We start from the raw sequence: 72,089 nt of genomic DNA on the forward strand, positions 1-72,089 counted from the left end.
AGTAAGAAGTTGTCGAGCATACCAGGAAAGTACCCTAACTTCACTTATCGTTCAAGTGACGTTTATTTCGCATCATATTATCCAATTATTTATGTCATCACATATCATTCAAGTGATATTGACTCTGAATTTATCCTTTCAATTTCTCTACTATTCTAAGTTCACAATAATTAAATAATTTACATTTCGCTACAACTTACTCTATACAGTGAAGCTTTGAATTGAGATTAGTGAATAACTAATTGTTCCGGTTATTTCGCCATTGGTTGTTGAGAAAACTCCGGACCATTAGAAATGGGGAGTTATGCAGTTAAGGATGTCATTTGATTCGACTCCTTTGACGGAAAATAGTTTTTATGGGTTGGATGGTTGCGTAAGAGGCCGTGGCGGCGGTCCAGTGTGAGCTATGTGTTATACGAGATATAACACCTTACTAGGCCGATATGTGCCTTCGGTACCTTTTGTTTAGTTGGATATGCTTCATCATACCGGTGTTGCTCCGCGGCTGATCACCGGCGGCAAAACACCGTCATTCGAGGATTCCAATCCCAAAACAAAATATATTGAAATTGTTGTTTACTTATCAAATATATGTCAGTTTTGATACTGTTCAGGTATTGTGGTTTGGTTTTGTTCATCAATAATATATTATTGTTGTTGTCTAAAATCATAAGCTATTTACAGCTTGCTGAGCATTTCTTTCACTCATACTTGTTTCATATTTTGATTCTTCCAGCTAGACCAGGGCAAGCTTGAGTTCGAGGTCGGACTAGAAGTTGTGTGCTTGTAGATAGTTGGTGTGTTTCCAGGTAGACAGTTTGGGACGCTTAATTAGTCTAGAGGTTTGTAATAAAATTTGAATAAGTTGTAAAACTAATTAGACTATGGTTTGTAATAACTGTTGGTTTGTAATAGTGCCTGTTTCATACTATAACCTGTGATCGATCCAGTTACATGCAAGGGGTCATATTTATTATATTATTCCTCTGTGATTATTTTATTTTGGTTTATTGGCGAGTGACCCCCAAATCTAGACCCCGGGTTTGGAGGGCGTCACATATATCTATAAAGCAATAAACAGAATCATAAAAAACATTGAGTTTTGTTATTCCCTAACAATACAATAAGAATTACAGAAGGGGGTTGAAGGTAATTATGGACACTTTTTCAAATTTAAAGAATGTTTTAACTTGATAAATATAACAGTGTTTGATTAACAATGGTGCGGAATAAAATAGTGATAGAAATCAAAACACTAAGTAATAAAAATACAAGCTTTTAAACTTTCTGGTGGATTTGAAAGTATCCACCAGAGATATATAGATCCAATAAGAACCCTATGAAACTTTGAATAGCTCACAGCTGCTTTACAAGTTTGAACAAACAAAATGTTAGGGCGAAAACATGCGCTAAAATTCACGCAAGTATACGCTTTCGCAAGTAGTATAAGATATAAATCAGATTTATTCCCACAGAGACTGGTTTAGGTTAAGTTCAATTTATGCACCTATGCAACAATGTATGGTTATCGCTCAATGCTAAGACAAATAACAAATTGGGTTTTAATTAAACTAAGAGATTATACTAAATAACATTAACTAAGAGAATTGTGGTTGAATTATTATATATGACAAACATGGGATTCTAACTTCATTAAATACTTCATTCAATAGCCTTATTGTTCTCAACCTTAGCATGTAATGGTGATGACACTAATCAGATAACACGAAACTAGTAAACGCCAACTTTCATTGTACGAATACCCTACTACCAAGCATCCACAAAAGAGATAGAAGTTGAATATACACCAATTATGCTTAGTCCTTATATGTCTATAAGAATTGAAAACATAACGGTTTAATGCGCAAGTTATCTATCGTGATTACATAGGGCAAGTAAGATGGTTAAAATTACCTACGAATCATGCATAACAAATACATGAACCTATGCTAGCATGACAAGTTCTAAACCTCTATATTCATTATCGCTTCAATAGAGATTAACACGTTATCTTATATGTTAGCTACGCACATAAGACGAATAAGCACAACCAATACTAGGATATCAATCAATCACCACACACCAAGATATTGAAATAAATTAATTATTGAAATCCATAAGTAAATCCGCTAGAATCCCATGATAACGATTAACCCATAATAGAACTCATCGTCACTACGGGTTCATATGAAAGCATGATATAAATAAGGTCTTAATACAATGAATGATAATTAAAGTATGAATAAACGAGATCTAGGTTCAACAAGAATGAAAATGAGCATCCAAAGTTACAACTAATTCAAAGAATCACAAGTTGAAAACAAGATCTTCTTTTTCAGAGTTGTTTTGTGCTTCTAGGTCTTCTCCTTGGTATCCCAATCTTCCCGGATGATGAAAACCCTTTTTTTTAAGTATATATAAGCCCATATTGGACCTGGACCCTTAAAATCGTCAAATTCCACTCAAAAAAGGCTTTTTCAGCGAAATCAGCGAAGTCAGCCGCGCATCTGTAGGCGGGCGCCTGCACCAGCAGGCGGGGCGCCTGCAGCCTTTCTGGAAAAATTCTGATGAATCTTATTTTACCCATAACTTGAGTTCTACTCGTCAGAATTAGGCAATTCAACTGTCCACGTGAAGCTAACGAGATTCTCTACAACTTGAAAATGGTCTCGGCTTCAAAATCTGATCACTTTTCATCAAATTTTCTTTAAAAGCTCCTTTTTTTATTTAACTGATACCTGAAATGCAATAACACAAAAACACATCAAAATACCAACAACTTGAGTTCAAAACACCCATTTAAGCTTGTAATAAAGCATTCCAAGTGGATATAAAATCCACTTATCACAAAACTATAGAGAAATGCTTACATAATACAGCTTGATATGTTTCTCTGAAAATAAGCTTTCTTAGTTAATTTTTCTACTTGCTACACTTGGTTTATATATCACCAACTTACATGACAATAAGACAAGACAATAAAACAAAATTTATCTAGTCTAAATTCATGTTGCTTCATTACTCTTTCCAATATCTTTGACTGTCTTTACAATTGCATGGAACTGGTAATGCTTCTTTGTTCTCAAATTCCTGCTTAACAGGCTGCCACATTCCTTTTGCAAACACCCAACGCATGTGACTGTGTTGTCACTATCAATAACTATTTGAATTTGATCATCCGTCGGGACTATGTTTGTCATCCGTCGGGTGCTTTGTTGATCATCCATCCGAAGTCTTGCAGATCATCCGTCGGGAGTCTATTTGCCACTTGACTCTATTTCACTTATACAGAATTATAAGATATCTCATATTTACAATTAGTCAACCTATTTTGTATATCAATCTAGTAGTCAACATGACTTACAAAACCCTACGCAATCTACTTGACTAATACATATTATTTGTAGAAATGTGCTACAGTACTCATTTATTACATAAGCTACTCACTTGATGGATGTTAATCTGTCATCCGTCGGGACTATAAAGTTCATCCGTCGGGACTATATTAGATCATCCGTCGAGTGCTACAAAATTCACTAAGTTAAATCTACTAAGGTGTTTTGTTTAACTTATCATCAAGTTCACAACATATTCCCAATAATCTCCCCCAATTTATATCTACTGGAATTGTAGTCATAAATTAAGAGAAACTTGATGATAACAAAACACCGTAAAAATACATATTAAAAAGTAGTAGATAAAACTGATAAGTGCTACAGAATTATTGAAAATTGAACAAAGCAAAGTGTACAAAGAGTTCTCACAATCATTATCAAGGTGCTCCTCTAGTCTGAGCAGATAATTCCATTTTCTTGATTGTCTAGATTTCTTCCCAAGCTTCCTGTTATTTTCCTCTATTTGATTCTGGAGTTGTCTGTGGAATTCAAGTTCATCAGTTTCAGATAGATCCAACATTTCTTGCATTTCCAAAAGAGTCTCATTACTAGAGATACTCAATTGATCATCCAGTCTGAAGAATCTTCTAACTCCCTTATCATCCATAAATTCTATCAGCCAATAAGGCGTCAAATGCACTCTCTTTCCTGTGAAGGGAATTGAGGGGTCGTTTGGTTCATTGGGTGGTATCAGGTTGGAATCAGGAATCGGGTTAAGCTGGTATGGGTTTGGAACTTGATACTTGATATCACCTGTTTGGTTCAAAATAGGATGAGAATATATCTCGTTGATAAACTAATTGGAATCAAGAATCAAAAGACATTTAATTATTATTTTTTGTTAATTAATTATTTTAATATTAAAATCTAAAATTATACACGATCACTTGACAATCATAATTAGTAAGGCTATAAATATATTTTTTTTGAAAAATATCTAAGGCTAAAGATATTTTTACAAAAATACTATAATTTTTAAAAAAAATTGCAAAAATACTTTTTTATTTTAAAAAATGCTATTTTCCAATGTTTTTACGAAAATACTATTTAATGCACTTGATTCAATTAGATGCAATTTTCGACGAATTTATGCCACTTCATGTAACCTCAAATGCAAAAAAAAAAAAAATTGATTCAACTAATTGTATATCTGCTTGATTTTGGTTGATTCTATATTTTGCCAAAAAATTAGAAGATAGTAAAATTGCTAAAAAAATAAATAAAAAAAGCTAGTATTTTTGATAATTTTTCTTACTAAAATATGAGTTTATAAATATTTTTACGTAGTATTTAAGAAAATTAAATATACATTCACATTTTTTATTCATCAATATTAAAACTAGAGCTAAAAAAAGAATTATACTTTAGTTAAAAAGAAAGACTAGAGAAAATAATGAAAATGATACCCAAAAGTTTGATTTAGCTCATACCCACCTATTCACATGGGTTTCTAAACCCCATACCTCATGGGTTTCAGGAATGGGTTTTAAAACAAAATTTTTTTAACCAAACACATGGTATGGGTTTTATCCATTCCAACCCCATACCTCATACCCAGATTTATTGAAACAAACACCCCCTGATATAGTTTTTGGAAGTGCATATTTGGCTTTATTACTCCTTAGCTATTCAATCTTCTTTAGAACCAATCTCCTTGCAGTCACATTAAATCCAAAGTTCTTTTTGAAAGATGAGTAGATCTTTATTAGTACAGAACAACTTTCTTCTATAATCCTGTGAAGAGGCCATGTGATTTCTTTCCCTGACTTGTACTTAAACACCAATCTTTCAAGAAGATGTCTGTGAGCATCAATTCCTCTTACTTCTTCCAGTTCATCCAAGTAGAGGTTTAAATCTGAAAACTCCTTTATATCACAGATATATAAAAGATCTTCCTTGTTGACTATAGATTTAGATTTGGTTAAGGTCTTGGTTCTGAGAGATACATGCTTTCTTTTCTTGGTTACTCTTATCTTTGTTTTCTTTGGTTAGTTGAAGATAGGTAAATTTAGTTCAGGAATTGGCAAACTATCACAGTCCATTGGCTCATCCTTTGGAATTATAGGCTCACCATGAAAATTTTTAGTTGGATCCACCTTGAATTCTTCATGTACCACTGAGGGCTTGGATGTCTAAGTTGAAGCTATAGACTTTTTGGGAATGTAGTCTTCCATTTCCTCATCACTAAAGTCTAATTTTCTTTTGAAATGGAGCTTGTATCTGAATCTTCTTTTCTGTTATGGTTCCTGATGTATTTTCTGATCTTGAGGTTCAGTAATCACAGATGGTTGTGTAAAAAATCTTAGTTGTAGTCTTCACAACTTGAAGTTTGGCCAAGATAGCAGCTTGCTCCTTCTTTTGTTTGAGCTTCTTAGCATCTAAGGTAGCCTGCTTCTTTTCTTGCATGGTTCTTTCCTTCTCTTCCTTCTTAGCTTCTACAAACTGAGGGTGTCCAGCCACCACACAGATTTCCTTACCAATTCTGTAGATTTTGTCAATCCTTCTTTTAAATACTGAATCAGTTGGATCTTTGAAAAATACAATTGACCTAGCCAACAGCTTCTTCTCATCTGGCATAGGTGTCTCAAACACAAGATCCACAGATTTTTGTTTGAGAACTTTGAGTAGTGTTTTTTAGGCCTCAAGATTAGATTTGCTTTTGGAGATTTGATGTATGAGGTTTGGCCTTTTTCCAAGTTGCCCAGACTCATTTCATGCACTGAGATTTGTTTGACTTGAGAATGGTGATGAAAGGTCTTGTCTGGCTTCTGTAGCTGACCAAATTTCTCCTGAATAGATGCATCAATCTTCTTCCATTTTTCATCTAGTTTCTTCTCAACAGCTGCAACATTAAGCATTTTGGAATTTGTCTTTGAATCAAGTTTAGCAGCTGCTATTTGGATCAGATCAATGTTGTCCAATACTAGTGGCTTTGGCAGAGTAATTTCTGGAATAATTACTTTACTGATTTAAACATTTACCACATGCTCCCCCTCACTGGTTGGCTCTGCTTGATTGACTTGGATTGTTGAATCTTTCTCCCCCTTTTTGTTATCATCAAGTAGAGTGGAGGTAGAAGTTCGTGTAGCCACCAGCTTTTGCAGCAACTGAGTTTGCTGTGCTTGATATAGCTGGATACCTATGAGAGATGCTTCTATTGCAGTTAGCCTTGCATCCAGGGAATCCACTTTAGTGACAAGATCAAAATTCTTCCTTAGTTGTCTTTTAATGTCAAGCATTGTTGCATCTGGAAGTTTAGCATCCAATCTTTCAGAGACATCCTTCTTTACTTGGTCAATCTCAGTTTTGATAGAAGTGACATCCTGATTGTGTTGAAGAGCTTGGAATTGATGTAATTATAGAGAGTTGAGATGTGCCTATAAGAGCTTCCTGCATTTGCAGTAGATTGAAGAGCATTATGTGTCTCTTGAATTTGATGGATGAGAGTGGTCTTGAAGTGTTGAACATCACATTCCTTGGAAAATGCCCAAGAAGGCAGGCCAGACCTGGAGCTGGGGCCTTCTTCTCCCCCTATGTCCATGAGCTCTTCACTAACATCACCATCATCTCCAAAGAAATCTGTAGATTCACCAGTACCATAGTCAACATCATCACCAGCTCTAGGTGGCATGGTTGTGATGGCATCATTTTCTCTTTGCATTGATTGAGTAGTATGTACCAAGTTCAGTATCTTTTCTGCATTTTCATTGCCCTGTCCAACCAGAAGTTGATATGCTGGAACAGGATGAGTAAATGTCTCAGCATCCAAAGAGATGGAATCTATGACAACTTGATCATGCTGAGATAGTTTCTCTCTGTCTATATCATTGGCATTCATTGACTCACTAACAATGATGTCCATCCTTATTTCTCCTGTACCTGCATTTCTCTCATTTTCTCTCTGTTCTTGCATCAAGGGCTCCCCTTGACTCACCACTCTCACACCCTCACCTTCACCTACTAAGGTGGAACTCCCCTCACTCACTTTTTCCAGACCTGAAGAAATGGTCTGTATTTGATAACTCATTTCCTCTCCTTTTTCCTGGGAGCAACCCAGCCTTTCACTCAATTCACTCCCTGCCCTCAGTCCTAAGGGTAATTGTACTACTACTAGGTCATCTGCACTTGTGAAAATTGTTGGGATTTGAAGTTGTGCAGAGAGTACCGACGGATGAGGAACATCCATCTGGATTGTAGTTAGGCTAGCTGATGGATGACTGCTGTTAGGCACATCCGTCGGGATACAATCACTACTCGACGGATGAACAATATCCACTAGGATAGAAGAAATGAATGAGTTTGGAGTGGAGACTGTTGTAAACTCTGTGCAGATTGATAAAATTTGGGCACATATATCTCAATAGACTCAAAAAGAATTGGCAAGTGAGCCAACAAATCATTTAAAAGATGATGCTCACTTGCTTGGATTTTTGGCTTCTCCAATAGAGTTACAAATGGAGAATTTGGAAGTGATGTCTGAATCATGTCTACATCCCGTGAGTGTGTGGGTGAATTTGGTGTTTCAGGTGCTTTGATTATTAATGATTTTGGCAGTGACTCCACATTTATTGGAGTCACATCAAGATAACCTTGAGATGGTGCAGTGACTGAGTCTTTAGCTCCAGTTTGCAATGTGTGTGTTCCCTATGCATCCCCAAGGGTTTTAGCTCTTTTCTTTCTGGCATAAGTCTGTGGTGAACTTGTATCCCTAACCCTCTTGGCCTGTGCTCCTGGTTGGGAGATTGTTTCAATAGTAACATCATTTTGGGAAGATGAAACTAGAATTAAGCTGATTTCCTTATTAACAACCACAGTTTGTTGGGAAACTGTGGTGTGGCTAGGCTTGGGTAAACTAATCTCACCAGCCTTATCCTTAAGGTTTCTTTGATTTTCACCCTGCCCCTCACCTAACTCACTCTCCTTCACACTCTCCTCTTTATGTTTGGTAGATTTTATAACTGGTTTCTTTTGAGAGAAACCATCGGGAGCTTTTTTGTTTTGGATTATGAAGGTTTTGTTATGGTAGCTTGGGTAGGCATCTGTTGGGTCAATGACACAGATGCCATAGCTACACTTGAAGGCAAAGAAATTTGTGAGGTTGGAAGAGTAGAAATAGTGGTGTTTACCTCACTTACCTGAGGGCCCTCCATGATTGGAAAATAGAAAAGGGGCACCTCTTTGTGGTGACTTGCTCTGTTGACATCTGCAATGATTCTCCTTTCTTGAACCCAACAATTCAGTTTGTTGGTTGGGTTCTCAATAACAATGTTCTCAATAAGATGGTTAGCTAACATCATAAAGAATCTAGAATAATAGACACTTTTACCCCTCTTATTAAATTTCCCTAACTTATAACCTAACTCAAACAAGATCATGTCACTGAAGTTAAAGTACTTATCAGTAACTAGCATAAAAAGCATGTTAAACATGGTAATGTTAACATAATCAAAATTACTCACTTTACCAGAAAATACTTTGGTAACTACATCACACACATAACTCCACTCTTTTCTAAGACCTAGTCTCCTAATCTCACTTAATTTAGAGGTAGAGAGAGCATAGCCAATAGAATTAAGCATGTTAACTAAATCAGTATCTGTCTGTGGGAACAGTAGTAGTGTTATATGGAATTTTAAAACATGCTTTGATTATGTCACTATTAATGCAGAACTGCTTACCTTTAAGAGTGAAAGTTATGGTCTTGTCAGTAGAATGATACACAGCTGTTGTCCATATCTCTTCCATAACTTCACAGTAGATTATGGGTGATTCTAGCATAGCATAACCGAGTTTGCATTCCTTCACAAAGTCCATCATTTTGTGAAAATCTCAAGATTGTGGAATCTCCTTGTTCACAAGAGCTATGAAGTTGTTCTTTTCATAGATGAATCCAGACTGGGACATGATTTTGACTACTGGTGCCATTGTTAAAGTATGGAAATTTGCAGAGAGAGTATTTGCTTTGGAGAAGAAAGGAGTTAAAGCAATTGATTTAAGAATGATAAAAGAATAGAATAAAAATGAATTATGCTTTTATACTATCTCAGAAATAAACTATCAAAAATAATAAAGTGAAATGAAGTAACCAATCAAAATAGCCCAAAATAGCCGTTTAAAATAAATAAACTGTCAAAATTCTGTTAATTATTCGTCGTGTTATACTTACAAACTGTAAGTATACCCGATGGATAATGTTCAGAGTTTTAACGGCTAAGATTGAGATAATTCGACGGATGAGAATAAAACAATTATCCGTCGGGTTATAAAATAATCTAGAAAAGTAATTGATTTTATTATTAAATATTATTTCGATGGATGATCAAACTCGATGGATAATGAGCATCCGTCGGGATGTAAATTTTGACTTAGCCAAAATTTTATCCAAAACAGAAAAATAAATTAAGTTTCTGGCTGCATTATAACTTGCAAAAATATCTGAAATAATTCAAGAATAATTAAGCATACCTAACCCACTTACCAACCTTGAAAAGGTGGATTCATCAAGTGGCTTGGTAAAGATATCTACAAGCTGCTTTTCACTTGGAACAAAATGAAGTTCCACAGTACCATTCATTACATGTTCCCTAATGAAGTGGTACTTGATATCTATGTGCTTTGTTCTTGAATGTTGTACTGGATTTTCAGTGATGGCAATTGCACTTGTGTTATCACAGAAAATGGGAATTTTGTCCATTTGTAGACCATAGTCCAACAATTAGTTTTTCATCCACAAAATATGTGCACAGTAACTACCAGCAGCAATATATTCAGCTTCAGCTGTAGAATTAGAAACTGAATTTTGCGTTTTACTGAACCATGACACAAGCTTGTTCCCTAGAAATTGACAGGTTCCTGTTGTACTTTTTCCGTCTATTTTAAAACCTGCATAATCTACATCTAAATAACCAGTTAGATCAAAACTAGAATTTTTAGGGTACCAAATGCCAAGTTTTGGTGTTCCCTTGAGACATCTGAAAATTCTCTTTATAGCTACTAAGTTAGATTCTCTAGGATCAGCCTGAAATCTAGCACAAAGATAAGTAGAAAACATTATATCTGGCCTACTAGCTTTTAAGTACAGAAGTGAGCCAACCATGCCCCTATAGCTTGAAATATCCACAGACTTTTCAGTAGTGTTTAATTCAAGTTTAGTTGCAGTGGCCATGGGAGTTTTTGCAGATGTGCAATCCATTAGATCAAACTTCTTTAAAAGATCATAAATATATTTAGTTTGACTAATGAATATTCCATCACTAACTTGCTTAACTTGTAAAACAAGAAAGTAAGTTAGTTCTCCCATCATGCTCATTTCATACTTACTTTGCATCAATTTGGCAAACTTTTTGCAAGGTTTTTCATCTGTAGAGCCAAATATTATATCATCTACATAAATTTGAACATGTATACTAGATCCATTAACATTTCTAAAGAATAAATTTCTATCAACCGTACCTCTTGTGAAGTGATTTTCCAAAAGAAACTTTGATAAAGTGTCATACCAGGCTCTAGGTGTTTGCTTCAGTCCATAAAGTGATTTCAAAAGATAATAGACATATTCTGGAAAATTTGGATCTTCAAAACCAGGAGGTTGACTGACATAGACTTCCTCCTTCAAATCCCCATTCATAAAGGCACTTTTGACATCCAATTGATAGACCTTAAAATTGGCATGGGCTGCATAGGCTATAAAAATTTTGATGGCTTCAAGTCTTGCAACAGGAACAAAATTTTCATCAAAACCTATTCCTTCTTGTTGACAGTAGCCCTTAGCAACCAATCTAGCTTTGTTCCTGACCACTATGCCATTTTTATCCATCTTGTTTATGAATACCCACTTGGTGTCAATTGGATTCTTTCCTTTAGGTTTAGGTACCAGCTTCCATACCTTGTTCCTTTCAAATTGGTTTAGTTCCTCCAGCATAGCTAAAATCCAATCAGGATCCAATAAAGCTTCTTCTACCTTCTTTGGTTCTTCCTTAGAAAGGAAGCTGCTATATAGACATTCTTCTTGAGTTGCTTTCCTTGTTTGAGCTCTAGAAGATGCATCACCAATGATGAGCTCAAAAGGGTGATCTTTAGTCCATTTTATTTGTTGAGGTAGATTAGCTCTAGATGTAGAGGTTTCATTGTTGTCTTGATGTGTGACTGAGTTTTGATTATGAGAAACTCCCCTTGAGTTTGTGAATCTTTGATTTGAGAAAGGGGTACTTTCTGTAGGTGATCTATTCTGACTCTCAGCTTCTCTCATTATTCCAACGGATGATGCACTTTGTATCTCGACGGATGAAGTTGATTGTCTCCCGACGGATAAGGCAGATTGTCTCCCGACGGATGAAGCATTTTGTAACTAGACAGATGTTGAATTATATGCTTTATTAGTTATAGACTTTTCAGCATTATCCTTAGTCACTATTTCTTGATCACTTTCATCATCACTGTCATCACTAACCATCTCCATATTATCAAACTTGAGGCTTTCATGGAAATCTCCATCTTGCAGTCCTTCAATCTTTTTATCATCAAACACAACATGTACTGATTCTATAACAATGTTGGTTCTTAGATTGTAGACTCTATATGCTTTTCTCACATCATATCCAATAAAAATTCCTTCATCTGCTTTAGCATCAAACTTTCCATGTTGATCAGTTTGATTCCTTAAGATATAACATTTGCAGCCAAAGACATGAAGAAAATTTAGAGTTGGCTTCCTATTCTTCAATAATTGGTAGGGTGCCATGCACTTTTCTTGATTAACCTAAGAGATATTCTAAGTGTAGCAAGTAGTATTCACAGCTTCAGCCCAAAAATATGTTGGTAATTTTGATTCTTCAAGCATTGTCCTTGTAGATTCAATAAGAGATCTGTTCTTCCTTTCCACTACTCCATTTTGTTATGGAGTTCTTGCTACAGAATACTCATGCATAATCCCATTCTCTTCACAAAATGATCTCATCACAAAATTCTTTAACTCGGTTCCATTGTCACTCCTGATTCTTCTTACTTTAAAGTCAGGATGATTGTTGACTTGCCTTATGTGATTGATGATGATTTCACTAGCTTCATCTTTGGACTTTAGAAAATATGTCCAAGAGAACTTTGAGAAGTCATCTACAATTACTAGGTAAAATCTTTTTCTTGTGATGGACAACACATTGACTGGTCTAAATAAATCCATGTGCAACAATTGGAAAGGTTCTTCAATTGTTGAATCAAGCTTCTTTCTGAATGATGCTTTGATCTGCTTTCCTTTCTGGCAGGCATCACATAATCCATCCTTAGTAAACTCCACTCGAGGAATACCTCTAACCAGTTCTTTCTTGACAAGTTCATTCATGGTCTTGAAGTTTAGATGGGACAGTTTCTTGTGCCATAGCCAACTTTCATCTTGACTTGCTATACTGAGAAGACAATTTACTGATTCTGCATTTGATGAGTTGAAGTCAGCTAAGTACACATTTCCTTCTCTCACTCCAGTGAGAAGCACATTGTTGCTCTTTTTGTTTGTCACAACACAGGCTTCTAAATTGAAAGTAACTGAGTTGCCCTTATCTTAAAGCTGGCTGATACTCAACAAATTATGCTTGAGACCATTTACTAGGGCAACCTCTTCAATGATGACATTATCTTTTGAAATCAAGCCATATCCCACAGTATAACCTTTACTATCATCTCCAAAAGTAATACTTGGGCCAGCTCTTTCCTTGAACTCAGTGAGCAGGGTAGAATCTTCAGTCATGTGCCTTGAGCAACCACTATCCAGATACCAAAGATTCTTTCTATTTCCCCGCACACATCAAATTCAAATCAAGTTGATTTTGGTACCCAAGTTTCCTTGGGTCCTGCCTTGTTAGCTTTCTTCTTTGGTTTCTTAGGTTTGATCTCATTTAACTTGGGAATTTCAGATTCAACCTTAGTCATTTGAGTTGGACCTTTGAAACCAGTCATTAAAACAAAATTATCATGCACATTTTGATTAACAGGAAAAGGCATGCTATTTGCAAACATGTTATTCCAGTAAGACATGTTAAATGGCATTTGAGGCATACTAAATGCAACATAATAAAAATTAGGTGCTGATAGGAATAAATAAATCCTGATTACATAATTAAATATTACAGTTTGGGCTGCAAGGCCCAATAAGAAGATGTATGACATTCAGACCAGAAAGGTTAACATGTTGATCAGGCCTGATGGACCAGATCAGGCCTGATGTAAAAAAAAAAGAAGGCCCAAAAACCCTGATTATTTATTAATTTCATAATTAATAAATAAGGGAGAAAAAAAGCTATTAAGATAAGTCCTAGTGAGGATATAAATCCTTGTAGATTGGCCTCCAAGGAACCTCATGGGATAAGGAATCAGCTTCCTACTCCCTAGGACTCCTAAGTCTATCCTAATTCATAGACTTGACCACCAAGTCTCCTATACCAAGTCCAATTCAAGGACTCCCACATCTATATAAGGGGTCTCACCCCACAAATCAGAACTACGTTTTTTGACTTGATCCTTGGCAATCAGCAAGGTACGTAGGCATCTTGTTAAGGCAGATTGAGTCACGAAACACAAGAGCAGTCAAAACGAGCCTTGAAGCTCACGTTCCTTAGTACTAAATACAACAATTATATATATTAGTTTTTAATCCATAACATTTGGCGCCGTCTGTGGGAAGGCACATCAACAACCATGGCGAGAACATGGAGAACAATTAGAGCTCTGGAGGAAGGAACACCATCAGGGACAACCCAGGTGATTTCGTCAACCATGGAGATTCCTCCCCACTCAACTTATGCATCTACTCAAGGGGAAGCCCAGATAGGGGCAACTCAACCTCAGCCACGAGGGACGACTCCCCCGACTATTCAAGGTACGAATCCTCAAGTTCAACAAGTACATGTACCTGTGACTTCTCGACCCGTCGGGTATGAATATTCAACTGTTGTTACTACTAACCCCCCCTATGGGATGCCCCTTTACCCCGAGGTTGGAGGAAGTGGACATGCTGGGTGAAGTGAAGCACGAGGGCAATCGCCCCCTATATACGAGGTTTGGCTCCTATCCCCGAGGATCGGGAATTTTCTGGTCCTTATACTGAGAGAGACTCCGAATCTTCGGATGATGAAGTGGCCCCAAGAAGGAGGCGTCCTGGCAAAGAGCCGATGGCCGATGGAAGGCAACGCCCTCAAAGCACCCAAGGGGCGAATCCCCAAGAAGTGCAGGAAAGGATCAGGGCTCATGAGGCCGAGATCCAAAGGCTGAGGCGTGACTTGGAGGCTCACCAGGCCACCAGACCACAGATACCTTCTAGGGGGAGAAATCCCCCTCCTATCATAGACTTGGATGGTCCGGTACGGAGAAGGGCTATTGTCCCAAGAACTGATCCAAGTAATCTCCTTCCCCTTGAAGATCCTGATGATCCAACTCCGCCCTTCACTGAAGAGATAATGAATGCCCATATCTCAAGGAAATTCAAGATGCCCACTATCAAAGCCTATGATGGCACGGGAGACCCCGCTAATCATGTTAGGACATTCTCTAATGCACTGCTGTTGCAACCCGTGAATGATGCTATAAAGTGTCGGGCCTTCCCTCAAACCCTGTCGGGTATGGCTCAAAGATGGTACAGTCGCTTGCCCCCAAACTCTATTGGGTCGTTTAGAGAATTAAGCCAGGCTTTTATTAAGCAATTCATCAGTGGAAGAGTTTATGAGAAAAGTTCTGCATCTCTTATGAGCATTATCCAGGGGGCAAAAGAATCCTTGAGAGATTACCTGAATCGTTTCACAAAGGAGGCTTTAAAAGTCCCAGACCTGGATGATAAGGTAGCCATGATAGCGCTACAACAAGGAACTAGGGATGACTTTTTTAAGATGTCCTTGGCCAAACGCCCCCCTGAAAGCATGTTGCAGCTTCAGGAGAGGGCAGGGAAGTATATCAAAGTTGAAGAAAGCATGAGGAAGACCGTAGTAAGTAATGAGCCCACTGGAGGCAAGAAGCGAAAAACTGATCTGGAATATATCGCTAAGGACAAGTATCCTAGAACCGAGCAAAACCCTGATTCAACCCCCAAGAAGGGAGGACCTGGGCAAAAGTTCACCGAATACGCTAAGCTGAATGCTCCTAGAAGCCAGATCTTGATGGAAATCGAGAAAGATCGAGATATTCGTTGGCCTAAGCCCCTGAAGGCTGATCCTACCAAGCTAGACAAAAGCAAATATTGCAGATTTCACATAGATGTTGGTCACGACACCGATGAGTGTAGGCAGCTGAAAGATGAAATTGAGTTCCTCATTCGAAAAGGAAGATTGAACAAATACACTGGAGAAGGAGGGGACAGGAATAATAATGGAAGGAAGAACTTTGAGGATCGTAGGAGGGACCAAGACGATCAGGGGCGAAACCCCCAGCCTAGAGGCCCGGTTATAAATGCAATTTTTGGAGGGCCGCGACCTCGAGGGCCTGTGATAAACACGATCTTTGAAGGTCCAACTGCTGCTGGATTATCCAAAAATTCCAGAAAGGCATATACTAGAGAGGTTATGCATATTGTTGGAGAAGCCCCGAAGAGGCCAGGACAGAAGTAACATTGGCTTTTGATGATTCTGATCTAGAGGGTGTGAAGTTTCCTCATGACGACTCGCTGGTCATAACACCAGTAATAGGAAATAGCCCGGTTAAGAGGGTCCTTGTGGATAATGGTTGTAATAACCCCAATTTTTGGAAAATTTTTGAAACCCTTATGAATAGTGTTTTTGCTGAATGAGAAAACTTTTCATGCCACACTAGGTAGGGGTTCTTTTATGGATATTCTGAGATTTTATTGGCACTCTATATGACATATAAGTGTATGTAAAGATCGTCAGAATCCAATTTCGAACACTTTGATTTTTCCCGGAAATCCATTAGATACGGAAAGAATTGAGTATAAGGTAACAGGATAAAAAGGATTTAAATTAAAGGATTATAAGAGAGGATCATAAAAGGAATATAATGTATTGAGAAAGGTTTAGGGGAACCTAAGTAATAAGATCCCGGGTATGATCCCTCAATCGATAAACGAGAACAAAAGATAAGCGAACCGTAAAATAAATAAGTGACCAAGAGACAAGCTTGTACAAGAAGCCAAGGATTGTGACATCATCAAACCATAAGGTGTGGACAAGTGGAAGCATTATGACATGTGCAAGGTGACATAAGCATGACATAAGGGAAGGAATTGTTGGATGATTGTGAGCCACACAAAAGTTACCATGGTAAAAAGGGTAAGAAAACAAAATAAATCAAAAGCCACCAACCAAGCCAAAACATTTCATTTTCATCAAAAAAACACAAACCCCCCATTTTCTTCATGAAGCTCTCGGCTTCTTTTCTTAAAAAATGAAGATCCAAGCTCCACCACTTACTATTTAGCAATGTATTTATCTAAGCTTCCCCATGGATAGTTACATACTCCCTATAAGTTTAAGCTTCTAATTCCAAGCCAATCTTTTTCTATAAATCATGGAAGAAGATGGTGAATAGTGTTTTTCAAGAACTAAAATTTGTGTTCTTGAAGTTTTGTTTAGATTAAGCTTGGATAAGGGCTTTAAGGGTGATTCCAAGCCATTCTCTTGATTCTCCACTCTCCAAGGAAGGTATAAACTACAAACCCTAGCTTTAGTTTTGAGTAATTAGGAATGAATATGTTTGATATAGTATATGTGAAGCATGATGCTTGTTTGTTTAAAGTTTGGTTGAGTTTGTAGAGATTAGTTGGTTTGGTGGTATTTTTGGAGTTGTAAATCTTAATAATTAGTTAAAGAACCTAAGTAAAGCTTTTAGTTCATGTGGGGAATAAGTATAAATTGTTAATGTTGAGTGTTGGGGCTGTTATGATGTAGTTTGGATGGAGTTTTGATTGGGTTGTGAATTGGGGTTGAATTGTGGTGGATTTGGAATGGTATAAATTTGGGAAATCGCGTAAACATAGCCGTCGTAATGCCCGATTTACCGTAGACTGTTTTTTTTGTTCTTAACATCAGAACCCTTGAACTCACTGCTAGGTTTTGACCATTGCTATATTTAGATATTTCATGTTACGAGCTTCGTTTTGATATGTGGTTCATTTGATTCCGATGAACGGTTTAGGAGAAACGGCCGTTTTAAGTAACGACGTTTCGCGAACGAACCCTTACCCCTCGCCTTACTTTGAAACATAGGTTAAAGACCTTAAAGGACTAATTGAAGTATGAAACATTTATGTAAGGTGTAATAGGAAGTTGGTAAGACACTCGCGAAGGAATCGCCTTAAAACTCGTAATGGTTAAATTATTAAAAATGGTGGAGCCGAGGGTACTCGAGTGACTTAAGAGAATCAGTAAGCACAAAACGAGCGCTAGGGTCTAAGTTGGTTAGAGTATAGATTTACAAGTGACTTTGGTTTAATTCTAACTTACTTGTTGCTTATAGATTACCAGACTCGTCCCGAGCCATTCTTAACCCCCAGTCGCTCAGGCAAGTTTTTTACCCGTTATACTGTTGTTGTGATGTATATATGTATATGCATTATCTTGCGATAGATGCATGTTGGTTAATTAGCAAATATTGCGATATATTGAAGCATGCTGATATGGTATATATATGCATGCCTGTTTCGTATTCTTGCCATATATATCTGTTGGTTCAGTTGATAATACCTATGCTAGAGAATAGCGGTAATTTGCATATACCCTTAGTATAGGGACCCAAAGGTGAAAACATTTTCTAAAACCGGGAGTCGAGGATCCCGAGTAGATTATATATATATATATTTATATATATATATGGTTATAGTTTTCAAAACTATTAATCGAATAAGGTTTATTCGATAACTTTAACTTTATTTTATTATTGAATATTATTTCGAATATTCATCGGAGGACTTATGACTCCTTTATTTTATTATTGAATATTATTTCGAATATTCATCCGAGGACTTATGACTCCTTTATTTTATTATTGAATATTATTTCGAATATTCATTTGAGGGCTTATGACTCAGTTATATTATTAATGATTATTAATTTAATATTCATTTGAGGATGTATGACTCCATTATTTTATTTAAAGAATACTATTTATAATATTCATTCGAGGTATTATGACTCCGCTTATTATTTAATAATATTCTTTATTTTATTAAAGAATAATGTTTCGATAATCAAACTTATTTTCGATTATTCAAATAAAGATAGTACTTTCGTATAAGTATATCTTTGGTTATTTAATATCCATTTCAAGTATAAATTTTAAAACTTCTACTTCGATTATTTTTATAAGGATTATCTTTATGAGAATATTATTTAAATAATAATATTCAGATATTTTCTAATATATCGGGACTGATTTATTTTAATAAATCAGCAGTACTCCAAACATTCTTAAAAATGTTTTCGAGTCTTCAAAATGATTTTTAAAGTTAAAGTGGACCCCAAAACTCATTTTTATATTTAAGATCTTCCTTTCAAAGGGGATTTAAATACTCGCTCAAAACCTGGGGGATTCAGCTATGTGGTGCATTTTACATTCGCAACGTGGTTGCTGTTTTGAGAAAACAAATGAATTGATTACTTACCCAACGTTCGGGAAGTAAGCCCATCTAATTGAGTCGGCATAAGCGACAGGCCGGGGTACGGTCTATCAAAGTGTAAGTGGCTGGGTGGCAGTCCATCAACGCGTAAGAGGCCGGGTGGCGGTCCAACACAAGGTCCTTATGTGGCCAGGGTGATGACCGGTGGGGGATTCATCCATCTACTAGTAGAAAAGGTTACTTATTGGTATCTTTGCCTGATCAGCAAGATATCACGTTTATGCCAAAATTTTTTCCTTTCCAAATTTATTGGATATTGCAATTCTGTTTATACTTTACATGACAGAGGTTTTCAGGAAGCGTATGTATATATATAGGTGTATATATATATCGGGACTTAATGAAGTATATCATAACTTCATTTCCTTCAAAATATTTCAAAGATTGAATCTATTCAAGTCTTATCTTGTAGTCTCATCAGTGTGATGAACTTTTGAAACTAATTATAACTTGAACGATGGTAGTTCAAGTAGTATTTGGAAAAGATATAAGTATATTGGAGTATCTTGTAACTTCATCTTTTAAACTTATATCTAGTAAATGATTATCTTATGCATGACAAAGATTTTCAGAAAAACGTTGAGACAAGGTTAGATATATGAGATCACCTTGCAACGATATTTTTATACAGATATTAACTGGAACTCTGTGTATATTATGCATGGAAGAGGACTTCCAAGATTTTGAAAAGTATATGTATATATATACTGAATTATTTTGCGACTTGGTCGTATTAAGATTTCAGCTTGGTTCATTTCTTCTTGACCAAGACTTTCATGAGTACTATGAGAATGCTCATATATTGTTAATCATTATACATATTATTTTGGTGGGCTTGCTGCTCACCCTTGCTTTCTTCTTTCATCACACAACATCAGATAAACAAGATGAACAGGACCAAGCTCCCGATTCGCGAGCGGATAGGAAACGTTCCGCAGTTTCCTATAGGCGTTGATGTCGCTATAGCTGAGGTAGGAGCTACCAATAGGCTAGGCTTTCAACTTTTGATGTACCAGATTTATGTATATTTATGAATTGTAATAATGGCAAAGAAATGTAAATTTATTCAGAAACCTTTTTAAGGTGTATTGACATATAATTGTGGAATAAAATGACTTGTGATTATTTTTGGATATTCATCTCTGAGACTATAACTTGTGGTGTGTGTGTGTATATTGTGGGGTCACAGTACAGAGTAGTTGATTGTTTAATAAGATTGGGTGTTATTAAGGGAATTGGAACTCGTGACAACCCGGATCCCCGACCCCGGATTTGGGGGTGTTACAATGGTGCTTCTGTGGATATCTTTCTCCACGACGCCTTTCTAAGGATGGGGTATAACGACTCCCAGTTGACACCAACCGACATGCCGATATATGGATTTGCTGGAGTAGAATGTCCTGTGGAAGGGATAATCAAATTGCCAACCACCATAGGTACGGAACCAAGGCAAGCAACGCAGATGTTGGATTCCGTGGTGGTAAAGGCTAGTTCAACTTATAATGCTATCATGGGGAGAACAGGGATACATGCCTTCAAATCAGTCCCCTCTTCCTACCATTCAGTTATGAAGTTTCCCACCCGGAATGGGATTGGAGAGGAGAGAGGAGATCAAAAAATGGCTAGAAGCTGTTACGTGGCCTCTTTGAGGGCATATGGAGTCGGGGGGCAGGTTCTTCCTATTGAAGATATGGATGTCCGAGAAAATGATGAGAAGAGAGGAAAGCCAGCAGAAGACTTGGTTTCGATTCCTTTAGACCCCAAGAATCCTGAGAGGATGACTTTCATTGGAGCCACATTAGAGGAGCCCCTTAGAGGGAAGTTGGTGAAATTTTTGCAAGAAAATAGTGATGTGTTCACATGGTCAGCAGCTGATATGCCAGGCATAGACCCGGAGCTGATTACTCACAAGTTAAATGTGGATCCAAGTAGGAAGACAGTGAAACAAAAGAAAAGAAACTTTTCCCCAGAAAGACAAGAAGCTATAAAGCAGGAAGTAGAGAAGCTCTTAGAGGCTGGTTTCATTGAGGAGATTCAATTTCCGGAATGGTTAGCAAACCCTGTAATGGTGAAGAAGGCTAATGGAAAGTGGAGGATGTGTATAGACTTTACAGATCTGAATGATGCATGCCCTAAAGACTGTTTCCCGTTGCCAAGGATTGATACTTTGATTGATGCCACTGCTGGGCATGAGATGCTGAGTTTCATGGATGGATTTAGCGGATACAATCAGATCAAGATGCATAAAGATGACATTCCAAAGGTATCATTCGTCACTGACTTTGGTGTTTATTATTATCTTGTTATGGCATTTGGTCTTAAGAATGCAGGAGCCACCTATCAAAGGCTGGTAAATAAATTTTTTAAGGATCTTATTGGTAAGACTATGGAAGCCTATGTTGATGACACGTTAGTCAAGAGTCTAGGAAAGACTGATCATATAACCCATTTGAGGGAAGCTTTCGAGGTCCTGAGGTACCACAAGATGATGTCAAATCCTACAAAATGTGCTTTCGGAGTAGGATCTGGAAAATTTTTGGGATTGATGGTCTCCAAGAGAGGGATAGAGGCTAACCCCGACAAAATAAAGGCAATCCTAGACATGGAACCACCAAAAACCGTCAAGGATGTTCAGAAGCTCACAGGAAGGGTTGCTGCGCTAGAACGATTCATCTCCAAGTCAGGAGACAAGTGTTTATCATTCTTCAAATCACTAAAGAACATCAAGGACTTTGTATGGAATGAGGAAAACCAGAAGGCATTCGAAGAGTTAAAGAAGTATATGGCCCAGGCCCCGTTGTTGGCCAAGCCAGTTTTGAGTGAAGTTTTATTCTTGTACTTGGCTGTTTCAGAAAGTGCCTTGAGTGCGGTGTTGGTTAAGGAGGAACTGAAAGTCCAGAAACCCGTATACTATGTCAGCAAAATTCTGTATGGTGCTGAGTTGAATTATTCAACTATTGAGAAATTCGCTTTAGCCTTGGTAATGGCTTCGAGAAAGCTGCGTCCTTATTTTCAGGCTCATCAGATTGAGGTGCTAACAAATCAGCCCCTATGAAATATTATTCACAGTCCCAAGGCAAGTGGGAGATTGATTAAATGGGCAATAGAGCTGGGAGAGTTCGATCTCAAGTATAAGCCACGTACGGCAATAAAAGCCCAGACACTAGCTGACTTCATGGTGGAATGTACCATACCCAACCAAGAAGTCGGGGGGCAGGAAGATACCATACCTCAAGACAAGGGAGTCGATAATGGGGACAAAAAGAAGGATGATAAGGAGAAAGAATATTGGGTTCTCTATTTTGATGGAGCATCAAAAACAAACTCCAGTGGAGCAGGATTGGTTTTACAAAGCCCCGACGGGTTCTTGATTGAGTATGCCATGAAGCTAGGCTTCCCAACCACAAACAATGAGGCAGAATATGAAGCTCTGATAGCTGGTCTCGGCCTAGCTGGAACACTTAGAGTCAAAAACTTAAGGGTTCGTGGAGACTCGAAGCTGATCATATCCCAGGTAAAGGGAGAATTTGAGGCAAGGGATGATACAATGGCTAAGTATGTCCGCCTAGTAAGAGCTGTGATGACCCAATTTAATGAATGTCATGTTGAGCATATTCCAAGGGAGGAAAATACTAAGGCAGATGCATTATCAAAGTTTGCTTCATCCGAGATAGAAGAAAGTTCAGGAAGTGTGTACTTCCGTGTTTTGAAGACACGAAGCATAGATGTTAAGCTTGTGGCTCCTATAGGCCTGGGGATGTCATGGATTGATCCCATTAAGGCTCACATTCAAACCTTTTGGTTGCCAAGCGATGCAACTGAAGCACGGAAGTTAACTGTTCGGGCACTAAGGTACTCTTTGATAGATGGGATTCTGTACAAAAGATCTTTCGTGGTTCCTTATTTAAGGTGTCTCAGGCCCGATGAGGCCCGCTTGGCTCTTGAAGAAGTGCATGAAGGTATTTATGGACAACACTTGGGGGGCAGGGCTTTGGCTCATAAGATAACTCGTTTATGCTTTTACTGGCCAGAAATGATGGCTGATGCCAAAGAATATGTGAAGAAGTGTGACCGCTGTCAGAAGCATGCACCTGTTGTTAGACAACCCCCCGATATGCTGACCTCTATCAACTCGCCCATTCCCTTTGCTATGTGGGGAATGGATATTTTAGGGCCTTTCCCCATGGCCACGACACAAAGGAAGTTTCTGATTTTAGCGATTGATTATTTCACCAAGTGGATTGAAGCCAAACCCTTGGCCAAGATCACAACTAAGCAGGTTGCACAATTCCTGTGGGAAAATATTATGTGCCGATATGGAATTCCCCGTATCCTAGTCACCGACAATGGAACACAATTCAACAACGAGGAATTCAAGAAGTACTGTGAAGAAAATGAGATTTAGTTACGGTTCACCTCTGTGGCTCACCCACAAGCCAATGGGCAAGCTGAGGTAGCAAATCGAATAATCCTGGATGGACTAAAAAAGAGGATCGATAAGTCAAGAAATAATTGGGTGGATGAGATACTTCCAATATTATGGGCCTATAGGACTACCTGTAGGGTCACGACCGGAGCAACTCCCTTCATGTTGGCATATGGGGCAGAGGCAGTAGTTCCCGTGGAGATATCACATTCCTCTCCAAGGATTCAGGCTTTCAATGCTGAGGAAAATGAGGAGGGACAAAGGTTAGCTCTGGACTTAATCGACGAAGTGCGAGATAGGGCACATACAAAGATAGTAGAGTATCAGAAGAAGGCTTCATTCTACTACAACCTAAGGGTTAAAGAAAGATTTTTCAAACAAGGTGACCTGGTCTTGAGGAAGATAGAAGCTTCTGGTTTAGGACAGAAAGGGAAGCTTGCCCCGAATTGGGAAGGGCCGTACAGAGTCAAGAGTGTTCAAGGTAGAGGAACCTACAAGTTAGAGACTATGGATGGTTTTGAAGTCCCGAGAACTTGGCATGCACAAAACCTGAAGGTTTACTATGTGTAGGGCGGTTGGATACAATTCTCACTTGTCAAGATGGCGAGTAGGTTGAAAAGCACCTTGAAGCTTTGCTTGCTTAGGATTTATATGTTCTAGTTTTATTTTGAAGTTTATTAAGACTTGTGTAAGGGACGAATCCCAGACAATGTATGGAAATTCATTTGTTCTTCAAAGTATGTTTATGGCCTAACAAGTAAAAACCAAATGCATGGATGCAAGCATAAAAGGTGATAAATAAAATAGATCGGATAAATATTACAAGAAGTTCGATAAATAAAGTCTCGAAAATAAGACAAGTCACGTAGGGCTGAAAAAGCTCTAAGGAGCTGAGGTACCCTCGGCATCCATATCATCGTCCTCTCCGCTCTCGCTGGATGTCTCTGTCGTCTCGGAGGAGGAGGAGGAAAAGCTATCGTCCTCAGCAGGTCTGGAAGAAGACTCGGGAGGAGGAAGGAGTGGATCCTGAGGAACATGATCCGAGACAACTACTCGGGTATGAAACCTCTGTAGCAAAGCCTCGTCATCAGGGCAGACATAGTCCGCCGGGTTAATATCAGGACAAGCCTCGTTCACGGTCCCAAGGGCCGTGTCCCAACCAGTCCTAAAAAACCCGGGAAAGACTGAATCATCCCTAATCCTCATGGATTGGGCAAACTCCTCCGAGTCCAGATAGTTGTCTATAGTTTTATCCTTCTCCGCCCGAAGTTCCACCAGCTCGGCGTAAGACTCTCCGAGTTCTTCCTCCTTGCGTTTGAGCTTCTTCTCCAGGGTAGCATACTTCTTCTGTTGCCTCCTAAGGGCATTATCGGCCTTATCAGAAGCCCGCTTCCATGACTCAGCTTGCCTCACAGCGCCTTGAAAATAGGCGTTAGACTGAAACAAAGCAATCAGCAAAGTATAAGGCAAGAAAATGCTACAAGAATGAAAGATAAGTTCAAAAAAGAAGAGGCATACCGAAGCCAGAGACTGAGCTCCCATGAGCTTAATCCTCTCAAGGTCAGGGGTGGCCACCACGTCAGTAAAGTCCTTGGGAGTCACGCTATGGTAGGACCAATCCCAAGCATGCTTCGTGGAACCAACCACGGTATCCCCTCGGCGGAATCCCCAGAGAGGCTGAAAGGTGCCTGTAGCAGCAGCAGCAGGGGCAACAGCAGTGATAGGAGCATTCTGGCCCTCAGCTCCTTCAGTTGAAGCCTCCCCCATAGGCTCCTTGTGCTTTGTCAAGAAGATAGGCTCTGTCGCCTTTCCCCAGGTGTCTAGGCCTGCGAGCCGAGCTTTCTTCATCCTAGCAGTCTCTTCAACAGGAGGAACATTGTCCTCGTTAATCTCCTTAGCAGCTGCAAAACAAGGCAAAAAACAAAATAAGTGATGTTAATAATGCATGAAATGAAATAAAGATGATAAGGGAAGAAAAATACCCTGTTGAGAAACAGAGGATAGTCCCACGTGAATGAGGGAGAACTCCTCTAAGAGAGTCCAGCTGGTAGTAGTGCCGTTGTCCTGAGTAAGCCCATTATAAATAATAGTTTCCTCAGGAGTTAAGTGAATGGATTTGAGACTACCATCACTGACCTTCCCGAAGGAAGATCGGAAGAGTGTGCCCCAGTCACCATTCTCCCAACATAACCCAACGAAACTATTCCTCCAATTTTGGTTGTTGTCGGGAATGGAGGCGCTGTTAAAGATATGTTTACTTTTGGGCCTTTGCTTAACATAGACCCAACCACAAATACTGGAAGAGCTATTATAGCACTGAAAGACTTTCCTAAAAACAGCTACGGAAAGGGGAAAACCCTCCCTAAGGCAGCAGACCATAAAACATAAAATGTTCCTCCAAGCGTTTGGAGGAAGCTGACACGGGTTGATTTGTAAATCAGCTAAAAGATGAGGAATAAAAGGGTGGAAAGGACACCTAAGCCCAGCATTAAGGGCATCTGTGTAAATAAAGAGAGTATCGGGTCTCCAATGGCAAGTACGGTCACCACCAGAGACTGGAACTAATCTAAGAGGAGGAAGGACATTATAACGTGCATTTAGTTTATCGAAATCTATGTTGTGCCAAGTATTACAATGATTAAAAGAATCGAGATGTGCAGTAGAGGGATATTCATCCCCCCTAGTGTTAATCATATCGATTAAAGACATATACGAAGAACGGATCTCGATATCCTTACCTCATTTTGAAGCCAAGGCTATCTTTGCTGCCCTCTCGAAACTCTTGTCAGCCATTAGTAAGCTGGAAAAAGCCTGAAGTTGGAAAACTAAGGGAGGGGATTTGAGAGAGGAAAGGTTAGAAGGAAGGGGGAAGGATGAGGAGAAGTTATGAAATGAGTAGAGAGGTGAAATGAGAGGTGTGGAGAAATCAAACTCTCACCCCACCTTTATATAGCCAAGGAAGGGGGATAATGGGCCTTAAAAAAGCCCATTTGGGCCCAAAAACTAGAAGGTTCTGGAATTATCCAGAGAATTCCAGTAAAAAAACAAAAGAAAAACTCAAGTTTTTAGGAGATTCTGGAAGAATCTGGAAGAATCCTAGAAGAGTTTGGAATTTGGGCTCAGAAATTAGGCCCAATTCTAGAAAAACCTTGAAAAAGTCAAGCCCAGTTAAGGGCCCAAGTATTTAAAAAGACCAGGTAAAAAGGCCTCTGTATTAGGCCCAAGTGATTTTAGGGGTGAAAAAGAAAAACCCATTAGAAGGGTTGGCCCAAGAAAATTTAGCCCAGATTTAAGGGCCCAAATCTAAAGTATATGCAAAAAATCATTATGTAAATATTCCTGACCCATTCGACCAGAAAACATAAAGAAATCCTGGTCGAATGGCTTGAGGTCAAAACCCTGTCGATCAAGGCTAAAAAATAGCTTTAATTCGACCAGAAAGAAGATCCATTCGACCAAGAAACACGAAGGAATCCTGATCGAAGCTCCCGAGGTCAAAGTTTTGTCGATCAAGGCTGAAAAATAAGCTTAATTCGACCAGAATTTAGACTCATTCGACTAGAAATCAAGAGAAAATCCTGGTCGAACCAATCCTGCTCGAAATAGCTTCGACCAAGGCAAAAAAGATGGTTAATTCGGTCAGAATCACAAGAATCCTGACCGAAAGGGACGAAAATCCTAGTTAAAAAATTCCTAGTCGACAAAAAAATAAATAAAGGGGGAAAAATCCTGGCCGAAATTCGACCAGGATTCCTGATCGAATGCATCCTCCTCGAAAAGCCTTCGACCAAGGCACAGCAGAGGTTAATTCGACCAGGATCCTGGTCGAATAGGATTCCTAGTCGAAATCTGTATAAAAAAAAGAGAAAAAGAAAAAAGGAAAAAGGGGGAAGAAAAAGAAGGAAAAATTCCTGGAAAATTACAGAAAGATAAGGAAATTCCTTAAAATATTTTCTGAAAAGTGCTAATATTTTCAGAAATAAGGAATAAATCCAGAAAAATAAGGATAAATCCCAGAAATTAAGGGAAAAATCCAGTAAAATAAGGAAAAATCCCAGAAATTAAGGGAAAAAATCCAGAAAAATAAGGATAAATCCCAAAAATTAAGGGAAAAATCCAGAAAAATAAGGATAAATCCCAGAAATTTAGGGAAAAAATCCAGAAAAATAAGGATAAATCCCAGAAATTAAGGGAAAAATCCAGAAAAATAAGGATAAATCCCAAAAATTAAGGGAAAAATCCAGAAATTTAAGGATAAATCCTAGAAATTAAGGGAAAAATCCAGAAAATAAGGGAAAAATCCAGAAAATTAGGGAAAAATCCCGGAATTAAGGGAAAAATTCCTAGAAATTATGATAATTCCTGAATAAAAGGAACAATCTTTGTAAACGTGTATGTCGCTCCACACTTTACGCAAAAACGAAACCCTGTAAGGGAATGAATAGACTTAACTTCTGCGGAACCTAATCAATGTTTCCCAAAAGTTGGGGGGCTAATGATAGGGATAAATAAATCCTGATTACATAATTAAATATTACAGTTTGGGCTGCAAGGCCCAATAAGAAGATGTATGACATTCAGACCAGAAAGGTTAACATGTTGATCAGGCCTGATGGACCAGATCAGGCCTAATGGACCAGATCAGGCCTGATGGAACAAAGAAGGCCCAAAAACACTGATTATTTATTAATTTCGTAATTAATAAATAAGGGAGAAAAACAGCTATTAAGATAAGTCCTAGTGAGGATATAAATCCTTGTAGATTGGCCTCCAAGGAACCTCATGGGATAAGGAATCAGCTTCCTACTCCCTAGGACTCCTAAGTCTATCCTAATTCAGAGACTTGACCACCAAGTCTCCTATACCAAGTCCAATTCAAGGACTCCCACATCTATATAAGGGGTCTCACCCCACAAATTAGAACTACGTTTTTCGACTTGATCCTTGGCAATCAGCAAGGTACGTAGGCATCTTGTTAAGGCAGATTGAGTCACGAAATACAAGAGCAGTCAAAATGAGCCTTGAAGCTCACGTTCCTTAGTACTAAATACAACAATTATATATATTAGTTTTTAATCCATAACAGGTGCAAATGGCATATTAGCAAATTATGCATTCATATTCTGAGTAGACATATCATTCATAGGCATGGTAGGCATGGCAGTAATGTTTGGAAAAGAAGAGGATACAGACATGGGAGTAGGCATGTCAAGCTTGTAATTAACAGACAGATGATTAACACTACCACACTTAATATAGATTTTTCTTGGTGCATATTTATCAGGTGTGTAGTTGTTATGTTTGTTAATTCCTACTTTCCCATTTCTATTGTTTTTCTTTTTAGTTTCTGTTTTAACCTCAATCTTTTCTAATATGTCATTCAATTGCTTGATAGAAAGATGACCAACATTTACTTTCTTTTCTTTTTTGGCTTGACTTGATTCTCCTGGAATAAAGTTCTTAGAAACTGATCCATATTTCTCATTCAACTTAGTTAGCTTAGCTTTGGTAACTGGTTTAGTCACAGCCGACGGACGTGGCTCCTTGTCACTCGACGAATAATCCTTTTGATTATCCAACGGATGATTATCATCCGTCGAGTCCACATCTGTAAACAATCCTTCAACCAAATTGGACTCAAGCTTCTCTTTACTCTTCTTCTAGGCTGCTTCACAAAAGGACTCAATACCTTGAACTTTAGTGATTTGAGCATGAACATCTCTAGATGATTTCCATGCCTTAATCACTTCATGTTCTCGTTCCAGCTGCTTCTTTAAAATCTCTTCTTTCTTCAAGGACTCAGTTAATTCATCCTTAACAATCTTACACTCAATTCTCAAATTCAATAAACTGAGACTCTAACACATTATTCCTCTCACTTAAACATAAATTATTTTCTTTAATTTTAGCATTTTCCATAGTGAGGGACTTAAGTGTAACACGCATGTGATATAATTCTTTGGACATGTTATTTATTGCATCATTACACTTAGCTTCAGATAAATATGCTAGGTTAGTGGTGATTACCTGATTGCTTGAAGAACTTATTTCTGTTTCATCAGATTTGGCCATTAGGGCTAGATTGACATAGCTTGTTTCTTCATCTTCATCTAATCCATCTGCAACCCAATCATTCTCCTGTGTGATGAAAGCCCTTTCCTTTTATTTGAGCAACTCAAATTATTTCTGTTTATAATCAACAAGCTCAAACTTCTTTTTGCTGGAATCAGACTTTCTACATTTACTGGAAAAATGACCCGCCAAGCCACATTTGAAATACTTGAATTTTGACTTATCAACCATGTTTCTGTTTGGCTTAGCTGCTCCAAAATTCTTCTTGATTTTGAGCTTGGCAAATCTTCTGGATAAGAATGCTAGATATTCATCAATCTCATCCATGCCATCTTGGTTCAATTGATCTTCATTTTCAGCTACCTCCCCTTTACCCTTGCTTTCACAGACCTTTGATGTAGACTCAACAGCTTCTACCTTCATTTCTTTCTCCTTTTCTAATTCAGCAACCAATGCTATGGACCCTTCTTTCTTCCTTCCTTTCTCCATCCTTTCATCTTGCTCTATTTCAAGCTCATAGGTTTTCAGGATGCCATACAGTCTCTCCAAGGTGAAATCCTTGTAATCCTGTGAATTTCTCAATGAGACTATCTTTGGCTTCCACTCTTTTGGAAGAGATCTAAGGAACTTGAGGTTAGAGTCTTTTGTTTGATAAACCCTTCCATGCAACTTCAGAGCATTTAGTAGCTTTTGAAATTTACTAAATATATCAGTGAGAGACTCACTTTCTTCACAGTGGAAATGCTCATATTGTTGAATCAGTAGCTGCATCTTGTTCTCCCTTACTTGCTCAGTACCATCACAGATAATTTGTATTGTGTCCCATACCTCTTTGGCTATTTTACAATTAATGATGTTATCAAAAATATCACCATCAACTCCATTGAACAATATATCCATGGCCTTCTTATCCTTCCTGACTTGCTCAATATCAGGGCTGACCATTCATGCCTAGGTTTTGGAACAGATGGCTTATTGCCAGTTGCAGCTCTCATTGGTATATGAGGTCCTCTCTCTATGCAGTCCAGATAGGCCTCATCTTGGGAAAGAAGATGTAAGTGCATCTTCACCTTTCAGTGGTGATAATTGTCTTTCTCTAGAAATGGGATCTTCACTCCAACATCCTTTTTGTTCATCTTGTTGTTGTTGTGATCTTTATACTCTTTGTTCTTCAAGAGATTGCTCTAATACCAATTGTTATTCCCTAACAATACAACAAGAATTACAGAATGGGGGTTGAATGTAATTCTGACTACTTTTTCAAATTTAAAGAATGTTCTAACTTGATAAATATAACAGTGTTTGATTAGCAATGGTGCGGAATAAAATAGTGATATATATCAAAACACTAAGTAATAAAAACACAAGCTTTTAAAACTTTCTACCAGATATATATATATATATATATATATATATATATATATGAGAACCCTGTAAAGCTTTGAATAGCTCATAGCTGCTTTACAATTTTGAACAAACAAAACTACAGAGAAATGCTTACAGAATACAGCTTGATATGTTTCTCTGAAAATAAGATTGCTTAGTTAATTGTTCTACTTGCTACACTTGGTTTATATATCACCAAGTTACATGACAATAAGACAAGATAATAAAACAAAATTTATCTAGTCTAAAATCATGTTGCTTCATTACTCTTTCCAATATCTTTGACTGTCTTCACAATTGCATAGAAATGGTAATGCTTCTTTGTTCTCAAATTCCTGCTTAACAGGCTGTCATATTCCTTTTACAAACACCCAACGCATGTGACTGTGTTGTCACTGTCAACAGCTATTTGAATTTGATCATCCGTCGGGACTATGTTTGTCATCCATCGGGTGCTTTATTGATCATCCGTCGGGAGTTTTGCAGATCATCCGTCGGGAGTTTATTTACCACTCGACTCTATTTCACTTATACAGAATTTTAAGACATCTCATATTTACAATTAGTCAACCTATTTTGCATATCAATCTAGTAGTCAACATGTCTTACAGAACCCTACGCAATCTACTTGACTAATACATGTTGTTTGCAGAAATGTGCTACAGTACTCATTTGTTACATAAGCTACTCACTCGATGGATGTTAATCTATCATCCGTCGGGACTATAAAGTTCATCCGTCGGGACTATACTAGATCATCCGTCGAGTGCTACAAAATTCACTAAGTTAAATCTACTAAGGTGTTTTGTTTAACTTATCATCAAGTTCACAACATATTCCTAACAAGTTTCAAGCGTAAGATGGTTCACAATTTTCACAGGGGAACAACATGGAAAATACAAGGGTTGGCAATCAGCCGGTATAAGAATTGGAAAACAAAATAATCAAAGTCTTTTGGTTATAAGATTTGGTCTCTCAATGTATAAGGTATATAGGCTTGAGTGTTAAACAATTTTGGTTCAGTGATTGGTATTTAGTTTGTATATATTTGTGGAGTAGTATCGTATATCTGTGGTTTGTATCTGGATATTTAATAATCAAGCGTTTAGAAAGAATAAGCCTTACGGCTCAAAAATCAATAATTGGAATAAAGGTTTAGAGTTCAGTGCTTCAAAGCACTTGCAATATATAAACAGAACTATCAATTACTCGCAATATACCTTAAGAATGTTCAGAATACTTACCTTGTCTTAACTTGCTAATGCTTCACTAGCTTTCAAATACTATCTCTTATTCTTCGACTAATTGTTTCCCTTTCCTACGCCTTGCCTCTTCTGATCAAATATCACAAGTATCTATTAATACTTATCCCGCTTGATTCTATTCGAAATAAGCTTCTATCTACCTTTCATTTCACCCAAATTCGATTTACGCATTGAAAGTTACGATTAAAACAGTCAAACGATACACGTATATGCATATAACACATCAATTAGTTCACATATAACACATAACACATAAGATATTCGATGAAAATATTTTTTTAAAGAAGATTTGATATTAAAATGATTTTTTGAATATTTAATACTAATTTTTAATCATTTTGCGGAATTAAAACTGGCCATTGAATCATTTTAAAACAATAAACAGGGTTCGATTGGCCGAATCTGGCTTTAAAATAATTTTTATAATAATTATCGTGCCTTGAAAACAATTTAAAATAATATTTTAAAGCTCGAAAGTATTTTTCAAAAATTTTAAATCAAAATAAATAAGTAAATCTAATTAAATAATTAATTAAAATCAATTAATAATTAATTAAATTAATTCATAAATTAATTTTTGAATTCATTGACCAATTAACTAATTAATTATCAATTAAAATTAATTAACTAATTAATTCAGATTTATTTTTGAATTAAAAATAACTTTTTGGAATTAAAATAATAATTTTTAGAATTTTTAATAATTAAAAATGATTTTCTGTAATTAAAATAAATAGAAAATATGATTTTTAAGTATTTTTTAAACAGGAATCCTATTTCTGCAAATTTCAGAAACCACAGGGACCAAACTATATCTTCTTGAAAACTACAGGGACTAAAGTGCCAATTTTGCACCCCATCGCCGGAAAATGCCCTGTCTCGCCGGAGACGGCGTTCCCGAAATTCTCACACCTCTACAAGCTCCAGATTTATTCTACCCAACACCAGGAACATAACCATGCAATCAAATCTCATCAATAACCCAGAGTTGGCCGGAAAAGCACGAAGAAAACTCGCCGGACGACGAGTTCTTTCTTGCTCCGGCCAGCTCGATTCCGGTATCGTTTGTTGACGAGACCACCACCAATCGATTCCTCTTTTCAAGCTCTACAAATCTATACCAACCAAACAATCTAATAACCCCAAGAACAAAAACCCCCAAATTTCAATTAGGAACATTCATTCGGGTTATAAACCCTAATTTTATAATTCGAAATTAAAACCTAATTTTGAACATGTTATTGAACTCCAAATCAGCCATATAATATTTCATAATCATCAGGAAGAAAATCTCTACAACATGCAACCATCAAATCATATAAACAACATCTCGAACAAAAATTCATAATTTAATTCAAAATAATTCGAAATTAAATAAAAATATAGAAAATAAACCTTTGATTCTGCAGTTATGAAACTTGTTAATTCTGATAGTACACCTCAAGACCTTCATTTTGAGTACTCGAGATTTCCAAACAGAGTTCGATAACACCTTGAAATTGAAGTTTGATTCTCAGGAACTACTATGAAAATAGGGTTTTTCTCTGTAAAATTATATATTTAACTGTTTGAAATGATTTTCTATACGAAATAAAATACGGTAAGAGCTATTTATATTTACGGAATATTGGTACTCCGTTGGATTATACCGGATATAAAATAGTACGTTTATTTGAGAAAACATATCCAAAACGGTACCGGTTTTAGGATAATTATCCAAATCTATACATTTTGTACTGCGGTCTTGGTCTCAGCGCTTTGGTTACATGTATTATGAGATGATAATTATTATATTTTAAAAAAAAAATCATGTTTCTCAAAAATACGGGTTTATCGATTTACCAAAATAAATTTTGTATCGAAAATATTGCGTCGGGACCCGCACGGGGAAAACAGTTCGCCGGATTGAAAAAGTCAAAACATGAAAAATGCTCGGAATATTGCAATTATGTTAGGAAGGAGTTTTCGGAAGAGTTTCGGGTTGTAAAAACGTAAAAACGAGTGAGGTTGGTTGGTTCCCGATTATACAAAATAGTTTATAAATACTCGGAAAAATAATTTATGAAATCCATAAATCTTTAAAAAAATCATAAAACAACATAAAAATTAATAGAAAAATATGACAATTATCTACACTTTATTTTGGACATATGAAAATTAAAATACTCAAATTATATCATTTTTAAATATCCAAACACATATTCCATTTAATAGATAATTCATAGAATAATCACAGAATAAATACAGAAGATTTATTTTTTAGCAAAAATAATTACACGATGTATCCCAGATATTACAATAACTTTCAATAGTTAGAGTTTCCTCACAAGGATTACTAAATCCTGACTCTCATCTACCTCCCCTTTTGCCAGGAAGGATCCTACCTCTCTTTAATTCTGCTTTTCTCTAAATCTTTTCTCATAACTCAAAGAAAAGCTCAGATAATTTGTCCTACAGAAATAAGAGGTGGCTAAAGAAAGGTGGTATGTGGTCATACAACTAGAGGTAGTCCTTAAATAAGATAAATAATCATACCAGCATGATTTATAACATGCATAATAAATGCTGATAAAGTGAAATCAATATTTATACCTTGTGAATCTGAAGATTCGGCTTCCTTGCAGACATTCAGTGGTGGTACTGATAAGGCATCAGTAGATGGTGGTGAAGGATGAATTCTGCCTTTAGCATCTATTACCAGTGTCACTGCAGCAAGAGTGAAGCTTTTATTGCAACTTTGATACAATGGTTCTTGTGTGGCTGGAGAATCAGGAGTTGCTGGATGACTTTGACACCTAGGTTCTTGTGTACTTTTGTCCATATTTGCAGTGTTGAACTCCTGAGCATGCTCTTCTTGAAAAACAATTGTCTGACTGAATCTTTCAAAATCAAATTATCTATAGAAATCTTTAATCTAAGACACTTCTGCATATATTTTGGCAGTTGTAGCATCATGCCATTCTTGAGATGAGTTCTGAGCAAGAGGCTCAATTCTTTTAACAGCTGCTACATTATTTTGAGATGCAGGTTCTTGTGGGATTGGATTAGGAGTTGCAGCTGCTATATCCCTTTGAGATACAGGTTCTTGTGTGCTTGATCCAGGGAAAAGACCTTTCCCTTGTGCCTCTTGACAGTCGCTTTAACTTATTTATGAGAGATTTCTCTCGCTCTCTTACTGTATTGCTTTACTGGAGAATCAGACAGTTCTATAGGTGCATCAACAGTTATCTGAAATTCAGGATTTGGAGTAGATGCACTCTGTGTCTCCTCAGTAATTTCTTATTTATTCTTGAGAAAGTTCTGATTGTAGTATGCTTTGACGAGTTTTCTTTTCTTTGGCCTTGGGCTTGTACCAACACCAATAGCTATGTTGTAACGCCTGGGAAATATTATGTACTTGTCTTTATCAATAAATAATTAATATGTGATTTTTATGTGAATTTTGGTGAATTATTTGATGATGGCTGATAATATTTGGATGTTTATTTCTGATAAAGTTGAGATATTTTAATTTCCAATTATCCAGAATTAAATCTAGATAATTTTGGTATTTTTCTGGTAATTTTTGGATTATTATATGATTTTATGAGAATTTATAGGATTAATAATGATTATTTTTACATAAATATAAAAATTACTTTTGAGCATCAGAAATCATTCCACTTCAATCATTTTTGCATTTTTACAACCCGAAACTCTCCCGAAAATTCCTTCCTAACCTAATCTGATAATTCTGAACACTTTTCATGTTTTGACTTTTTCGATCCGGGGTACGGTTTGACCTGTACGAGTCCCGGTGTGAAATTTTCGATACGCAAATCATTTTAAAGATCGATAAAAATCCGTATTTCCAAAAGGCGAGATATTATTACCTCATTTTCGTATAAAGTATTTTATAAGAGTCTCTGTTTTGATAATTATCCAATTCTGGTATTAAAATCGTATCGACTTTTAGTTACTTAGCGGCTAAGTAACCTATTTTCGGATCCGGTCTGTAAATATAATTATCAAAATATTAAATAAATAAAATATGTGATGATCCTGCCACTTATGTGTTGCTGTATTATTAATTGTTTGTGATTTGTTAGACGTGAAGATTAATTTTATAATTAATTATCGAGCTGTATGAATTTAATTCGTTTTAAAATGATTTTATTGAATATTTGTTCTTATAAATGCTAAAATTGTTTCTAAAATTATTTTTGCTGTTTTATAATTTTATTTATTATTTTTAGGAATTTATAAAATTTAGAAATCAGTATTTTATTACTTGTTTATCCTTAAATGATTTTCTGGTTCCATTTAAGTGTAAATTCTATATTAAATTCAAAAATGCTTTAAAAATTTCGAAACTTTTATTTTATTATTTTTAAATTATTCTCAGAGTTTTAAAACGGTTTCGGTAAATTTTATAATTATTTCGATAATTGATCGAATTTTATTTACATGTCTCTTACTCGTATATCGATAAATTACGGTGCAAAAATAGATTATTACGATAAATTAATTAGATAAATACAGTCGGTTTACCCCTTTTTCTCAATTCTTAGTCGGCAATCTCTCATCTCTCTGATTTCAATCCTCAATCTCTCTCTGAAATCTCTGTCTCTCTCTACGGTTTCTCCCTCATCTCTCTCGTTCATTTCTCCCTCTCGATCCTCTCTCTTTCTCCCTTAGTTCCCTGTATCGCCGCCGCCGTTGTGGTCCTGTCATTTCCGGCCGCCTGGCTTTCAGTGGTGTTGCTTCGTTTCGTGACTGGTATAAATATATACATACATATATGCGCGTATATATATGTTGTGGTTTATGGTTTCGGTTATGCACCGTGTTGCCGCTACCCCTCACCGTTTTCCGGTGAGGGTGGTGGCGCGTGGCGCGTAGTTGTGGATGTGTCCTGTGACTTTGTTGTTCCTGTGTCCTTGCTGCGTTTTTCTGTTCGATTTACTCGAATATTCTGGTGACTGTCCGAATCTGATTCCGAATTATTGATGAAATTATTTGATAATTGGTATTGTATTTATTTGAATAAATTTCGATGATTATTCGCATATTTATTCTAATAATTAGAAAAATTAATCGATGAAATTCGTGTCGGATGTTCATAATAAACGGAAACCCCCGAATTTTATCACCGTCGGCGATGAGCTTCGGTGAGCCGACGGTGGATCGTGATGATTTAATATGATTCCTAAATTATAAATAAATAAAAAAATTAAAATTTGTTTGTGAAATAAATTTCGGAACGAAATGAAAAATAAAATACGAATAACAGTACATAATGATTGAATTCATATCGGTGGTTGGGATTGTTTATTGGATTGTGGATTGTGTTGTGGTTGTGATTTGACATCGAAATGAGTCGACGGGCAGGCCGATAAATAGAGGAAACGCTGCCCTTTGGAAAAATTAATTTCGAAAATACGGAAACGTAACCTGTAATTATCGGAAACGTCGAAGGAGGATATAATTGAACTTTATGAAACCTAATTACGTGACGTGACAAGATATTTTGTGAATAATCGATTACCCTATTTTTCAAAATGACAAATATACGTATTTTCCGAAATTAAATACCGAACCGAGTTTCGAAGATGTGAACCATAATTGCTATGTGTATTTCGATAATATGTATAAATATGAATTCGATTATGAAATCGTATGGGTAGAAGAGGGTGGTGACTTGATGTTAAGCTTAAGCGGTTATCTGAATTAGGGTATTTCAACCCTGTAGGTTTAGACGGAAAACCCGAGACGTGACATCGGACTAGGAACGATCTAGTGACTAGACGTCGAGATCAACGAAGTTCCAACCGAAGAGTCTGGATGTTGGGATCGTATCCAAAATAAGATAGTAATTTGACGATAAAGCCTAACGTTCAAGTCAAACCAAAGTCAATAGCGGTTAAAGCTTATTGAGGCAAGTATTCCCGAACTTTCTTTTAAATACTGCAAGTATTCCAGAACATTCTTTTAAAATACTGCAAGTATTCCTGATTTTTCTTTTAAAATAATGCAATTATTTCTTCGTTCCTATTCTAAGTTCAGAATAGTTAAATGTTTTACATTTCGCTGCAATTACTCTAATTATGCACGATTACTTTATTCTTGTTCCTATAATTCGATTGCTCTCTTGAGCAAATACCCATTCTTTCGGGTTATTTGCGAACCCTGAATTGGGATGTTTTGAATTCAAAATGATTTGACATCAAAATACTCCATGGGCTGGATAATGATGATGTTTTGGGGATTAAGTGTGTCTTAATCCTGAGGATCGGAATATGACTGGTGCCTCGAGATGGGCCATAGTGCCTGGGTACCCGACTGGATCTATATATGGAGATATAGATCTGCATTATATCCTGACTGATCAGCAGGATATAGATGCGAATTAGTGTCCAGTCTAATTTGTTATTGAGCGCCATTAATGGCATTCCTTCTAAAAAAAAGTGATTATGGATTAAAGTTATTCTTTCTTAACACTCAGTTTGGGAAAATTACAGTGTTTCTAAATAAATTCGAGGTTCAGATTGTTGCTGCAGCATTAGTTGCTCAGTGATAATTAGAATCTTGAATGAATTGGGATCTTCTTAATTATTCAGCCCGTCCTTATCAGGCTGGTTTAGCAGGCTAAGTCTATGGAAACTTAGTCGATAATGATGGATACTGAATAGTTAGGAATTTCTTGAACGTCGTTTTAGGAATAGTTGTTACATTTATTGCTCAGGTATGAAGTGTTACCAGAAGCTATTTTGAAAATACGCAATTCTGAAGCTCTTACAAAAATGTCGTTATTCCCTATGTGATTTATAGCAATGCAAATCAAATTGATTTTTAAGTTGATAAAGTATATCCTTTAAATGATTTCGTGTTTCACTCTTCAAAATATTTCAGAGATTTTGTCCGGAAGTTTTTCTTTGATATTAATGTTTGAAACTCAAAATATATACTTGCTTGGCATTTTTGGCTCACTCTTGCTTTGTAACTTCTTATTTCTGCCAGAAACAGATAAGTATAAAAATGAATAGCCTAGATAGACAGCAGAAGTTCGAGAAATCTCCGGTGCGAGAGGTTGAAGATGTTAGAAGAATATGATACGAGCAGTAGTTTGAAAGTATTTACATTTGTATTTTAGTTGTTATAAATAGTGGAAGGTTAGATTCTTGTTTCATACCATAACCTATAAACGATCCGGATTCAAGGGGTTAATTGCATATTCTTTTGTTTTATGTAAAGATGGTTTAGTGACACCAAATCTTGACCCCGGATTTGGGATGTTACAAGTTGGCATCAGAGCTGCAGGTTATTGGTCACTGAAATAAGAATAGGTGAGAGTAAGATAGGAATGATAGGTCGTACATGATAGGAAAGACCCTAAGCACATTCAGGATAAATTGAGTTGAGTGCGAATTAGGGTTAGTAGATCCGAGATGGAGTTGCTAATATAGGATTGCTGAGAAAGTGTAAGGTGAATGTCGCAATGCTATAGGTATATTGAATTCTTAGATTCTATAGTAAGGAGGAATTGACAGATCGACGGAGATGGGGTATGTTACCCAACTGTTCATGCGGTTTTGAGAAAAATGTGATTAATTCTTGTGAGCACTTGTGAAAGGAATGCTAGGTGAATTTTGGTATGATCTAATTTAGAATTAGGTATTAGGACGAGTTCCATATCGAAGGCAACCAGTTGATGGAAGCTGATGAAGAAATAACGTTGCGCGTTTCGAAGGCACCACTTGCGAGAAGATTCTTATCACTTATCGGGAGCTGCGTTCGGAATAATATCTACCTTACTAGGTACAGGTAAGACTAGCAAAAAGGTGCACCCTTACCTACGGACAGAACATCGAATCACATGCGCGGTTGTAAGCATAACGTCAGGGACGATGACAAGAATATGAAAGACTAAGGTAAACATTGTTTAATAAAATCAATAATTGAATCAATATATAAAAATATTATTTACCCAATTTATAAAATTATTAAAAGTTAACGAAATTTGTGATTTGAATGGATGGAGGATGATTGAAGGAAATGGCAGAATCTTCTAGACGGTGGGCAGAAGAATCATATTTTATCGATAAAACTGAGGCGTTGCGTGATCGATGGTTATTTTATGCGGAATAAATGGAATCTAAAGCAATGGTTATAAATTTTGGAAGGATGCAATTAAGATCAAATTATTGAAGTAGTTGATGTGAAGGCATTTCCAGGAAGCATTTCGAAGCAATGATGTGACTTGAATCGTGAACCTGTATCCGCACGATCCTGAAGGCATACGTAAGTGAAGCGTGGAGATGATCGACATTGACATTCTTTCTTCTAATATGACAGTATATGTTTTTCTTGATTTTTGAATACGTAGGAGCTTCTTCTGTTGATAAATTATATGAGGAGAAAGCGAAAGAAAATTTCTTATATTCCTTCTGAATTATTTCTCTTCTCCAATTTCTTGATTCCTGATTGAGACAACAGTGTTGTGGTATGACGCTTTGTCGAAATGATGAAGAGTCGGGTGGGACGCCACCTAATCATGTGCTGTATGCCATATAGTATGAAAGACCGGCCATCTTGAGTACGAATATGGTTGTCTCATTCATCACTCATTTTTCTTCCTTCAATTTTCTGATTTACAAATTCTCCCAATCGTTTGTGGCATCATTATTCCCTATTCAGTCTTCAATCCAAATCATATTCACAAACTTTCCTTTTGCGCAAAGTCTGATCTCGGACGATTTCATAAGAAATGAAATAGTGTGATACGTGGAACCATACAACGAACATAGATACGACTGCAAATCGATAAATGATGGACATCTGCGAGTGAGGAAAAATGGATGCACCGACAAATGTGGACATGGCAAAGACATCAAGTCAGACGATTGTTCTTGCTACAGGGATCTCATCAATACGGTAGAGTACGTTAATGCGATACACTTCAAATCAGAAGATTTCGATGAAAAATAAAATCGTTAGTGAATCATAACGAATAAATTAGTTACAAAATAAGGAAACGAAGTTGTATGCATCAGATGAAGTAAACGAGTTCTGTGATGATGATCAAAGATCAAGGAAATTCTGAATGATAACTCAGACAGGCGGTTAATACACGAGGCATCCCTTCGTCATGAAAAGATATTAGTCGTGAAAATTCAAGATGGAAGAAATCTTAAATGAAATCGAACTTCGAACGTGTTCTTCAAGAAGTTGTGAAGATCACTAACTTGCATAAACAAGTGATGATGAATTTAATGCTCATACCCCGGTCAGTGACGAAAGTTTGATACGGGAACATAAGTGGAGGTGAAGCAACGGTGATTCGACTGTGGAAATTTTTAGAAATAACGAGATAACAATTAAGTTTCCATCAGATTATAACGATAATAATGAAAACCGTGTGTGGTTATTAAAAGATAAACAGGTTAATTAATAAAATTGAATGTGTATCGTTCAAGATAAATAATTGTTGTGATTGATGGAAGGATGCGGCTTAATTCTTAAAAGTAACTGTACACAATGGGTAATGAAAAGAAATAAGTTAAAAGAATCACGAAATAAAATAATTGAAAAACAACGAGGTAATATTCTAAAAATAATTGAGAAATGTATGGTTATATTAATCATTGTGGGTTTCAGACCCAATCCCAATTAAGAAGAGATATGCTACGCCGGTCAGATGCTGATCAAAGGTGAATTGTGGGAATGGATGATTTTGGTGAATGAAAGTGGGTGGATATGATTGTGGATGATTTGGTTGATTGATGGTGTCGACGTGAGTCTGACTGGTAGTCAATGGTGTAGGGGAAGTGCTACCCAAATTTTCAGAAATTACCCTATAGTTAAGGACAAAGAAGTATATTGTCGTTCTCGTCAGTACTCCAAACAATTGCGATCTCGGTTCTTGAGAAAGTTGTTATGACCAAACCGACTTTATATAATTGGTCTTTGATTCCAGTTAGCTAGTCAGCATTTGGTTTAAGTGATCAGCTAAAAGAGTTAATTGATCAACTTTACCAACTAATGGTTAGTTAAATGGAGATCGTTTCCAATTAGATTGAGTCAAGCTCTAACATAATTCCCAGCTCCGAAATCAAAGCAATAAGAAATTTGGAAAAAGTAATGGCGTTAACGTAAATTGAAGGCTTAGTTCAATTAGTGTGATGTTACTGTGATTAGGTGCAAGGTGTGATCCAGAAGAATACATTTTTTCGATGAGTAAGAGGAACAGGAAGTTACTGGTACACGCTAGTAAGAAGAATATTTTTAAGAACTGAAGGGTTTAAGATAAAGTAAAGGGATTATATCATCTGCAATAGCGTTCCAGGAAGAACTTGAATGTATACCCATATTGAATGACAAACTAATGAAAGATTTGAATGTACACTTCTTTTGAACCGCGATTAAATGGAAGTTGCAGTAGAATAATGGAAAGCTCGCAAATTCAAGCACCCAATGAAAGACGGAGATTAATGGAGTCCGCAAGTGAATTCAGGAAAAAAAGAGATGATGGTCAATGAAGAGAATTCAAACACGCGATCTGTGATACGTCAAGCAAGGCTAAGAAAATAGCTACCGAGGAAATTCGATAATACTGTTAGTAAGAATTTAAATAGTACAAATAAAAGCCTTCATTCCAGCGTGAACTTCAGGAATGACTTATCCAATAATAAACAGAGTAATATTACTAAGAAAAAGAAATTCGTTTAAGAGAGATAATAAATAATGAAAATGAAGAACTAATCAAGACAAGAAGTGGAATCAAAAGGATGATAAAGAAATTTTATAAAATAATCCAGGATATACGCAAGGTATGAACGTCAGTTGGGCCAGAATTGATTGGAGAATGAAGTGAAATGTCGATAATTGAAGATGGGAATTTCATTTAAGGAATGCGTGTAAACATGAATGATTAAACCAAGGTATTGATGGCGAACTGCTGAAGTAGAACGTTATAATGAATCTCATGTCGAAATTCTTTCAAATTAAAGTGAAGTCCCGGAGGTTCGAACGAATGATTTACCAAGGTTACCTCAGGGAATGAGGTAAGAATTTCTCGTCGGTTATTGCACAGAGTCAAGCTAATGTCAAAAGCCTGTGTAGTATAACTCAATAGGGATGAAATAATAAGTGAAGGAAAACTTCAAAAATGTGGAATGGAAGAATAATGAAATAAAGAGTATATTGCGTTGTGCGCAAAAGCAATCGTGGAAAAAGAGAATGGAGATATGAGGTTACGCGTCGATTATAAGAAATTGTAAATTTGAAGATTAAGTGAACACAATGTACCAGGGGCATTGGGATAGTGTGATTGTATTTATTGATAACATCCTTGTTAATTTAAGAACTAAGGAAGATCAAGTTGAACGTCTGAAGATGTGCTTATGAAGAATTAAAAAATAGCAACTGCATTTTCAGCTTCAAAGGTATGAATTCTGGTTATGATAGATTATGAGCTATGATTTTATGATTAACTACCAAACAGGAAAAGTGCATTTAAGGACAGTTGTTTTGACTAGGAAGAAAAAAGTGAATACCATTAAGATTGTTGGGAAATGGCTAAAAGAATTGGAAAAGTTAGGAATTGAAAAATAGGTTTTGATCCGTCTTCTGGGTTATGCTGATATTTACTTTGTTGTTGAATATCAAAGGTGGTATTAATGCAGATAATTGATGTTCACTTCAGTATGAAACATTGTGAGCATCAAAGTTCGTATTGATATCTAATTTGATAGGACAACAAAATGAGTATTAGTGCCAAGAGACCGGGTTTTGAATAAAGTTATGATTCATTCCGTTCTAAAAATTAATATATCCTTGTAGATAGTAGCAGATTCTTGCTCGATGAATCTACTTGATAGTAATTGAAAAGAGATAGAAGTATGCCACAAAGTGGTGAGTTAAATGCAATTATCGAAATTTTTCCTTTACATTTAGTTTTTGAAATAGATTTAGAATGTTTCTAAGTATAATATGTCATGAGCCTAGCGTACCGGGCACAGACGAATAAAAAGTGTAAGAAACCGATTAGAGATTCTTGTATGCAACTGGAACGATCATAGGTCAGGCTAATTGAACATTACATGGCGGTTCGTGCCACAGCCGAGGTTGTGCGATGGAATGTAGGATCCCTATTCCCACTAGCATTATGAATGCTTAATTTTTCACGTAGGGGGTTGAATAAATTAGATAAACTAGTGGGAGCCACTTATGAATAAAGACCCGATTCATATAGTGTTTTGAAATGAAATTGAATATTTGCTAAGTGTTTTTATATGTTTATCATTTACAGATTTACTATATTATGTCTTCTGCACTATCACTCAGGAGCATACTAGATGCTTACAAGTTGACTGGTCCTAATTATGCTGACTGGCTTCGAAACTTGAGAATTGTTCTCAGGGTTGAGAAGCTGGAATATGTGCTTGACTCACCTAAGCCTACTGAACCTGCTAGCGATGCACATAATGATGAACATGTTGTGTATCGTAAGTGGATAGATGATGCAAATGTTGCTCAATGCATCATGCTAGCTTCCATGAACATTGAGCTACAGAAGCAACATGAGCATATGGATGCTCACACTATCCTAATACATCTACAAGAGTTGTATGATGTGGCGGGGAGAACAGCTCGATATGAGATATCGAAGGAGCTGTTCAGTTGTAGGATGTCTGAGGGAACATCTGTGAATGACCATGTACTTAAGATGATCAATTTGATTGAACGTCTTGGACAACTTGGTTTTTCCATGGATGGGGAGCTGAGCCAAGACTTGGTCTTGCAATCGCTTCCGAGTTCGTTCTCGCAGTTTGTTGTGAACTTTCACATGAATAAGTTGGATGTCAGCCTGCCTGAACTCCACAACATGTTGAAGACTGCGGAATCGAATTTTTCCCTAAGAAGAGTTCTGTTCTTCTAATTGGTGAAGGTTCCAATCCTAAGAAAAGGAAGAGGAACCCTTCCAAGAAGAAGAAAGTAGGTGAAGAAAAGCCGGTTCCACCAAAAGCTGAAGACCCCAAGAGCAAAGTTGTTTTCTTTTACTGTAATAAGGTGGGGCACTAGAAGAGGAACTGCAAGGTTTACCTTGCAGAATTGAAGAAGAAGAAGGGTAGTGAGACTACCGCTTCTGATTCAGGTATGTTCATGATAGAAGTGAATATGTCATTAAATCAAATTTCTACTTGGGTATTAGATACCGCCTGTGGTTCTCATATCTGTAATTCATTGCAGGGACTAAGGAGAAGTAGGACTCTTAAGGAAGAGGAGGTGATTCTACTGATGGGAAATGGAGCAAGAGTTGCTGCTGAAGATGTAGGATCATTTCATTTACATATGCCTACGGGCAAGACTATTGTTTTTTAAATAATTATTATTTTGTTCCCTCGATTGTGAGGAATATTATTCGCATGTTAGACTTGGCTGAATTTTCGTTTGTTATTGAGAATAATGAATGTTCTATTCTTAGAGATAATATTCTTTATGGACGTGGTACTTTAAATAATGGTCTGTATGTATGTGACGTAGAACATGATTTACTTCAGATTGAACAAACTAATAAAAGAAAATGAGATGATGAAAATCTGACCTATTTATGGCACTGTAGGCTAGGTCATATTAGTGAAAAAAATAGACTTCGGACATTGCATAAGGAAGGGTTACTAGACCCCTTTGATTTTGAATCATATCCTACATGCGAGTCTTGTCTATTGGGTAAAATGACCAAATCTCCATTTAGTGGACATGGAGAGAGGGCTGCAGATTTGCTAGGATTGGTACACACAGATGTATGTGGACCAATGTCTACGCTAGCCATAGGTGGATTTTCGTACTTCATTACTTTCATAGATGATAGATCTAGATTCGGATATGTCTATTTGATGAAACACAAGTTTGAAGCCTTTGAAAAGTTCAAAAAGTATAAGTATGAAGTGAAGAAACAAACCAAAAAATGGTATTATAACTCTTCGATTAGATCGAGGTGGTGAATACTTGAATGGAGAGTTTCTGGATTATCTCAAAGAAAATTGTATAGTCTCCCAGTGGACTCCTCCAGATTGGTATCTGAAAGGAGAAATCGAACTCTGTTAGACATGGTTCGGTGCATGATGAGCTATGCGAATTTTCCAGTATTCCTATGGGGTTACGCATTGGAAACCTCAGCATATTTACTGAATAAGGTACCTTCCAAATCTGTTCCTCAAACTCCATATGAGATATGGAAAGAAAGGAAACCGAGTCTTAAACATGTTAAGATTTGGGGATGTCCAGCTTATGTCAAGTAAGTTGACCCAGATAAGCTGGAATCTCGATCCGTAAAATGTAGTTTTGTGGGATATGCTAAAGAGACTTTAGGGTATTACTTTTACACCGATCATCGGTTGTTTTTCTCCGGACATGCTACCTTCTTGGAAAAGGAGTTTATCCTTGAAGGAAACAGTGGGAGCAAAATTGAACTTGATGAAGTTCAAGAAGCATAAACTACTACGGTTCAAGTGGAAATACCTGTTCAGACTGAACAACCTTCTGTGGAACAGCCCGTTCGTAGGTCAGAGAGAGTGTCTCGCCAACCTGAGAGGTATTATGGTCTTGTCATTGAGAATGACAATGAGTTGTCAATCATCGATGAAGATGACCCTGTGACCTATAATGAGGCTATGAGTAGTGTTGACTCAGAGAAATGGCAAAGTGCCATGAAATTCGAAATGGAATCTATGTATACGGTATACAAAAGAAAGATTAGAGCAGATGGCCAGGTGGAGACCTTTAAGGCCAGGCTTGTGGCAAAAGAATTCAAACAAAGGCAATGAATTGACTTTGATGAAACCTTTTACCTGTAGCCCTGTTAAAATCAGTTCGGATTTTGCTTGCAATTGCTGCTTACTACGACTATGAAATCTGGCAAATGGCCAGATGATTTTCTTTCCGAGGGAAATGAAAACCTAGTGTGTAAGCTGTTGCGAACCATATGTGGTTTAAAGAAAGCTTCTCGTAGATGGAATATCCGTTTTGATGAGACAATCAAAGAGTTTGGTTTTATCAAAAACGTAGATGACCCATGTGTCTACAAAAGGGTTAGTGGGAGTGCGGTAACATTTCTAGTATTGAAAGAGAGTTGACACACATAACAACATAGCAGACCCACTCACAAAGCTACTTTCTGAAAGTCACTTTGATCGTCATAAAGACAAGATGGGTATTAGATACCAGAGTGATTGGCTTTAGTATAAGTGGGAGATTGAAAGGAATATGTCCTAAGTCCAATCATGTATGAGGATTTAGGAATAACTTTTATCTAATCTGTTTTGATTTCTTTGATATTAATAAAAGACTTGTTTTGTTTTTATTACGGGCTCTATCTATTTAAGTGTTTAAATAAGATATACCATAGTTTAGAGTAAAGCTTCTTATGGATTATGATGAGATCATAATAGTGAGACCTAAAAGATGATAACTCTAAATTTAAACAGTTCCTGGTCATAGGATTACTAACTGGTAATTAATAATCCGCAAAGATCGGTACATACTATATTTGCTTCATTATGAAGGATGTCTGTTCTCATAGATATTTGTGTGGTGACACTATAGCTAGTATGTAGGTGCTTATTATAGAATAAGTTCACTGAACATGACTCGCACAGCTGAACAACTGATGGAGTTCACTCAGGTGTCAGCAGTTGTTCATATAGTGATAGTTGTACAAGTATCCTTAGACTTGAGGTCATCATAGTCATCTTGTGTACACTGAACTATGCTTTGGTTTAGTTCTTAGTCTCCAGGGACAATTATTAGGGCTCTACTGGGTATAGGAATTTATACACGAAGATAGTGTATGATCAATAAAGGATCTACCCCTTCCAGTGAAGGAAGAGAATGTTCAAGGCTGATCCACTTATGCTAGTTCAGGAATCTCTGGCCAGAGTGAATGAAATTAGAAAGGAGTTTCTAATTTACATAGAACTGAGCATAGTAAATGGGAAAGCAAATGATTAAATTAGATAGGCTTGACACAAGATCCATGCCTTGTATTTAATCAGGACATTGGAGGGTAGAAGGAGTTAATTGTACGGTAATTATTCACTGAATATGTTCTTGGTATTCTAAGCAGTGAATTCGTATTATCCGGATAGTCGCGATATGCTGAGAAGTATCCCTCACGATGTAGAATAAATATGATTAATTAATTAATCATATTTAATAAATTAGAGAATTTATATAAATAATGATAAAATAGTTTTATTATTATTTATTTCTACTACCAGCTTAATATTGAACCTACAGGGTCACACCATAAAAGAGAATGATTTAATGGTTGAGGAATTAATTAATAATGGCTAATAATTATTTATTTATGAAATAAATAATTAATTGGCAAATTTAATAATTGATTAAATGAGATTTAATTGATTATAAATTAATTAAGAAAAGTTCTTAATATTATTAATTACGAATTTAATTTTTGGAAATTAAATCAAGAGAGAGAATTATTTCTAAAGTGTTTAGAAAAAGGATTAATAATTAAAAGGTGTTTCAATTATTAATGTGAATAATAAAGGGTTAATAATAATAATATTTTATGAGAAAATTTCAGCTGAAAATTTTGCCTATAAATATACTATTATAAACCCTATTTTCATGCTAACCCAAATTTTTTAGAAAAACCTAATTCTCTCCACCTCCTCCTCCTCCTTAGCATCATTTTCTTGGTGGATACCGGTGGAGTGCTTCACGTTTGAGGAGCAGCTGCTAAGGATCTCCGATCGTTGCTTTTGGATCGCTATTAAAGGTTAGTAATCGATTCATATGTTTTAATCACGATTTATATGCTTTTATTTGGATTTTATATTTGTAAAAGTGTTTTGCCATGCTTCCGCTGTGATTAAAATCCAACAATGGTATCAGAGCATAGGTTGTATGCATATAGATCTCTGGTAAAAATTTCAGAATTTTATGTGCTTGTATGAATTAATTATGATTTTTACAAGTTATATTATGGATTAATTATGATTGATGAGAAATCGTTTCTCAGAATAATTTTGAATGTTGATCTGGGTTCTACAAGTGTTGTAGATCGTCTGGGTATTTTTCTTATAATTTTATGATGTATAGATTATTTATTATGAATTTTTGAAGTTGTTACAATTAAATTCGTAATTAAATAATCATATATATATATATAAATTGTTAGTATGTATATATATATATACATCTGTTACTGTACTGTTTGGTGCACGGAGAAAAGGACGGCTGTCTGTAACAACACGGCGATCGTGAAAGAAAAGGCGGCGACTGACGTAAACAGGGGAAGGACCGCGCGACTGGCGCGCGCGCGTGGGGCTCACGCACTGGTGGGCCACGCGCGGCGCGTGTTAGACACGCGCTGGTCAAGCAGTGCTGACGTCATGCTGACATCATCAGATGACATAATGCTGACGTCAGCGTAGGGTTTTGGGCGCGTAGGCGCGCGTGGACGGCGGTGTGACATGCGCCTGACAGCGCGTGTGCGCGTGACGGCGCGTGGGTTACCTTTCCGGGGCGCGTGAGGGCGCGTGCGAGCTCAGAATTGGGCGTTTTTGGTGCCGTTGGATTCGTCTTTTCGAGACGCTTCTAATGGTATATTATATGATATTTTATAAAATTATTTTGAACTGTTTATAGCTAACAGAAGTGTTTTAAAGCTGTTTTTGATCGTTTGAATTGCTTTTAAATGCTTCATGTGATACATAGAGATGTATAATGCTTAGACCAATATGCTAGATGATGTAACATGCCTACCTTGATGTTTATTCATGTTTATATATGTGATATATGCTTAGTTTATCATGCGATGATAGATTTAGGTGAACTTAAATGAATATAAGGCGTTTGTTAGACAATCTAGTATAGTGAAATTGTTTCATAACCTTAATAATAATATTATGAATACAATCATGAGATTCTTGTGTTTATGAAACACGTAATTGAATATGAATTTTCAATATGAGAGAAAGGATGATTCCGTCAACAACAGATTTCTATCTGTAAGAAAGGGTTATTAAGTGACGCCTCTTAACAATGCTCCACCCGATCTGGGAATCATCTGATTATTGATTATTGATTTGAAATATTTAATTTAAAAGGAAGAATCTCTTTATAATATGATTATGATTGTAACGTAATATAATCCCTCTAAAATTAAATAATATCAAGTAGTAATTGGCCAATGATACAACGGGCTTGTGTCGGTCATAGCCTTCCAACATGATAGAAAGTAGTTCTTATTTTTAAATCATTGTCGGTTCATGCTACAGCCGAGGGCTTTGATTTCGAAATAAGAAATACTTGTCTATTACATAGAGATGTGTACATTGAATTAGAATCTAAAGGTCGGTACGTGCCACAGCCGTGGGCCGTTGGAGACTGATTCAATTGTACGGAATGTTGGGTTAGACTTGACTTAGAATATTGAGTTTATCGTGCCACAGACATGACTCCAGTATTCAAGAGGCTAAAGTTTGATTAGGGAATAACATAAGATGTAATTGACAAGAGTTGTCTGCCTATTGAACATTACATGGCGGTTCGTGCCACAGCCGAGGTTGTGTGATGGAATGTAGGATCCCTATTCCCACTAGCATTATGAATGCTTAATTTTTCACGTAGGGGGTTGAATAAATTAGATAAACTAGTGGGAGCCATTTATGAATAAAGACCTGATTCATATAGTGTTTTGAAATAAAATTGAATATTTGCTAAGTGTTAATATGTGTTTATCATTTACAGATTTACTATATTATGTCTTGTGCACTATCACTCAGGAGCATACTAGATGCTTACAAGTTGACTGGTCCTAATTATGCTGACTGGCTTCAAAACTTGAGAATTGTTCTCAGGGTTGAGAAGCTGGAATATGTGCTTGACTCACCTAAGCCTACTGAACCTGCTAGCGATGCACATAATGATGAACATGTTGTGTATCGTAAGTGGATAGATGATGCAAATGTTGCTCAATGCATCATGCTAGCTTCCATGAACATTGAGCTACAGAAGCAATATGAGCATATGGATGCTCACACTATCCTAATGTGTTATGGATAAGAAATCAAGGTTATTACTTGCTGTATTTAATACTAAGATTCGGGAGCTCAAGGCCTTTAATGGCTGCTCTCGTGTTTCGTGACTCAATCTGCCTTTACGAGATGCCTACGTATCTCTGTGAATTAGAGAATCAAGCCAAAAAACGTAGTTCTGATTGGTGGGGGTGAGACCCCTTATATAGATGTGGGAGTCCTTGAATTGGACTTGGTATAGGAGACTTGGTGGACTAGCCTCTGAATTAGGATAGACTTAGGAGTCCTAGGAAGTAGGAAGCTGATTCCTTATCCTTTTAGGTCCCCTTGAGGCTAATTTATAAGGATTTATATCCTTATCGGGACTCTTCTCAATAGCTGATTTTTCCCTTATTAATTAATTACGAAATTAATTAATAATTAGGGCTTTTGGGCCTTTTTTATTCCATCAGGCCTGATCTGGTCCATCAGGCTTAACCTTTCTGGTCTGAGTTTCATATATCTTTTTATTGGGCCTAGCAGCCCACAACTTGTATAATTAATGCAGTATTTAATTATACAATCATAATTTATTTATCCCTATCATTTGCCCCCCAACTTTTGGGAAACATTGAAGTTAAGTCTATTTGTAGAAGTTAAGTCTATTTGTTCCCTTACAGGGTTTCGTTTTTCCGTAAAGTGTGGAGCGACCTACACGTTTACAACGAATTTTTCCTTTTATTTAGGAATTATTTTGATTTCCAGGAATTTTTCCCTTATTTCCGGGATTTTTCCCTAATTTCTGGATTTTTCCCTAATTTTTCTGGGATTTTCCCTAATTTTTCTGGGACTTTTCCTTATTTTTCTGGGATTTATCCTTAATTTCTGGATTTTTCTCTTATTTTCTGGATTTTTCCCTTAATTTCTGGGATTTATCCTTAATTTCTGGAATTTTCCCTTAATTTCTGGGATTTATCCTTAATTTCTGGATTTTTCCCTTAATTTCTGGATTTTTCCCTTAATTTCTGGGATTTATCCTTAATTTCTGGAATTTTCTCTTAATTTCTGGGATTTATCCTTAATTTCTGGATTTATTCCTTAACTTCTGGGATTTATCCGTAATTTTCTGGATTTATCCGCAATTTTCTGGATTTATCCGCAATTTTCTGGATTTATCCGTAATTTTCTGGATTTATCCGCAATTTTCTGGATTTATCCGTAATTTTCTGGATTTATCCGCAATTTTCTGGATTTATCCGTAATTTCTGGTTTAAAATGCATACAAAATTGATTAGGATGCAGAAGAAATTGATCAGGATTCAGCCAAATCGATCAGAATTCCTGCTCGATTTCGATCAGGATCCTGATCGAATTAACTCAGGATCTTACACTCTGGTCGACAGGATTCCTGATCGATTTCGATCAGGGCTCTGATCGAATTGATCTTCAAAGTGACACCCTAGTCGACTGTTACACGTGCTTAATCGATCAGGATTCCTGATCGATTTCGATCAGGACTCTGATCGAATTAAGTGATTTTCTATCATTCTGATCGAATGGAATATCGATCAGGATTTTCTTCTGTGTCGATCAGGACTCTGACCGATCTTAGGGGATTTCTTCCCTCCTGTTCGAATAATATATCGACCAGGATTCTCTTTGGTATCGATCAGGACTCTGATCGATCTTAGGGGATTTCTTCCCTTCTGTTCGAATAATATATCGACCAGGATTCTCTTTTGTATCGATCAGGACTCTGATCGATCTTAGGGGATTTCTTCCCTTCTGTTCGAATAATATATCGACCAGGATTCTCTTTTGTATCGATCAGGACTCTGATCGGATTTAGGGGATTTCTTCCCTTCTGTTCGAATAATATATCGATCAGGATTCTCTTTTGTATCGATCAGGACTCCGATCGATCCAGTTTAAAACTCTGGTCGATTTTTGACCATTCATTTTCCATATGAGCTTCTAGATTATTCCTGATATTTCTAGTAGACGGGCTTTTAGGTTGGGCCTGGCTAAATGGGCCTAGAAACGCCTCGTATTCCGAGCTTTTCGCCTATATAAGTGTAGTGTGAAGTGAGAATCCTCACTTCACTTCTCATTTCTCATTTTCTTCTACAAACTTCTCTAGAGTTCTCCCTTTGAGTAGGCGATTTCCGGCGAGCACACAGCCACCGTAGCTCCACCATTCTCAAGTATTTCTGGGTTTCAAGCTTTTAAGCGAAGTATATCAATGGCGGACCGCGACTTGGCTCGTTTGCAGAAGATGAATGTCTCTAAGAGAGGTACAAACATTCAAATTCAATCTCCATATACTTCTCTCATTGACATGATTAACTCGAGAGGTGATGAATATCCTTCTCTATCTGAGTTAGATTCGTATAATCATGGTAACACTTTTCATGAGTTAGATGGTAGAATAGAGTCTATGAACACCCTGTACAGACTTCCACCCCACCTTAGGATCACTCCAGCCGCCCCTGGGGATAGGACTTGTAATTGGGAGGGGGATACCCTGTTCATTTATCGAGGAGCCCTGACCGCAGGTCTTAGGTTCCCATTCCACGAATTTATTCCTCGTTTATTAGCCGATGTACAAATCAACCCTTGTCAACTCCCTCCCAACGCCTGGAGGAATATTATCTGTTTTATGGTCCTTTGTCTCAGGAATAACTTCCCTCTTTCCGTAGCTGTCTTTAGGAAAGTTTTCCAATTCTATAATAGCTCCATGAGTCAACCGGGATGGGTTTTAATTCGCCAACGACCCAAAGTTCCCCATATCTTTGATAGTAACTCTATAGTCGAGAACAACCCTAAATGGAGGGATGAGTTTGTGAGGCTGACCTGGGCTGGGGGTGATTGGGCCACACTCTTCCGTAGGCCATTTTGCAAGGTATCAGATGGTAGTCCTGGTAGTATCAGATTGACTGATGAGGAGGAGGTGGCCTACCAGGCCTTAATTTCAGATGATGGGAAAACGGATACCTGGACCCTTTTAGAGGAGTTTTCCTTGAAGAAAGTTGGTCTCTCCCAGGCCAGTGATAAGGGTAAATTTATACCTGCGTAATTATTTTTCCTTCTCTTTAATCGCACTTTTTCTTTTTTTTTTCTGGATTTTAATGTTCCTTCTACTTTTCCTTTCAGCTTGCGAGGCCATCAATAATGTTAACAGGCCTAAGGAGGGGGAGTCAGGCCGTCAGAAAAGGGCCAAGCTAAACAGGGACCCTAGGAGCAAACCTGACGGTCCTTCTTTTCTTAAGCCCCACGTCCCGGTGGTCGAGCTAGGGGACGATGTGGATCCTCCACTTAAGGCACATTCCTTCAGGCCTAACTGGGGCTTCAGGAGGAGCGATACGGTGGTTGGATCCACCAAACATGCCAAGGATTGGTCGTACCATTCCATCACTCCCCATGATTTCACTGACATTGTTACGGGGAGTGATGTCGAGACTATTGAGCTTCTGGGTTCTCAAGCCCAAGCTGCGGTAATTTTCTTTTTTCTTCTCTTCCTTTTGTGAATTTCAACTTTTCTTGTATCCCAATGAATTTGCGCCAACTCATACATATTTCTTTGCAGAGTAATACCTATTTCCAGGCGGCCCTACATCAGGCTAGATCTTGGAAGGGTAACTCTGATGTTTTTGAGAAGGAGATGAAGAAGTGGGAGGAGAGAGCCAAGGTCCTGGAGAAGAAGCTGGACACGAAGAAAGAGGAGCTGGCTAAGGCTCATTCCGAGCTGGTGAAACTCAGGAGCGATAAGGATAAGCTCATTGATGACTACATGGATTCTGACAAGTTTAAGAATCTCATGGAGATTCATGATGAGGGTCTTTACTCCCTACAGTTCACTCAGGGATGGGATGCGGCCGTGAAGGCTGTTTCTGAGAAGTACCAGGGCTTAGTCGACCCTAAGGACTTTATAAGTCCTGAGCAGGCTGAGTCAGAGGACAGCATAGACGCCCTCTTCGACTCTCCTCAGCCAGATGATCGCATCTTGGATCCTAACACTGCTTCTCCTCCCGCTTCTCCTGCGAAGGACGCTGAAGGCGCTGATAAGGAGGAAGAGAATGAAGGCTCCCACATGGAGGAGTAGTTTTTCTATTTTGTAATTTTATCCTTAATTTATGTCTGGACTTTTGTTTGTATTAAAACTTATTACCCTGCGGGGCTATGCTACTTTCCTTATTTGCATTCTCTCCTTCATTTTTCCGATACTTTAATATTCAAACTTGGCTTAATGGGCCACACAAGTATTATCACAACTCAAACATCCATAGGTTGAAATAATTTCGAACTCTTCAATTTCAAGTCTGGTTTTCCAAAACCTTACATAATATGGGTTCGACCCTGATCTATAATAGCTAACAAAGCTTCAAGGTGCTTTTAAACCTACTTGTCATAATGACAAGTGAGAATCGTACTTCGACCATCTTACACGTAGTAAACCTTCAGGTTTTGTGCGTGCCAGGTTCTCGGGACTTCAAAACCATCCATAGTCTCCAGCTTGTAGGTTCCTCTACCCTGAACGCTCTTGACTCTATACGGCCCTTCCCAATTTGGGGCAAGCTTTCCTTTCTGTCCGACACCAGAAGCCTCTATTTTTCTCAAGACTAGGTCACCTTGTTTGAAAAACCTCTCTTTAACCCTTAGGTTGTAGTAGAATGAAGCCTTTTTCTGATATTCTACTATCTTTGCGTGTGCTTTATCTCGCACTTCATCAATTAAATCCAGGGCTAATCTCTGCCCTTCCTCATTTTCTTTCTCATCGAAGGCCTGAATCCTTGGAGAGGAATGTGATATCTCCACGGGAACTACTGCTTCCGCCCCATATGCCAACATGAAAGGAGTTGCATCTGTCGTGACTCTACAGGTAGTCCTGTAGGCCCATAATATTGGAAGTATCTCATCTACCCAATTATTTCTTGACTTCTCGATCCTCTTCTTTAGTCCATCCAGGATTATCCGATTTGCTACCTCCGCTTGCCCATTGGCTTGCGGATGAGCCACAGAGGTGAACCGTAACTCAATTTCATTTTCTTCGCAATACTTCTTGAATTCCTCGTTGTTGAATTGTGTTCCATTGTCAGTGACGAGGATACGGGGAATTCCATATCGGCACATAATGTTTTCCCACAGGAATTGTGCAACCTGCTTAGTTGTGATTTTGGCCAAAGGTTTGGCTTCGATCCACTTGGTGAAATAATCAATGGCTACAATCAGAAACTTCCTTTGTGCTGTGGCCATAGGAAAAGGCCCTAGAATATCCATCCCCCACATAGCAAAGGGAATAGGTGAGTTGATAGAGGTCAGCATCTCGGGGGGTTGTCTGGCGACTGGTGCATGCTTCTGACAACGATCACACTTCTTTACATATTCTTTGGCATCAGCTATCATTTCTGGCCAATAGAAGCCTAAACGAGTTATCTTATGAGCCAAGGCCCTGCCCCCCAAGTGTTGCCCACAAATGCCTTCATGCACTTCCTCAAGAGCCAAGCGTGCCTCATCGGGCCTGAGACACCTCAAGTAAGGAACCACGAAAGATCTTTTATATAGAATCCCATCTATCAAAGAGTACCTTAGTGCTCGAACAGTTAACTTCCGTGCCTCAATTGTATCGCTTGGCAACCAACCGGTCTGAATGTGAGCCTTGATGGGATCAATCCATGACGTCCCCAAGCCTACGGGAGCCACAAGCTTAACATCTATGCTTCGTGTCTTCAAAACACGGAAGTACACACTTCCTGAACTTTCTTCAATCTCAGATGAAGCAAACTTTGATAGCGCATCTGCTTTAGCATTTTCTTCCCTTGGAGTGTGTTCAACATGGCATTCATTAAATTGGGTCATCACAGCCCTTACTAGGCGAACATACTTTGCCATCGTATCATCCCTTGCTTCAAATTCTCCCTTTACCTGGGATATGATCAACTTCGAGTCTCCACGGACCTTTAAGTTTTTGACTCTAAGTGTCCCAGCTAGACCAAGGCCAGCAATCAGGGCTTCATACTCTGCCTCATTGTTTGTGGTTGGGAAGTCTAGCTTCATGGCATACTCAATTAAGAATCCATCAGGGCTTTGCAAAACCAACCCTGCTCCACTGGAATTTGTTTTTGATGCTCCATCAAAATAGAGAACCCAATATTCTTTCTCCTTGTCCCCATTGTCGACTCCCTTGTCTTGAGGTGTGGTATCTTCCTGCCCCCCGACTTCTTGGTTGGGTATGGTACATTCCACCACGAAGTCAGCTAGTGCCTGGGCTTTTATGGCCATACGTGGCTTATACTTGAGATCGAACTCTCCCAACTCTATTGCCCACTTAATTAGTCTCCCACTTGCCTTAGGACTGTGAATGATATTTCTCAGTGGCTGATTTGTTAGCACTTCAATTCGGTGAGCTTGAAAATAAGGACGCAGCTTTCTTGAAGCCATCACCAAGGCTAAAGCGAATTTCTCAATGGCTGAATAATTCAACTCAGCACCATGCAAAATTTTGCTGACATAGTATACGGGTTTCTGGACTTTCAGTTCCTCCTTAACCAACACCGCGCTCAAGGCGCTTTCTGAAACAGCCAAGTACAAGAATAAAACTTCACCCAGAACTGGCTTGGCCAACAACGGGGCCTGGCCCATATACTTCTTTAACTCTTCAAATGCCTTCTGATTTTCCTCACTCCATACAAAGTCTTTAATGTTCTTTAATGACTTGAAGAATGACAAGCACTTGTCTCCTGACTTGGAGATGAATCGTCCTAGCGCAGCAACCCTTCCTGTGAGTTTCTGAACATCCTTGACAGTTTTTGGGGGTTCCATGTCCAGGATCGCCTTTATTTTATCGGGGTTAGCCTCAATTCCCCTCTTTGAGACCATCAATCCCAAGAATTTTCCAGATCCTACTCCGAAAGCACACTTCGTGGGATTCAACATCATCTTGTGGTACCTCAGGACCTCAAAAGCTTCCCTCAAATGGGTTATATGATCAGTCTTTACTAGACTCTTGACTAGCATGTCATCAACATAGACTTCCATAGTCTTCCCAATAAGATCCTTAAAAATTTTATTCACCAACCTTTGATAGGTGGCTCCTGCATTCTTGAGACCAAACGCCATAACAAGATAACAATAAACACCAAAGTCAGTGATAAATGATACCTTTGGAATGTCATCCTTATGCATTTTGATCTGGTTGTATCCGCTAAACCCATCCATGAAACTCAGCATCTCATGTCCAGCGGTGGCATCAATCAAAGTATCAATTCTAGGCAGCGGAAAACAGTCTTTGGGGCATGCATCATTCAGATCGGTGAAGTCTATACACATCCTCCACTTTCCATTAGCCTTCTTCACCATTACAGGGTTTGCTAACCACTCCGGAAATTGAATCTCCTCAATGAAACCAGCCTCTAAGAGCTTTTCCACTTCCTGCTTTATAGCCTCTTGTCTTTCCGGGGCAAAATTTCTTTTCTTTTGTTTCACTGTCTTCCGACTTGGATCCACGTTTAGCTTGTGAGTAATTAACTCCGGGTCTATGCCTGGCATATCAGCTGCTGACCATGCAAACACATCACTATTTTCTTGCAAAAATTTCACTAACTTCCCTTTAAGGGGCTCCTCTAATGTGGCTCCAATGAAAGTCATCCTCTCAGGATTCTTGGGATCTAAAGGAACCGAAACCAATTCTTCTGCTGGCCTTCCTCTATTCTCATCATTTTCTCGAACATCCATATCTTCAATAGGGAGAACCTGCCCCCCGACTCCATCTGCCCTCAAAGAGGCCACATAACAGCTTCTAGCCATTTTTTGATCTCCTCTCTCTTCTCCAATCCCGTTTCGGGTAGGAAACTTCATGACTGAATGGTAGGAAGAGGGGACTGCCTTGAAGGCATGTATCCCTGTTCTCCCCATGATAGCATTATAAGTTGAACTAGCCTTTACCACTACGAAATCCAGCATCTGCGTTGCTTGCCTTGGCTCCGTACCTATGGTGGTTGGCAACTTGATTATCCCTTCCACAGGACATTCTACTCCAGCAAATCCATATATCGGCATGTCGGTTGGTGTTAACTGGGAGTCGTTATACCCCATCCTTAGAAAGGTGTCGTGGAGCAAGATATCCACAGAAGCACCATTATCCACAAGGACCCTCTTAACCGGGCTATTTCCTATTATTGGTGTTATGACCAGCGGGTCGTCATGGGGAAACTTCACACCCTCTAGGTCGGAATCATCAAAAGCCAATGTTACTTCTGTCCTGGCCCTCTTCGGGGCTTCTCCAACAATATGCATAACCTCTCTAGTATATGCCTTTCTGGAATTTTTGGACAATCCAGCAGCAGTTGGACCTCCAAAGATCGTGTTTATCACAGGCCCTTGAGGTCTCGGCCCTCCATAAATGGTGTTTATAACTGGTCCTCTAGGTTGGGGATTCCGCCCCTGATCATCTTGGTCCCTCCTACGATCTTCAAAGTTCTTCCTTCCATTATTATTTCTGTCCCCTCCATCTCCAGTATACTTATTCAATCTTCCTTTTCGAATCAAAAACTCAATTTCATCTTTCAATTGCCTACACTCATCGGTGTCATGGCCAACATCTTTGTGAAACCTGCAATACTTGCTCTTATCTAGCTTGGCTGGATCGGCCTTCAAGGGCTTAGGCCAACGAACATCTCGATCTTTCTCGATCTCCATCAAGATCTGGCTTCTGGGAGCATTCAGCTTAGCGTATTCGGTGAACTTTTGCCCAGGTCCTCCCTTCTTGAGGGTTGAATCAGGGTTTTGTTCGGTTCTAGGATACTTATCCTTAGCGATATACTCCAGATCAGTTTTCCGCTTCTTGCCTCCAGTGGGCTCATTACTTACTACGGTCTTCCTCATGCTTTCTTCAACCTTGATATACTTCCCTGCCCTCTCTTGGAGCTGCAACATATTTTCAGGGGGACGTTTGGCCAAGGACATCTTGAAAAACTCATCCCTAGTTCCTTGTTGCAGTGCTATCATAGCTACCTTATCATCAAGGTCTGGGACTTTTAAAGCCTCCTTTGTAAAACGATTCAGGTAATCTCTCAAGGATTCCTTAGCTTCTTGCACAATACTCATAAGAGATGCTGAACTTTTCTCATGGACTTTTCCACTGATGAACTGCTTAATAAAAGCCTGACTTAACTCTCTGAACGATCCAATAGAGTTTGGGGGCAAGCGACTGTACCATCTTTGAGCCATACCTGACAGGGTTTGAGGGAAGGCCCGACACTTTATAGCATCATTCACGGGTTGCAGCAGCAGTGCATTAGAGAATGTCCTAACATGGTTAGCGGGGTCTCCCGTGCCATCATAGGCTTTGATAGTGGGCATCTTGAATTTTCTTGAGATATGGGCATTCATTATCTCTTCTGTGAAGGGTGGAGTTGGATCATCAGGATCTCCAAGGGGAAGGAGATTGCTTGGATCAGTTCTTGGGACAGCAGCCCTTCTTCTTACCGGACCATCCAGGTCTATGATAGGAGGAGGATTTCTCCCCCTAGGTGGTATGTGGGTTCTGGTGGCTTGGTGAGCCTCCAAGTCACGCCTCAGCCTTTGGATTTCGGCCACATGAGCCCTGATCTTTTCCTGCACTTCTTGGGGATTCGCCCCTGGGGTGCTTTGGGGGCGTTGCCTTCCATCGGCCATTGGCTCTTTTCCAGGACGCCTCCTTCTCGGGGCCACTTCATCATCCGAAGATTCGGAGTCTCTCTCAGTGTATGGACCAGAAAATTCCCGATCCTCAGGGATAGGATCCAAACCTCGTATATAGGGGGCGACAGCCCTCGTGCTTCGCTTCGCCCAGCATATCCACTTCCTCCAACCTCAGGGTGAAGGGGCATCCCATAAGGGGGGTTAGTAGTAACAATAGTTGAATATTCATACCCGACGGGTCGAGAATTCACAGGTATATGTATTTGTTGAACTTGAGGATTCGTACCTTGAATAGTCGGGGGAGTTGTCCCTTGTGGCTGAGGATGAGTTGTCCCTGTCTGGACTTCCCCCTGAGTAGATGCATAAGTTGAATGGGGAGGAACCTCCACGGTTGATGAAATCACCTGGGTTGTCCCTGATGGTGTTCCCTCCTCCAGAGTGCTGGTTGTTCTCCGTGTTCTCGCCATGGTTGTTGTTCCGTTTTTCCCACAGACGGCGCCAAATGTTATGGATAAGAAATCAAGGTTATTACTTGCTGTATTTAATACTAAGATTCGGGAGCTCAAGGCCTTTAATGGCTGCTCTCGTGTTTCGTGACTCAATCTGCCTTTACGAGATGCCTACGTATCTCTGTGAATTAGAGAATCAAGCCAAAAAACATAGTTCTGATTGGTGGGGGTGAGACCCCTTATATAGATGTGGGAGTCCTTGAATTGGACTTGGTATAGGAGACTTGGTGGACTAGCCTCTGAATTAGGATAGACTTAGGAGTCCTAGGAAGTAGGAAGCTGATTCCTTATCCTTTTAGGTCCCCTTGAGGCTAATTTATAAGGATTTATATCCTTATCGGGACTCTTCTCAATAGCTGATTTTTCCCTTATTAATTAATTACGAAATTAATTAATAATTAGGGCTTTTGGGCCTTTTTTATTCCATCAGGCCTGATCTGGTCCATCAGGCTTAACCTTTCTGGTCTGAGTTTCATATATCTTTTTATTGGGCCTAGCAGCCCACAACTTGTATAATTAATGCAGTATTTAATTATACAATCATAATTTATTTATCCCTATCATAATGCATCTACAAGAGTTGTATGATGTGGTGGGGAGAACAGCTCGATATGAGATATCGAAGGAGCTGTTCAGTTGTAGGATGTCTGAGGGAACATCTGTGAATGAATCAATTTGATTGAACGTCTTGGATAACTTGGTTTTTCCATGGATGGGGAGCTGAGCCAAGACTTGGTCTTGAAATTGCTTCCGAGTTCGTTCTCGCAGTTTATTGTGAACTTTCACATGAATAAGTTGGATGTCATCCTGCCTGAACTCCACAACATGTTGAAGACTGCAGAATCGAATTTTCCCCCTAAGAAGAGTTCTGTTCTTCCAATTGGTGAAGGTTCCAATCCTAAGAAAAGGAAGAGGAACCCTTCCAAGAAGAAGAAAGTAGGTGAAGAAAATCCGGTTCCACCAAAGGCTGAAGACCCCAAGAGCAAAGTTGTTTTCTTTCACTGTAACAAGGTGGGGCACTGGAAGAGGAACTGCAAGGTTTACCTTGCAGAATTGAAGAAGAAGAAGAAGGGTAGTGAGACTACCGCTTCTGATTCAGGTATGTTCATGATAGAAGTGAATATGTCATTAAATCAAATTTCTACTTGGGTATTAGATACCGCCTGTGGTTCTCATATCTGTAATTCATTGCAGGGACTAAGGAAAAGTAGGACTCTTAAGGAAGAGGAGGTGATTCTACTGATGGGAAATGGAGCAAGAGTTGCTGCTGAAGATGTAGGATCATTTCATTTACATATGCCTACGGGCAAGACTATTGTTTTTTAAATAATTGTTATTTTGTTCCCTCGATTGTGAGGAATATTATTCGCATGTTAGACTTGGCTGAATTTTCGTTTGTTATTGAGAATAATGAATGTTCTATTCTTAGAGATAATATTCTTTATGGACGTGGTACTTTAAATAATGGTCTGTATGTATGTGATGTAGAGCATGATTTACTTCAGATTGAACAAACTAATAAAAGAAAATGAGATGATGAAAATCTGACCTATTTATGGCACTGTAGGCTAGGTCATATTAGTGAAAATAGACTTCGGACATTGCATAAGGAAGGGTTACTAGACCCCTTTAATTTTGAATCATATCCTACATGCGAGTCTTGTCTATTGGGTAAAATGACCAAATCTCCATTTAGTGGACATGGAGAGAGGGCTGCAGATTTTCTAGGATTGGTACACACAGATGTATGTGGACCAATGTCTACGCTAGCCATATGTGGATTTTCGTACTTCATTACTTTCATTGATGATAGATCTAGATTCGGATATGTGTATTTGATGAAACACAAGTATGAAGCCTTTGAAAAGTTCAAAAAGTATAAGTATGAAGTGGAGAAACAAACCAAAAAATGGTATTATAACTCTTCGATTAGATCGAGGTGGTGAATACTTGAATGGAGAGTTTCTGGATTATCTCAAAGAAAAGTGTATAGTCTCCCAGTGGACTGCTCCAGGTTGGTATCTGAAAGGAGAAATCGAACTCTGTTAGACATGGTTCGGTCCATGATGAGCTATGCAAATCTTCCAGTATTCCTATGGGGTTACGCATTGGAAACCTCAGCATATTTACTGAATAAGGTACCTTCCAAATCTGTTCCTCAAACTCCATATGAGATATGGAAAGAAAGGAAACCGAGTCTTAAACATGTTAAGATTTGGGGATGTCCAGCTTATGTCAAGTAAGTTGACCCAGATAAGCTGGAATCTCGATCCGTAAAATGTAGTTTTATGGGATATCCTAAAGAGACTTTAGGGTATACTTTTACACCGATCATCAGGTGTTTGTCTCCAGACATGCTACCTTCTTGGAAAAGGAGTTTATCCTTGAAGGAAACAGTGGGAGCAAAATTGAACTTGATGAAGTTCAAGAAGCACAAACTACTACGGTTCAAGTGGAAACACCTATTCAGACTGAACAACCTTCTGTGGAACAGCCCGTTCGTAGGTCAGAGAGAGTGTCTCGCCAACCTGAGAGGTATTATGGCCTTGTCATTGAGAATGACAATGAGATTTCAATCATCGATGAAGACGACCCTGTGACCTATAATGAGGCTATGAGTAGTGTTGACTCAGAGAAATGGCAAAGTGCCATGAAATCCGAAATGGAATCTATGTATACGGTATACAAAAGAAAGATTGGAGCAGATGGCCAGGTGGAGACCTTTAAGGCCAGGCTTGTGGCAAAAGAATTCAAACAAAGGCAATGAATTGACTTTGATGAAACCTTTTACCTGTAGCCCTGTTAAAATCAGTTCAGATTTTGCTTGCGATTGCTGCTTACTACGACTATGAAATCTGGCAAATGGCCAGATGGTTTTCTTTCCAAGGGAAATGAAAACCTAGTGTGTAAGCTGCTGCGAACCATATGTGGTTTAAAGCAAGCTTCTCGTAGATGGAATATCCGTTTTGATGAGACAATCAAAGAGTTTGGTTTTATCAAAAACGTAGATGAACCATGTGTCTAGAAAAGGGTTAGTGGGAGCGCGGTAACATTTCTAGTATTGAAAGAGAGTTGACACACATAACAACATAGCAGACCCACTCACAAAGCTACTTTCTGAAAGTCACTTTGATCGTCATAAAGACAAGATGGGTATTAGATACCAGAGTGATTGGCTTTAGTAGAAGTGGGAGATTAAAAGGAATATGTCCTAAGTCCAATCATGTATGAGGATTTAGGAATAACTTTTATCTAATCTATTTTGATTTCTTTGATATTAATAAAAGACTTGTTTTGTTTTTATTACGGGCTCTATCTATTTAAGTGTTTAAATAAGATATACCATTGTTTAGAGTAAAGCTTCTTATGGATTATGATGAGATCATAATAGTGAGACCTAAAAGATGATAACTCTAAACTTAAACAGTTCCTGGTCATAGGATTACTAACTGGTAATTAATAATCCGCAAAGATCGGTACATACTATGCTTGCTTTATTATGAAGGATGTCTGTTCTCATAGATATTTGTGTGGTGACACTATAGCTAGTATGTAGGTGCTTATTATAGAATAAGTTCACTGAACATGACTCGCACAGCTGAACAACTGATGGAGTTCACTCACGTGTCAGCAGTTATTCACATAGTGATAGTCGTACAAGTATCCTTAGACTTGAGGTCATCATAGTCATCTTGTGTACACTGAACTATGATTTGGTTTAGTTCTTAGTCTCCAGGGACAATTATTAGGGCTCTACTGGGTATAAGAATTTGTACACGAAGATAGTGTATGATCAATAAAGGATCTACCCCTTCCAGTGAAGGAAGAGAATGTTCAAGGCTGATCCACTTATGCTAGTTCAGGAATCTCTGGCCAGAGTGAATGAAATTAGAAAGGAGTTTCTAATTTACATAGAACTGAGCATAGTAAATGGGAAAGCAAATGATTAAATTAGATAGGCTTGACACAAGATCCATGCCTTGTATTTAATCAGGACATTGGAGGGTAGAAGGAGTTAATTGTACGGTAACTATTCACTGAATAGGTTCTTGGTATTCTAAGCAGTGAATTCGTATTATCCGGATAGTCGCGATATGCTGAGAAGTATCCCTCACGATGTAGAATAAATATGATTAATTAATTAATCATATTTAATAAATTAGAGAATTTATATAAATAATGATAAAATAGTTTTATTATTATTTATTTCTACTACCGGCTTAATATTGAACCTACAGGGTCACACCATAAAAGAGAATGATTTAATGGTGGAGGAATTAATTAATAATGGCTAATAATTATTTATTTATGAAATAAATAATTAATTGATAAATTTAATAATTGATTAAATGAGATTTAATTGATTATAAATTAATTAAGAAAAGTTCTTAATATTATTAATTAAGAATTTAATTTTTGGAAATTAAATCAAGAGAGAGAATTATTTCTAAAGTGTTTAGAAAAAGGATTAATAATTAAAAGGTATTTTAATTATTAATGTGAATAATAAAGGGTTAATAATAATAATATTTTATGGGAAAATTTCAGCTGAAAATTTTGCCTATTAATATACTATTATAAACCCTATTTTCATGCTAACCCAAAATTTTTAGAAAAACCTAATTCTCTCCACCTCCTCCTCCTCCTTAGCATCGTTTTCTTGGTGGATACCGGTGGAGTGCTTCACGTTTGAGGAGCAGCTGCTAAGGATCTCCGATCGTTGCTATTGGATCGCTATTAAAGTTTAGTAATCGATTCATATGTTTTAATCACGATTTATATGCTTTTATATGGATTTTATATGTGTAAAAGTGTTTTGCCATGCTTCCGCTGCGATTAAAATCCAACAATTATTACCTCATTTTCGTATAAAGTATTTTATAAGAGTCTCTGTTTTGATAATTATCCAATTCTGGTATTAAAATCGTATCGACTTTTAGTTACTTAGCGGCTAAGTAACGTATTTTCGGATCCGGTCTGTAAATATAATTATCAAAATATTAAATAAATAAAATATGTGATGATCCTGCCAGTTATGTGTTTCGGTATTATTAATTGTTTGTGATTTGTTGGACGTGAAGATTAATTTTATAATTAATTATCGAGCTATATGAATTTAATTCGTTTTAAAATGATTTTATTAAATATTTATTCTTATAAATGCTAAAATTGTTTCTAAAATTATTTTTGCTATTTTATAATTTTATTTATTATTTTTAGGAATTTATGAAATTTAGAAATCAGTATTTTATTACTTGTTTATCCTTAAATGATTTTCTGGTTCCATTTAAGTGTAAATTCTATATTAAATTCAGAAATGCTTTAAAAATTTCGAAACTTTCATTTTATTATTTTTAAATTATTCTCAGAGTTTTAAAACGGTTTCAGTAAATTTTATAATTATTTCGATAATTGATCGAATTTTATTTACATGTCTCTTACTCGTATATCGATAAATTACGGTGCAAAAATAGATTATTACGATAAATTAATTAGATAAATACAGTCGGTTTACCCCTTTTTCTCAATTCTTAGTCGGCAGTCTCTCATCTCTCTGATTTCAATCCTCAATCTCTCTCTGAAATCTCTGTCTCTCTCTACGGTTTCTCCCTCATCTCTCTCGTTCATTTCTCCCTCTCAATCCTCTCTCTTTCTCCCTTACTTCCCTGTATCGCCGCCGCCGTTGTGGTCCTGTCGTTTCCGGCCGCCTGGCTTTCGGTGGTGTTGCTTCGTTTCGTGACTGGTATAAATATATACATACATATATGCACGTATATATATGTTGTGGTTTATGGTTTCGGTTCTGCGCCGTGTTGCCGCTGCCCCTCACCGTTTTCCGGTGAGGGTGGTGGCGCGTGGCGCGTGGTTGTGGATGTGTCTTGTGACTTTGTTGTTCCTGTGTCCTTGCTGCGTTTTTCTGTTCAATTTACTCAAATATTCTGGTGACTGTCCGAATCTGATTCCGAATTATTGATGAAATTATTTGATAATTGGTATTGTATTTATTCGAATAAATTTCGATGATTATTCGCATATTTATTCTAATAATTAGAAAAATTAATCGATGGAATTCGTGTCGGATGTCCGTAATAAACGGAAACCCGCGAATTTTATCGCCGTCGACGATGAGCTTCGGCGAGCCGACGGTGGACCGTGATGATTTAATCAGAGTCCTAAATTATAAATAAATAAAAAAAATTAAAATTTGTTTGTGAAATAAATTTCGGAACGAAATGAAAAATAAAGTATGAATAACAGTACATAATGATTGAATTCATATCGGTGGTTGGGATTGTTTATTGGATTGGTGATTGTGTTGTGGTTGTGATTTGATGTCGAAATAATTCGACGGCAGGCTGATAAATAGAGGAAACGCTGCCCGATTTTCGGGAAAATTAATTCCAAAAATACGGAAACGTAACCTGTAATTATCGGAAACGTCGAACGAGGATATAATTGAACTTTATAAAACCTAATTACGTGATGTGACAAGATATTTTGTGAATAATCGATTACCCTATTTTTCAAAACGACAAATATACGTATTTTTCGAAATTAAATACCGAACTGAGTTTCGAAGATGTGAACCATAATTGCTATGTGTATTTCGATAATACGTATAAATATGAATTCGGTTATGAAATCGTATGGGTAGAAGAGGGTGGCGATTTGATGTTAAGCTTAAGCGGTTATCTGAATTAGGGTATTTCAACCCTGTAGGTTTAGACGGAAGACCCGAGACGTGACATCGGACTAGGAACGATCTAGTGACTAGACGTCGAGATCAACGAAGTTCCAACCGAAGAGTCTGGATGTTGGGATCGTATCCAAAATAAGATAGTAGTTTGACGATAAAGCCTAACGTTCAAGTCAAACCAAAGTCAATAGCTGTTAAAGCTTATTGAGGCAAGTATTCCCGAACTTTCTTTTAAATACTGCAAGTATTCCAGAACATTCTTTTAAAATACTGCAAGTATTCCTGATTTTTCTTTTAAAATAATGCAATTATTTCTTCGTTCCTATTCTAAGTTCAGAATAGTTAAATGTTTTACATTTCGCTGCAATTATTCTGATTATGCATGATTATTTTGTTCTTGTTCCTATAATTCGATTGCTCTTTTGAGCAAATACCCATTCTTTCGGATTATTTGCGAACCCTGAATTGGGATGTTTTGAATTCAAAATGATTTGACATCAAAATACTCCATGGGCTGGATAATGATGATGTTTTGGGGATTAAGTGTCTCTTAATCCTGAGGACCGGAATATGACTGGTGCCTCGAGATGGGCCATAGTGCCTGGGTACCCGACTGGATCTATATATGGAGATATAGATCTGTATTATATCCTGACTGATCAGCAGGATATAGATGCGAACCAGTGTCCAGTCTAATTTGTTGTTGATCGCCATTAATGGCATTCCTTCTTGAAAAAAATGTGATTATGGATTAAAGTTATTCTTTCTTAACACTCAGTTTGGGGAAATTACAGTGTTTCTAAATAAATTCGAGGTTCAGATTGTTGCTGCAACATTAGTTGCTCAGTGATAATTAGAATCTTGAATGAATTGAGATCTTCTTAATTATTCAGCCCGTCCTTATCAGGCTGGTTTAGCAAGCTAAGTCTATGGAAACTTAGTCGATAATGATGGATACTGAATAGTTAGGAATTTCTTGAACGTCGTTTTAGGAATAGTTGTTACATTTGTTGCTCAGGTATGAAGTTTTACCAGAAGCTATTTTGAAAATACGTAATTCTGAAGCTCTTACAAAAATGTCGTTATTCCCTATGTGATTTATAGTAATGCAAATCAAATTGATTTTTAAGTTGATAAAGTATATCCTTTAAATGATTTCGTGTTTCGCTCTTCAAAATATTTCAGAGATTTTGTCTGGAAGTTTTTCTTTGATATTAATGTTTGAAACTCAAAATATATACTTGCTGGGCATTTTTGGCTCACTCTTGCTTTGTAACTTCTTATTTCTGCCAGAAAAAGATAAGGATAAAAATGAATAGCCTAGATAGACATGAGAAGTTCGAGAAATCTCCGGTGTGAGAGGTTGAAGAAGTTAGAAGAATATGATACGAGAAATAGTTCGAAGGTATTTAAATTTGTATTTTAGTTGTTATAAATAGTGGAAGGTTAGATTCTTGTTTCATACCATAACTTGTAAACGATCCGGATTCAAGGGGTTAATTGCATATTCTTTTGTTTTATGTAAAGATGATTTAGTGACACCAAATCCTGACCCCGGATTTGGGATGTTACATATGCCCTCATCAGTTGGTAGTACAACTGGTCTTGGAGAAAAACTAGATGAAAGGTTTAGAAATATAGAAGTTAAGGTAGCATTATCGTCATCTGAATCTGATTCTAATCCAGCAAGCACAAGTTTCATCTTGACAGATTCTGAAGGTTTAGAAGAATGAGAAACTTGTTTTGCCTCGGCTTTTGACTTAGCTACAATAGGATTTGTGGCTCTCTTAGACAATTCTTTCTTTCTTTTTACAACATGTGTCTTTTGGGAGACACCTGAGGTGGCTTTTGTTTGTGGTTGTTGTGGTGGTTGAGTTTGTATTTGGGTTGTTGTGCTGGGGTGAGATATAGGAGGGTTCCCAATGGTAACTTCCTGCAGCTTAACTCTGTTTGATAGGAACACCATAAGTCTCAGGGAGCCTTGCAATGTGCAAGTTCTTAGCAACCAATGGCAACCACAAGGGAGCTAAATTCAACCGCTTTTCATCTTACAAAATTAAATTAGAGAAATCCCTCTGTGTTAGTTTAAATACAGACATAATTTGATTATCGGGGATAGGGATATCAGGGAAACATACATTAAAAATCAACTAACAGAATCTAGCATAATATATAGTATACCTATCAGTAGATAATCTGTCACCTATGAAAGATAAAACTACTCTACCAAAATCATAATTGGTACCATGAATTAGAGAGTACCCTATATGTTGTGTCATGATAGGCAGAGCATCAAAGTTATAATACTTGTTGGAGGCCTCTGTGATGCAGTCAAAGAAGAAATTCCATTCCTTTCTAAGCCCATTCCATTCCAACTGACCAAGGTTCTTCAAATCTTTATCATACCCTATCTCAGTAAAGAATCTCCTCATTTCAGCATCTCCCACAAAGGTAGTGTAGGAGTTATGAGTAGGAAATTATAAAGAATCTCTTACAGTCTGAGGAGTTACAATCCTTGTTTTATTATCAAATTCAAACGCAAGGTTTGGAGATCCATTAGTTCCTCCATCATCATAGACTCCAGTCCTCCAAATAGCAAGCACCTGGTCACCAGAGATTGTGGGTGGAGCTGTGAGAGCAAATCCATTCTCACTAGATCTAAAAAAGTCTGTACATTTTCCATATCCTTATTCCATTGTGTAAATAACTGTAATCATGGAAAAATTACCTACTTGCAAATAACTTCAATCCGGTAATCAAAATACTGATTAAAATAATATTTGAATAAATTCAAAAATTATCATCAGAATATTATAGCCAATCAGAGTTTGACTATTATCAGTATTTAATCAACAATTATCAGGTTTGATCAGTCAACATAAGTTTGACCAATATCAGAATTTAACAACTCCTTTCAGGCTCTATCAGTCAAAACAAGTTTGACCAATATCAGAGCTTATACACATGATCAGAGTTTAACATGTAGCTACTAGCTAGGATTAATAAAAGTTAATTGCTTGCTATCATGTCATCAGAATTTAATACAATCATCAGTATCTAGCAAGTACTGATACTGAATTATAAGACACCATTCCCAATTCATTCACCAATGTTGTGAAAGTAGCTTCACAGAGACGCTTGGTAGATATATCTGCTAATTGCTGATCTGTTGGAATAAAGACCAATTCCATTGTACCTGCTTCCACATGTTCCCTTATGAAATGGTACCTTATGCTGATGTGTTCAGTCATCGAATGTTGTACTGGATTTCCTGTCATTGCAATAGCACTTTGATTATCATAATATATAGGAATAATAGAAATATCTAACCCATAATCCAATAATGGATTCTTCATCCATAGAATTTGAGCACAACATCTTTCTGCAACAATATACTCAGTTTCTGTCACGCCCCAAACATTTACAAAATACAATATATGAGTATTTATATTAGTTAACAAAAGGAAGTAAATACATCTGAATCCAAGATCTTTACAGTTTAGGGTTTGGAACAGCCCAACACTATTAACTATGACAACCTGATTCCAATATCGAGTCCTCACACACAAAATCACTAACTACCTGAGCTCGAACGTACGAATTAGCATCACAAGTCTTACACGCTGTCTGCTTGAATCTAACCATATCTGCTAGCTGTAATATCAGGGTAAGCAAGTAGTGAGCCAAATGCTCAACAAGCGCTATAATATACATAAACAAGAATAATACATTAACATTGGAATTGAAAGATACAATAATATTATATCAAGAGATAAACTTTCAGGATGATGGCATCTTTTATTGTAATAAAACCATTCAAAACCATTTCCTTATCAAAAACCATTTTATGACGCTACGGATTACAGCCGGTGATCAGCCGTGAAGTAATCCCGAACCTCGCTAGGTTCTAGAACATTAATGGGATCCCTAGGTAACTTTTAAGCCTACAAATTAAGAGCGGAAAGGACTTGCGTCTCAGTCCAGATCCACTATCTAAAGAAAATATTTGTCCCCCTTTGGGACTGGAAA

This window comes from Apium graveolens, chromosome 9 (genome assembly GCF_009905375.1).
Source record: "Apium graveolens cultivar Ventura chromosome 9, ASM990537v1, whole genome shotgun sequence".
Taxonomy (NCBI): Eukaryota; Viridiplantae; Streptophyta; class Magnoliopsida; order Apiales; family Apiaceae; genus Apium; species Apium graveolens.